This window comes from Dendrobium catenatum, unplaced genomic scaffold, assembly GCF_001605985.2.
Source record: "Dendrobium catenatum unplaced genomic scaffold, ASM160598v2 original_scaffold_260866, whole genome shotgun sequence".
NCBI lineage: Eukaryota > Viridiplantae > Streptophyta > Magnoliopsida > Asparagales > Orchidaceae > Dendrobium > Dendrobium catenatum.
Genome location: NW_021579265.1, coordinates 376,936 through 444,339, shown reverse-complemented (window position 1 = coordinate 444,339; position 67,404 = coordinate 376,936). Strand labels below are relative to the sequence as shown.

Sequence of the window (67,404 nt, the reverse complement as noted above, 5' to 3'; positions counted from 1 at the left end):
AACCCTAAACCCGAAACCCTAAACCCGAAACCCTAAAAACCGAAACCCTAAAAACCCTAAACCCTAAACCCTAAACCCTAAACCCTAAACCCTTTTATTTTAATATATGGATTCTTTACAGGTCAGTATTCAAGCTTTCAATGATGAAGATCTTCAAGGGCGTCGTACTCTAGGTATTTCATCTTAAGTATATATTAATCATCAATTTAATGACTGAACCAATTTAAGCTCTGTAAAACGTATTTTCTTCAGGATTATTTCTTCATAGACGTAAGGCAGAGGTGGCAGATTCCCTTAGAAAGGTAATGGGCTGTTTGGCTATAAGTAGGATTTAACTCAAAGTAAGATTTAGTAAGTCCTATAAATCCAATTTTAGTAAATTTTGAGAGGATTACATATTAAATCTTCCTAGCTTTTGATAAATTGTTTCATTGTTTGTTTCAGAGTTTAAAATTTATAATATGATCATTCTTTAATCTTTTAAATTCTGTGAATGATGGTATTTAACAGATAATGGAAACTACTTTTTTTTTTTTTATAGAAAACTACTTGACTATTTGTTTCATAATTCAAAATTTATAAGATGAGAATTCCTTAAATCCTTTAAATACTGTGAATTGTAGGGTTTAACATTCATGGATTAAATCAATAAAATGGTTGAAATAAGATTTATCAAAATGATAGGAAATACTTGAATATTTCAAGTAAACCCTAACAAGAATAAGGGAAAACAACAATAGAATCACACAAAATCTGGTGAAAAACTCTCCAAATTATAATTGAATTGCAAAAGGGAGAACTGACAGAAACAACAAAAATAAAGATACAATTGATCCTCAATTCGAGAGGAGGATCGTCTCTCCCAATCTCTAGATGAATTTAGAGCCCAAAACATCAAGAAGAATCCTCCAAAGAACACAATTTATCAAAACATAATCCAAACCCTAATCTCCCTCCCATACTTAAGGCATACAATTAAAATAATAAGACAAAAAGATCTAAAAGCTCTTGCCGCCCTCTCCTTTGGCTCCAAATTTGAAATCAAGTGGACCCCATCCTATCTCTCTCTCTCCCCCTTGCCGCCGCCCCTCCTGCTATAGACGTGAACCGGCCCCTTAGAACGGGCCGACTGGACCGGCCCACTAGGGGCCGGTCTAACATAAAAACACGAGAATTTAAAGCCCCAAAATCCCATTTTGCAGGATTTAAGCTAAATATAACATAAATCCTGCCTTATATAAGCTACCAAACTGCACCAATGTGTTTGTTACTCAATCATAACATATCAACAACATCCAGAATGTCATTAACCTTTCCTTCTCAGGTCCACATGTATGTCGATCCTCGCAAAAAGGTGACGGCTCGTTATCAGGTATTTCGCCGAACAATTTTGTGGAAAAAACGATACGAAAATCGCTTAACTGAACTATACTACTTTCTATGATTCACAGTTGATTTGTCCATCAAAGAGAGAAGTCATGGTGTTTGGGAGCTTTAAGCAGGCTAGAACTCTGCTGCCCAAAGCTCCAAAAGGCTGGGGCTGGAGAACTGCACTGTTGTTTGATGAACTTGGTGATCTGCTTCAGCGTGGAGCTCTGAGAGTTTCTGCTGTTGTGCAGCTTGTTTAATGTAGATAAGGAGGTATGAATCATGGGCGGATACACCCTAGTCTTAGGGTGGGCAAATGCCCACCCTCAATTTTTTTTTTTTTAATACTTATAGGAGATTTTTTGGAATATTTTGAGTATTTTAGGCATTTTCCCCCCTCAAAAATTTTTTTTGTCCTAATTTTATCAATCCTAGGCATTTTTGTCCATCCCCACAAAAAAATTTTTTTTTTTTGCCCACCGTGAAAAAAGAAGCTGGATCCGCCCCTGGTATGAATTAATGTATTATAATTTGAAATTTTTTTTTTTTCATGAATTGTTGGTATATTTTAGTAACAGAAACCTCAAACCTGCTAGAACTTATTTAGATTGAATAAGGGGAAGGGGAAAATTTTTTATTTTTTTTTTCTTGTTCGTGAACAGAGATGTTTTCCAGTTCCGTGAGCTTCTGTTGATATTTTGTAAATTTTTTTGAATATATTGTTAAGGAAATCAACCAAAATAATGCCTAATTGTTTTGAATTGTTTATGTTTTTCTGTCTTCAGATGGTTTTCTATATTTTTCTGCTTGATTTAGACTTCGTTGGGGCGGCTTTTTTACTGTTTTTTAAAATCGCTTTTTGATTAAAAAATTAAAATTTTTGTACTAAAAAGCTGCTTTATGAAGTAGTAAGAAAGCCGTCCAATTTTTTTATTATTTTTTAAAACAACTTTTTAGTACAAAAATTTTTAATTTAAAAAAGTTTTATACTAAAAACTAGCTTTAGAAAGTATTCCCAAACGAAATCTTAGTAACTCACAAGCTGTCTTAATAAGAGAATAAATATCTGTTTTGAAGTCATTAAATTTATTTTGGATTTAATATTGTTGCGGGCTAGAATATACGCGGCGGTAGAGTTTGTAAATTCGCATCCGAGCGTTGTATGAGTATCCAGCACACAAACATAAAAGAGAATATAAATACCAAAATTTTTACGTGTAAAACCCAAAAAGGGAAAAAAAACACGGGGCCTCGCCCAGTTGAAAAATTTCACTAGTGTTTGCAGATTACAAATGGCTGATTCGTCCCACAAGTCGGGGAAATCAGATTACAACTCGTTTCTTCAAGCAAGTTTACAAATTTCTACAAATTCCTGGCGTTTCCCCAAAATCCAGCAGAGTTCCGGCGTGTTTAGGCGGCGACAAGAGCGAAGACGGCTGTGGTCGAGGAGGAGTTGATTCTCCCTTTTCCCTTTTCATTCTCCTTCTCTTCTCTTTCTCTCTCTTCACTTGAGTCCCTCTCATGAGAAATGAGGGCTCTATTTATAATTTTTTGGAGTGACATAGCCCTTAAATAGGTGTGAGATCATGGACAAATAGGGAGTGGTTGAATGGACGGCCAATATTGAATCCTACGATCATGCACCGTTCGTTGGACATTTGAAGGCCTTAGTGATGTCGGAATTTGGCAATCTTGGGCTCGTTGGATTTGTCTCATCGACCCGCTCGATTCGAGTATAAGCTCGTTAAAATCGGAGACCGTTTGGTAACTCAAATTGCGGTTTGAACCTTCCAACAGCCCTTCGGGTCCATGATTCGGACCCATTTGGGCTCGGATTGAGTTGAATTTGGTGTCGTTGGGTTCGTATTTCTGATACGCTCAGTTTGACTGTAAGCTCGCTATAATCAGAGTTCACGTGCTCCCGGATTTAATTTTTTAAAATTTTCAGTTTGGGTTTTGCCTCGAGATTCGTGCCTGATCAAGATAATTTCACGATGACGTATCAAATATAATATATGATTAATTAACAAAATTTTATTCCACGCATTTTAAAGCAAATGTAGACTTTTCCCCCTCAAATTTGATTCGAAGTTTTACTTTTAAAAATTGGACAGAGATTGAATCGAAAGAAAAAAAATATTCAGGATTAAAAAAATAAATTGGGGTTGAACTGTAATGAAATAATAAATGTTTAAATTATTTAAATAATATGAACTTTTTAATAAGAATAACATTAATAAAAAATGAAAAAAGAGATATTTTTATGAGATATAAACTTCAACTAAATCAAATAAATTTATTTAAAAAAAATGAACTAATTATCAACACTTTTTCTTTTCAATTTATTATCAAACAGCTTGACTAAACAAGTTTCAATAAAATTAAAGTTTAACATAATCAAATTTATAAGAAATATATAAAACAAATATTCTTTTGTTTTAGGGGTTATTTGATTTGTTAAAAAAGAAATGCACAGTATATAGAATGCTAATTCAGGTGTTTGGTTTGATGAAAATGAAATGCACTATAAAATTTTGTGATTTTTTTTCATCTTACTTCATTTTTTTATGTTTTATAAATTCATTCAATTTTGATATTTTTTTTTTTTCACCGCAAGTCAATTGCGTTAATGCCAACCGCCACCATCTGCTATCGCGGCCGCTGCCGACATAGTATTTTTTTGAGAATCATAAACCCAAGCAATATTTTTTTAGAATCATTTTGGGTAGAGAGGGTAAATTATTAGGTTCAGTCATCGGACGTGGAGATAGGTCCGGATATTAATAAAATATTATTTTAAATTAAGCACGTCAAAAGCGTAGTCAAAGCGCATTCAAAAAGCACATGCGACGTGGCAAGTTTTAATTGAATGTTCGGACCTATTTTTAGGTCCGGTGACCGGGACCTAAAAATTTGCCAGTAGAGAGACCTATGCATATGTTCATATCATAGCATCTTATAAATTTACTAATTTCATAAGTAATTATTTAAAAATATCTCAATTTATTATTTCTATGTTACTTTTTCCAATTTAATTAATTATAAATATATCTTAAGAAAATATGAGAATATATATTTTTAAAATTAGTGAAAAATATATTTTTTTCTTTCAATTTAAATTTCATATTATATTAGGCTTAAATTATAAAGTATATATATATATATATAAAATAAATTCATTAAAAAAAATTATGCTTTTAATTTGATCACTTAAAGTTTTATTCATCCTTTATAATTCAAAAATAAGTATCATAAATGAATAGAATCACATGCTATTTGAAAGTAGTGATATATATAGATGGAGAGAGCATACTTCTCGATGGCCTCAAGTGGAGGCCTTGTTTGCTTCTCTTATGCTACTCATTCAAAATCCTATCAGAGTTTAATTCCCTTGTGAAGCTTGAGATTCCTTCACCAAAGAAGCTTTTCCCTTTTCAATGGCCTTATCCCCTTCCTGTCTTTTTGTCATCCCTTCTGCATTCAAAAGTTTAGGGAGTTGATTTTGACTTAGATAACATAACAAAAGAAGTACTAGACGATGATAATGAACACGATCAACTCCTGAAGAAATCTAAATTTCAAAAGCTTACCAAAGCTCATGTTCAGCTCAAAAGATTGAAAAAGATGGAGGGAGAGAAAGGAGGTCAAAGTATTGATATTGCACATCAGTTCCCTGTGTCTCTCGCTGTTTAGATCATGAAAGACAAAGAGGAGTTCACTATCCATCTAGATTCCTCCATTGAATCCAACCTACAGATTCGGAAGTAGATGGCTTACTCAATTCAGTCTGAAACCAAGTTCAGGAACTTGAAAAAGAAGACTGGGCTTAAATTAGAAGAACAAATTAATCTTGGGAAGAAGCTTTGCTTGGTTGCCAGTAATGGCGTGGTTCGAGCATAAAGAAATATTTTTTGTGGAGTGGATTTGGAGGTCTGTTTCAGGTAAAAGGATTATCCTATTGGGCAAGCTCTTTCTGCCTTTGGTCTATCTGTGATTAAATGGAGAGACTTTGCTGTGGGTGCTAATTTTCAGTCTGAGTTCTCCAACGGTCAGAATTCAAAGATGGCGCTTCATTTTGGGCTTAACAATAGATGCAATGGGCAAATTTCTATCAAGACTAGCAACACTGAGCAGGTTCATATTGCCCTTCTCGGATTGTTTTCTCTTGTTTTGTCTGTTTGTAAGAGCAACTGGAATGGCCATTATGTTAGCCTTATAAAAGCATAACAAATGAAGATACCTTACATTTTTTACTTCAATTATGTCTTCCAAAGCTTTATTTTTAGCTGTAAGTAGAACTGTTGTTCTTACAATTTCCTACTAAAAAAATCAAAATTTTCATAGATATAACAAGTTTTCTGGTGATATGAGATAGGGGTGTAAACGACTCGAGTCGAGCTTGAGTCCGGGGGTATTCGAGTCGAGCTCGACTACCAAATACAAAGCTCAAGCTTGAGCTCGAACTCGAGTCGAGCTCGAGCTCGACTAGTCTCACATCAAGCGGCTCGTCGAGCTCCGTCCTGAGCAGGCTAGCAGTACGGGAGCTCCGTCATCCCGAGCTCCTTTGTCGCGTCCACTATCGTCTCGAGCTTCGTCGTCAAGCAACACGCTAGCTTAAGATTTCCTTTTCCCACCCAGCCTTCGATTCATTTTTCCCGCCCGACCGAGCCCGAGATTTCGTTTTCCCTTCAGCAACAGAAGGTCACCTCCACAAGCTGCTCGACGAGCTCATGAGTCGAGCGGAGGTTTGTTCGAGCTCGATAAGCCGTCGAGTTCGAAGTCATGTTCGAGCTCAACTCGTGGGCTCGATAAGCTCGACTCGTTCAACCTGTTAATGTGTCGAGTCCGAGATGGCTCCTGAGTCGGCTTGACTCAGTTACACCCCTATATAGAATTAATTTTACACTATTCTTTTTGCAGTATGTTACTGTCATATGTCTTTTCAGTTAAATGAAACTTTGATCTCTTAAATGTTCTGCATTTATTTATAATAAACAATTTAACAATTTTCAATGAGGTAAGACTGTAAGAGTCTTTTCTCTTTGATGCTTTTCCTGTTAGTGAGCATGTCTTATGGTATTATATTATTATTATTATTATTATTATTATTATTATTATATGAAGAGAACATTGGGAAGCTATGAAGTAGTTGTTGCGCTATTTAAAAGTAATTATCCACCATTCTTTGAAGTAGTTGTTACTGCTAAATTTCTATAAATATATGATTATAATGATTCAGATCTAAGATAAGAATTAGACTTCGTTTGGGACAATTTTTTATTGTATATTGAAGTAGCTTTTTAGTATAAAAAATTAAAAAAATTGTATTAGAAAAAAAGCTGCATCAAGAAGCAATAAAAAGCCGTCCCAAACGAAGCCATAGATAAAAGAAAAAGTATCATCACTAACTTTTATACCTTGCTATTATCAATTGAGTGTCATAATTTTAAAAGATGGATGAATTATCAATAACAAAATATAATATAATCATTAATTGGGACAAATTGTGAGGGTATAATGGTCTAAAGAAATCCTTTTTGTTGCCGCGCATGTTATAGCTGTGCCTGTTTGGGTTCAGGTCACCTTCAAGTAAGCTTCTTCGCTATTATTTCACACTTGATAACAAGCTCTCTCATATTCCAATAAAAAAGAGAGAGAGAGAGAGAGAGGGAGGGGAAATCTTAGGCTTTAAAATAGTTATATTTTTTTACACCTAAGAAGATACATTGCCTTTATTTCATCATCCAAATTAAAAAAGGGAAATTATGACTTAATTTTTTTATTTAAAATGTTCTTTTTTAATTTAATTTGATTATCTCATATTAAAAAAAAAATATTTATTATGTTATAAGTCCAAATCACTTGAAATATTATGTCCTCCATGATATTTTTCATAAATTTTCGTATGAAAATGTGTGATAAATCTCCCATAATATAATTATAATTAATAATTTATACACAAATATTTATAACGATGGTGGATATTTAGGTTACTCCTAATTCTCGTCATCAAGTGTTAGTATTATTGTCAAATAATTCTTGTATGACTTTTATATATTCAAATATTATTGTGTAGTTTAATAAAATGTTGGTGAACATGTAAGGGTTGTTTGTGGGTTTAGCTCTTATTGTTAAGATGTTTTAATATAATCTAATAAAATATTCATGTGGTTGATAGAGCAAATTAGTCGAGAGGAGTGTATCTGGAGTTAGACAAGCTGTTACGTCTAACGGGATCCAGGTCAAATAAGACTACCAGCACATAACATATAGGGTAATATTGATAAACCTAATGGTTGACATAGAAAGAATATAAGACAAGTGGATCCAAACTATTGCCTTTTGAATTGCAACACAAACCCCTTTGTGGGCTAACCTTTTAACAAATGAGCACACACTCATTGCTACTCCTATGATTTGAAATCTAGAAAGTATTAATCTACCTTCTAGTAGGTTACACATGGGTACACATCCATGGAACTTCCACAATCATGAAGTGCAAGGACCTCTCTTATTTTCTCCATATCATCATCTTAAGCCATTTTCATGAAATTTGAGATTGTCCAAAATTGTAGGTTTAATATTTTAAGCTTAATTTAAGATGTATGTCCTCTTGTTTTATTTATCTAATTGTAGGCTGGAGTATAGCTCCAATCAATGGCAGGTCTACAAATTTTATTTAGGGGAAATCTAAATTAAAATAGTTTTATTTACCGTCTCATCTAAAATGTTAGAATACAATAAGAAATTGTTTGATTATTCGGTAACTTTTGTAAAAAGGCAGTTTTAAAAATGTTATTTAAGAGAATGGAGGTTTCTAATCGGTATCAGTAGTTTTAAAATTTTTAATTAAATGGACAGACTTTGCTGTGGGTGCTAATTTTCAGTCTGAGTTCTCCAACAGTCAAAATTCAAAGATGGCGCTTCGTGTTGGGCTTAACAATAGATGCAATGGGCAAATTTCTGTTAAGACTAACAACACTGAGCAGGTTCATATTGCCCTTCTGGGACTGTTTTCTCTTATTTTGTCTGTTTGTATGAGCAACTGGAATGACCAAACTAAATAGATTAAATAGATTTTATTTCCATTATGTTAGCCTTATAAAAGCATAACAATTATACTTGTTACAAATGAAGATACCTTACATTTTCTACTTCAATTCTGTCTTCACAAGCTTTATTTTTAGTTGTCTATAATTAGAACTGTTGTTCTTACAAATTCCTGCTAAAAAATCAAAGTTTTCATAGATATAATAAGTTTTATCGTGATATGGGAATAGTCAAGTCGAGTTTGAGCCAGGGGGTATTCGAGTCGAGCTTGACTGACAAATATCGAGCTCGAGTTTGAGGTCGACTCAATTCGAGCTCGAGGCTCGACTCGTCTCACGTCAAGCAGCTCGTCGAGCTCCGTTATGAGCAAGCTAGCAGCACGGGAGCTCCGTCATCCCGAGCTCCTTTGTCGCGTCCACTGTCGTCTTGAGTTCCGTCTTCAAGTAGCACGCGAGCTCAAGATTTCGTTTTCCCACCCAGCCTTCGATTCATTTTTCCCGCCCGACCGAGCCCGATATTTCATTTTCCCATCAACAACAGAAGGTCACCTCCACAAGCTCCTCGACGAGCTCATGAGTCGAGCAGATGTTTTTTCGAGCTCGATAAGCCGTGGAGTTCGAGATGGCTCTTGAGTTGGCTTAACTCGGTTACACCCCTATATAGGATTAATTTTACACTATTCTTTTTTCAGTATGTTATTGTCATATGTCTTTTCAGTTAATGAAACTTTGATCTCTTAAATGTTCTGCATTTGTTTATAATAAACAATTTAACAATTTTCAATGAGGTAAGACCGGAAGAGTCTTTTCTCTTTGATGCTTTAAGGTAAAGCACACCGATGCAGAATGGAGAATAAGCAAGGGTAAGGGGTTGTTCGATATCAGAATCTGAGTAAGATTCAAACAATATTCAACTTCAAAAATCCAATTAACCCGTCAAAAACGAAAACATGAATCTTGCAGAAATCTATATCCCATTTCTCCCCCCTTTTACCATAAAAATCTCGGATTTTGATATTTGACTGATTTAATTTAAATCTGCGAGTCTCGCGAACTCCTATTCTCCTTCACACGGTGCTCGTCCCCTCGCTCCAACCAGCTTCCGCGGCAGCTTCCTCTCGTCTCAGTCCAGGCTTTCCGGAAGGGGAAGACTAAGGTTCTGATTGTAGTATAAGTTTCAATAAATAAATAATAATAGTATTTATTAATTAAAATTATGTTAACTTAAGTAATATTGTTTTTTATTTAATTTGAGTAATTAAAATTATTATATTTAATCAAACTAATAAATAATTTAGTAGAATATCATCTTGTCTTATATATGATTTACTTAACTTAATTATATTTCATATACTTTACTAATTAAGATTATTAATAATTATCAATCTTATAAATTAGATACAAATACATTAATAAAAATAAGCCACCCTTGTGAATGAATACTAATTATTTAAAATATTTATTAAAATAAAGTAATCTTATTTATTATGTAATTTGAAAAAAAAAAAGTAATATATTGTGTTTAATTAACTTAAATAGGATTTTTATTTTAATTATTATTTAATTAATCTAATTGAATTTGATGTATATATTATATATAATAATTTCTCATAATCATATAAATCTTTAAATTTTGAATCAAGTAAAAAAATAGTATATTAGAATTTGAAATCTCATATAATTAGTCAAGAACTATTAATGTTAATGATAAAATTCCAAAGAGCTTTATTGTCTTTTTTATCATAAACAGATGTAATCATGAAGATGAGATGTGAGCATTGAGAATGAGACATATCCACTATAAGATAAATGAAAATTATCATGGATGTTCTCAATTTAGAAAAATATTGAATTGCATAGAAAATAAGTTGAGTGGAATGTTTGGTCTCAACTCTCAAGAATATATAAGAGATTTATCGTACGGTTTTTAACCAAGTTCTTGTAGTCAGTGGCTTGCATATCACCATTCTAACGCTAACAATTTATGTTATAATATTGAACAAAAAGTGCATTGAAAGATGTCAGGATGGGGGAGTAGCTATATTTGTATCCATTTTATAGTTTTGAATTTGAAGGTGGAATATTTTATAAAAACTTTGTGGTATCTTGATTCACTGAAGTGGAAGTTGTGGCCAAAACAACAAGAACCAGTTCCTTATCGGTATCAGGATTAGGGTCAATATCGGATGCATTGTGAGATGGGGACAATCACATGTTAGTTTATTTAGAAGCGAGAAAAATAATATTTTTGAATCATCCTTCAATTCTAGAATGAGAGAAGAAAAAAGGAGTCAAATGATATTAACCAAATTGATGATTTGAATATTGAGATTAAGGGCAATAGTGATTGACGGGAGGGGGAAATGGAAGATCATGATGATAAAATTTTGTTATAGCTTTGGAATCAGTTGAAAGTCCGTTGATTTTGGACAATTGGTAGCAAATGAGAAAATATGTCACATGTAGGTCAAGGTGATGCTTTAAAATTCTTAAAGATGCTTTAAAAACTTAGTCTTGGTTTATTTTTCTTTTCAAGATGCTCGATTTAATTATGAGCATGCAAAATTTAGGGATTGTTTAATCATTTAATTAATATCCCAAAGTTTTTAATTAATTTCAAGTGCTTGATTTAGGTTCATTTGAATTTAGATCGAATCAATCTTTAGTGTGAATGGGTTCATCGTATCAAGATGTTCAGTGTGACTATAAAGTTTGTGGTAATCTGAGTTAGAATAATTCTAAATTTGATTGTAAAAATTTTCAATTTAAATATGCGTTGAGAATTGTACTTGATTAAAATGTTTTTTTATGACATCATTTTTTTTTCATTTTATTATAAAATTATTTCTCCAATAAGTTAATTTTTTTAATTTAAAAAAAAAGGAGGGCCAGCTATAGTACCGTACTAAAGAAATCATATAAGTTGCTCGGATGACTTGGAAAAAACATTTATACTTTGCTCGGATGAGTATTAAATTTAAAATATGTTCAAATGTTGGTGTGAACTTATAATAAAATTCACTCATGATCGTTTAAAATATATTAAAAATATATTATCAGTCATTCTTGTAATATTATAAAGTACAATTATTATAATTTATGATAGTATAAAATATTAATGTTTTTCTAATTTAATTCAACATTAAAATGAAACATAATAATTTAAGCACAACAGACCAACTCATCTTTATGCATACATACACATGAAGTAAGGCATCGAGAAAAACAAACCGACATCAATGGTTAAAACATTCAAACCTAAGAAAAATATTATCCTCAAGACAAAACGATCATATGACTACATGATGTCTATATATCATCTTCATTCTTAATTTTTACCTTCCCTTTGGATTGAGAAACTGCGAGAAGACAGATAAATCATCCAAATCTTCTTTCATTTCATTAACGACCCCATCTCCTTCACTTGATAAGTTTAAAACATCAACGTTGCTCCCACTCCCATGAGAACTCACTCCTCCATCTTCATCTCTCTCCTGCAACTGCAAAGCAAACTCAAGATTCCAAAGCACATCTCCCATGACTGGCCTATCATTTCCATGCTCAGAAACGCACTTCTCAGCTATCTCCACGAATTTGCTCAAGCATTCTAAATTAATCTTTCCTTTTACGTAAGGATCTATAATCTCAAAAATCTTACCTTTTTTCTGATTATGAATTGCCCAATCTACAAGACTAACTTGCTCCTTGGAAAGACTAGGATTGAGTGCCGGCCGAGCACACATTACTTCAAATAGCACGACACCGAAGGAGTATACATCCGATTTAATAGTTAATTGTTGTCTCCTAAAGTATTCAGGATCAAGATATCCAAAGCTCCCTTTCACCACTGTGCTTACATGAGACTGATTCATCAATGGTGCTGTCTTCGATAGCCCAAAGTCAGAAACTTTGGCCACAAAATTCTCATCCAGAAGTATATTAGTAGTCTTTACATCTCTATGAATGATTGTGTGTTTAGCTCCTGTGTGAAGGTAATGAAGCCCTCTCGCTGCTCCTATACAGATCTCGAGTCTCTGTTTCCATGACAGAGCAGGCTTGTTTGTTTTATAAAGATGTTCTCTTAGTGTTCCGTTAGCCATATAGTCGTAAATTAGACACATCTCATTAGCTTCTTTGCAGTATCCGATGAGTGAGACTAAGTGCTTGTGTCGAAGTTTGGAGAGCATTTCGATTTCTGTTTGAAATTCATGCAAGCCTTGTTCTGAATCAGGATTTGCTCTCTTGATAGCTACTTTCGTTGCTCCTCTGTCAATTATTCCTCTGTAGACTTTGCCGAATCCGCCGACACCAATGATAAGGGACTCATCAAAATTCTTTGTTGCCTGTTTTATTTCGAAAATAGAGAAATCGCGGCAGAGACCTGCCGCCATGGTCGAAAGGTGGCTGCTTGTGCAGGTTTTTGAGGACATGTTGGATTTGCTTACAGTAGTATGGGAATTTCTGTGAAGCGGGAGCCAGCCGGAGGCGCTGACCTCTGATTCATTATCATTAGCTCTTCTCTTTCTTTGATAAACCACAAAACAGAGTGCGAAGATAAGTCCTGCAGCAGCCGCGCTGCTTGCGGTGCCAACTATCACATGTGACTTCTCGCTTGAATATTCCGGTTGAAATTTCGGCGCGTTTGTGGTTATTTGTAGCTCATTCTCAAGCATCGCTGAAGGCTTTGGATTTGGCCCTGCAAGGTTCCCGTCGGCGTCACTGAGTTTGAATATCTCTATACCATTTAAAATTGCATCGAAAAACTCGGGTTTTGAATCAGTCGAAGGGTGGAGCGCTACCAACAGTTGTTCTTCATTGCTAATATAAATAGCGTAATCTCTATAGACAGGAATCGCCATAGATGAAGTCATTGCGATGATATCGACGTCCTTTTGAGCCGTCTGATTATTAATAAATATATCAAAAACTCTCTGGTTCACTTCAGTAAGCTGGATCTCACAAAAATGGAGTCTCACAATATAGGTGAAGTTGCCATCGATTTGAAAGGACCATGAGAGGTTAAATTGTATATTCACTTTAGGATCTGGCCCCATCTGCCTCGCTGTCCTGTACACGTCCGGCGGAGCTATGTATGTTGGTAAGTTCATCGGGTATTGAATTTTTATGTGTGGCCCGGCGGCTGCTGTGGCTCCAACTCCTGCTCCGGAAATATATGGTGTGTCGTCATACCACGTGCGACTAAAGCTTGTGTTGTTAGTCGGAGCAATGTACTGTCCGCCGACATTCAGTCTGTACATTGTCTGTACGGCGGATGCTCCAACGGTGACGGAGCTATCGCTGAAGCCAACCATGACGGCCGTGGTGGTGAAGATGTCTGGCATTGAGATCACCTCAATGCCGTTGATAAAGGCGAAGGCTTTGGGTTGAACGACGGCTGGAGTAAAGGTCAGCGTGAGGAAATCGTCGTTGATCGTTGGGAGGAAGAATTCTCGTACTATGTAACATTGGCTTAACGCTTGGGCGGTTATATAAGCACTGAAGTTGTGAAGGAGGGTGATGCCGCCTACACCGTCGGCGAAAGGGGTGGCGACCACATTAAAGAATCCGTTTTCTGGGTTGAGGTCATTGTAGGAGGCAGGATAGAAATGAAGCCGGATTAAAAGACGCTCTTTTTTTCTTGCAGGGAATTTATAAGTTGCTTCAGATTCAAAAATCGCTGCCGTCATGTAAGGAACAGATGAGGGGAGAGATGGATCTTGGAAAGTGGCGGTTGAAGGGGTTGATTTGGTAGAGATGATTCCGGAGACAGAAGCTTTAGGGGAAGTGTCACCAACCCATTTTCGACCGTCGGCATCGTGTTCGTCGGTAGATGAGCCACAGTTGACAAGGATGGAGACAACAGAGGGGTTGTAGATTCCATCGTTGGCTGTTGTGACAAAGATGAGATTGTGAAGGGAGAGGTAGAGAATAAAATGAAGGAATATTTGGGATGTTCTTGTTATTCTCATGGGAGACAGGGAAAGGAAAATTTTGATTATGGAATAATGGAGGGATATTTTTGTGCGTCGAGGAAGTGGGAGAGAGGAGGAAAAGGTTTGGTGGATTTTTCTCCAGGCTATGGTGGAGAGAGAAAGAAGGCAGGATATGAAAATAAAAGAGGAGAGAGAATAAGGAATTAGTTTAATATAGACATTTCCTTTTTTAGATTTTTATTTTTAGAATTTTATAATGGTCCAGAGGGAAATTGGTTGCAGGTGGTTTGGGAGGAAATAAATTTGGATAGATATTTGTATAAATTTTGGATAAATTCTTATCATAATATATTTTAAAGGTATTGAATTTTGGATAAAATTCAAATAAGATTTTTAAACATATTTAAAATTAAAAAAAATAATAAATACATAAACTCATCATATTCTCTTATTATAAACCTCGAACAAAGTTTATGACAGAGAAGCTGAGTTTTGAAGGTGCTGAGAGTTTGGTGTCCACGACGATCCAATCAGTGGACAGAGATGGTGCTGTAGTGGTAAGGGCTGTGTGATTTGGTTGTGACTGCCATGCAGGATAGAGGCAGGATAGATATAAGATGAATATGAATAATACTTATCATATTATTCATTCGTTAAGAACTTGAGTTGAGCTAGGATTTGAATAGTTGTACTGTCTGTTGGAGGTAGCGTTTCGGCCATGGATGGAACAGTATTTGCAAATTCTGATGTAGCCATTAAAGGATAATACCAGAACTGTTGGGATAGATGAAATGCCTTTAAGCAGAAGACACAGAATGCTATCAAGCAAAACAAAGCTCTGATAGCTCTGGATAATAACCTAAGTCAGACTACTACAATTGATGTTCTCTCTAAGTCAGCTAAAAAGCGTATTTCTTTAATATCAAAATTTGCATGGCCAAGGAACACCTCAGGCATTCTGGTAACCGAAAGAAAACTGATATAAATGGATTCTTGCATACAAACGGATACAACTTGATATTGAATTAATTTGATTTGCTGTCATTTACGGCGGCGATCACCCGCAATCCATGGTTCATTTATCACCCACAAGAGCTCAGCAAATGAAATGATTGGGAATCATCAATCAGGTTGGCGATAAGCCTCTTCCTTCTCAACTGCGTTCCTGAAAGCTGTCTTCCTTCTCATCCAGCTTTTTCTTCAAACTACATTTGTCACATCCAGAAATTGCAACTTATCATTAACCATATGCTAGTTCATTCTGAATATCATTGTATGTTTTTAATACATGAGATTGAGGGATTATTCCTTCCATCAGACTTATCATAAGTAATTTGGAATCAGTGATATCAACAAGGTTGATTGATCCTCTACACAAATCCCTATGAATTTTATAAATCTCAAAGTGACTATAGTAGCATGAAACATATAAATGCCACAAAGCTTAGTCACAGAAGTTTATCTATTTTAGAATATCAGTTAGAAGCTAATGTATATAACAAAGCTTTTCCAACAAGATCTCTAAAGGAGCGGCATCAGTTAATACCCCCGCATGCGTAAGTTAACATCTTGATGAGCATTCACACTAAAGGAGCGGCATCAGTTTAAACTTCATAATTATCACCCACCATTCCCCAAAAACAAAAAACCCAAAGTGAACCCTATGATATTTCGGTATTCATTATATAGGGATTTCTATAAGGAATTCCTTAAATGAATTTTGCTCCAAATGATGTGTTTTTAGCATTATCATCAACAACAATAAGCCTTTATCCCACTACATGGGGTCCGCTACATGAATCTTTTTTCTCCATTGTGTTCTATTAAGAGTCAAATTCTCATTTAAACTATATAAAGAAAGGTCGAATATAATACATCTACTCGACTAACCGGGTCATCGGAAGGCCAACATTTTATGTGACCAAACCATCTAAGGTGATTCTCTCTAATCTTATCTTCTAGCATAATAATAAAAAAATAAAAAAATAAAAATTACATTAGTATATCCTAACCCAACTTTAATCAAAATTAATTTTAAAACTCTTCGATTTATTTTTAATATGAGTGCATGAGTTCATCTCAAAATAAATCAAAAAATTTTACAACTATCTGACCCAATTTTTCTTCAACATCAAGGCAGTAATTGGATCAAACTTCTAAACAATAGATGAAGCAAAAACAAATAACATGACTCTAAATTAGAATGAAAAATAATATGATTAGCTGCATTTAGACCATAATATGCTTTAACGGAAAAAAAAAAAAGGAAAATCCATTATATATTCCCCTAAAATACATCCCATTCACTTTACCTACATGCAGAAGTTAGTTGAAAGAAAAGCAATTTACTCACCGAGCATTTTGCACTTCCCTTGCATCAAGAGCCTCAGCTTCCTCATTTGATAGAATATCGACAATGGGTTCATACAAGTACCAATCCTTCCTTTTCCTACACGAAATCAATAAAATTATCTATGAAATTTTCTTACTTGAAAGTTATTAAAGATATGCATGGCATGGTTTCTTGCGCTCCCCTCCCCCTTAGTTATGATGGCTGAGATCCTTATTGTGCATATGTTAACATATTTAGTAGGACTTGAGTCACAAAAATCATCCTTATCCTTGTGTATTGTTTTTCTAAACTCATTCCTGCTGACTGCAGTTAGAATAAATTAGTAGGAACAAAATATGTTCAAAGTTCACTTGAGCGAATCCATTAAGTGTGATTCCATTAAGTGTGATACAAGTGTGGCCACCTAACTCTGGAGGTCATCTACCTGAACCAACATAAGACTTGATTTTTCTTAATTTTATATTTGCCTTCATTATTATATTTCATCAACATTATTTGAAATTGTTCTAAACTTTGATCAAAAAGTAATATATCAAAAATCTAATTTATAAAAATTAATTTCAATTTATTTTTTATTTTAAGTTCCAAATTTCTCACTAAAATTGTTGAATTGTTACAATCAGTTCATTATAATTTCAGTTCTAATTCTATTATCACTTGTTTAGGGTTTAGGGAAAATAAGTGATTTAATTCTAGTATCACTTGTTCACAATTTATTAAATGTTATCATTCAGGACTTCTTAGTATGACCTTCGACACATGGAATAAAAAAATAATAATAATAGTAATTTATATCGGATAGAGGTTTTCATATGAACTTTACCAGTAGTCTCTGTGCCCTAAAATCATTTTTTTCCAAATATTCAGTCTCTATCCAACATGTCGCACCACTGTGGCAGAAGTTTAAAGATAAATAGGTGAATCCATTGGACAACCTCAACACCTAGACGATGTAGGAACTACCACAGGATGAACTTTCCTCATCATGAGAGCTACTCACAAAAGTTGTCTTAACCTTCCTCTAAACCCAAACCATCGCACCCACTAACCCCTTCCCCAAACCAAATAAGAATAAAAAATATATCCATGCTAAAGAAACAGTTAAAAATAATGACTCGAGTATTGCAAATGCCAATTGCTCGGAGCAGTCTTACCGAACAACACTTCCTTTGCTGCCAAATAACTTCACCAGGTCGAGAGAACTACTACTCATTTTACTGCAAAAGAAAATTGATAATCATATTCACTATATCAAAAAAGCGGAGAACCATGAAAGAGAATATTCTACTCATATACTTGTAGAAAAACTTGGTTGAGATGAGAACATAGTCTGACCAACCTATTTATGAAACTTTCAGCTCCTCTTCTACCCTTTTTCCCTACTCTGCTTTCTCTTGCAGAAGCAACACCTTGGATGGCAATCTATAATATAAAATAAACCAATAGAGGGGAACTTGTTTAATTACAAAAAAACGAGCATTCAGATGGAAACCACATTTTAACAAATTTAATCAATGTTTTGCATGTGCCGTATACAAGGAAGGCTATGGTCCAGCAACAAAAAAATACCTCACAGCACAAGGATTCTTGATTTTTTTCGTAAGGAAATTTAAATTGTGGTTAATAAGAAATAGAGATCAAGAGCATAATTTTTCACCAAACTTCATTTGCATAATCCAAATACTAACAGTATAATACATGCATTCAGACATGTAACAAGGCCAAAATTTTATGGGAAATATAGTTCAGAAGCATTGCATTTTTATTAGAAAATGTTAGTGGATCTATCATTTGCTTTTTTTGTTTGGTTCAGTGCCATCGTCGATAAATAACCAGTGCTACTTAGAATAATCAACATTGACTCTAGCATTTCCCTTTTTCATTCCTATTCTTAGCATCATTCAGTTGTAGCCATCTAACAGGACCAGATTTGCACACAATGAGATGAACCAAACAACGCACAGGGATTAATGAGATATCATTGCACCAAACACATTGAAAACTAAATATAGAAGGTAATCATAATGCAATGTCGGCATAAAAGCATCTTATATGAGGGAACTAATCAATATCCATTTGTTGCAAGGGGTGACAAAAATAATAATAATAAAATTTTAAACAATTAGATATACTGTAAGGCCCAGACTTAAAAGTTACAAATGATTAAAAATGAACAATTAAATTTAACTAAACTATAAATAATATTTAGTTAAAATTTAAAGTTATATATATATAATAGCTGACATATATCATATATAATGTAATAATTAAAAATTAAGTAAAATAAAATAAATAGATTTCAATTTGAATTTATATTTAAAATTATTAGCATGCATGATGTGATACTTAATTAATAATAGTTATATTCAAATGGCATCGTATTTTCATATCCAAGTATCACCTTTTGATTTAGGCTTCATTTGGGACGGCTTTTTTACTGCTCCTTAAAGTTTTTCTTTTAGTACTAAAAAGATGTTTTAAAAACAATAAGAAAGTTGTCCCAAACAAAACCTTATTATACACTTCTACAGCACATATAAAGATATCCTGCAAAAGTTCAGCACATATAAAGATACTATGTAATAATTAAATATTAAGTGAAATAAAATAAATAGATTTCAATTTGAATTTAGATTTAAAAATATTAGCATGCATGATGTGATACTTAAATATTAATTAAAAAAAATTATATTCAAATTGCATCGTATTTTCATATCCAAATTTAAGTTAATGATATATATGATGGCTAACATTTAAATGTGTACGAACTCAATTTTCAAAACTGTCACCAATATCTTATGCCAAGTATCACCTTTTAATTCAGGCTTCATTTGAGACGGTTTTTTTACTGCTCCTTAAAGCTTTTTTTTAGTAAAAAATTAAAAATTTTGTACTAAAAAGATGTTTTAAAAAACATTAAGAAAGTTATTTTAAACGAAACATTATTATACACTTCTACAGCACATATAAAGATATCCTGCAAAAGTTCAGCAGATAAATATATAATGCAATAATTAAATATTAAGTAAAATAAAATAAATAAATTTTAATTTGAATTTATATTTTAAAATATTAGCATGAATGATGTGATACTTAAATATTAACTAAAAATAGTTATATTCAAATTGCATCGAATTTTCATATTAAAATGTGTTTGAACTCAATTTTAAGAACTGTCATCAATATCTTATGCCAACTATCACCTTTTGATTCAGGTTTCATTTGGGATGGCTTTTTTACTGCCTCTTTAAGCATTTTTTAGAACAAAAACTAGCATTCTTATACTAGAAAGATGTTTTAAAAAACAGTAAGAAAGTTGTGTCAAACGAAACCTTAATATACACATCTACAGCACATAAAGATATCCTGCAAAAGTTCTAGTTATCAAAAGGCAACAAAAAAAACATGTCCCACATTTTACCTTATTTCAAGCATGCAAAAAAAGAAATTCGCAGAACAATAACCAAATAACTGCATAACGGAACAAAATTGCTATTTCTTCAAAATTCTTATCCGTCATAGAAGGGCGAGGAAAATAAATCTAACCTCAAAAAGCTGCTCTCTTATACAAACGGCAATTGTTGGCTACAAAGTAACAAGATAATCAAAGATTAGTGATTAGCTTCAAACTTGGAGATGATGAAACAGAAAAAATAATAATAATAAGTTGCAAGATAAGTAAACATTCAGCATTAAATATGTCATGTGTTTAATTTTTTAGTGCCAAATTGGATTAATATTTTTTATTAAATAGTGATTAAAAAGATAAAAGAAAATAAGTATGATATTTTCATGCCTAATTGATATGTTAACAGAAATAGAGGTAAAATTCAAGTGAGAATCTATCTTTATTTGTAAGTAAATTTTACAATAATATGCCACTTTCCTTTCCAAAATGCAAATATTACTATTATGAAAAGGAAATAGTAAGTTGTATATGACAGGAATTTATATCTAGTAGAGATCCTATCAATCGAAATCAGCATAAACGTGAAAAGGTTGGAGTAGCTCCAGTGACAGATAAGATTCGAGAGAGTCGCCTTAGATGGTTTGATCACATAAAATGGCCGATGACCCAGTTAGGAGGGTAGATGCATTAGATTTAACCTATGTTAAGAAAGGTAGAGGTAGATCTAAAAAGACTGGGTTAGAAAATATTAGAAATGACATTTCTTTATTAGATCTAAATGAGAATTTGACTCTTAACCAGACGCAATGGAGAAAAAGGATTAATGTAGCCGACCCCACGTGGTGGGATAAAAGGCTTGATGTTGTCGTTGTTGTTGTAGAGATCCTGCCAATAAAAAATGGCATACCACCATAACAGCTAGTTCGAGAATAAGTTTTAGTAATTCCAGGTATTCCTGTTTAAATCTTTTTTCAAATTTCCTACTATATGTGTAAACAGTAATAGAAAATTATAAATGCTCCAATACTTTCTATCATACACAACATCCCTACTACCTCCTATTATTATTTTTTTTTAACCCAAGACAAATGATGATAAAAAATTATGGTTTTCAATTGCTCTGTGTAACTTTCTTCATCGTCAGATTGTGTTTCTTGAATTCAAGACAAAGCTTCTCCCTTTCCATGCATACTAGCTAAATAACCGACCTAAATCAGAAACAATATGATTAGAATGTGCAATAGAAATTGATGCCTTAGTTAGCTAATTCATCATCGAGAACATCAAGGGTTGCTTACTCCAACTTCGAGGTCTTCAATATCCAAATCCTTACATAAGGTTCTCGCAAACTCCTCAGGATCACTTTCTAGATTGCTTATGTCCTGAAAGTAAATAACACAACTAGCTTGTGAATAAACCAAAAATAACTATTTGACCAGAAAATGAAGCACTACAAAGAAAAAACATAGCAACGCAAAGTTCAAACAAATTTACCCAAAGGAATTGGTCTCTGAGTACAGTATTATTTACACGTATGTCAAGCTGCAAAACCATTGCACCATTATACAGATAAGCATGTTAAATATCCAGTACATTCTCCAACTAACATACCTTAATGGGCACAATCCTCTCTTTTAAATGCATTTCCTGCCCTTCATAAGACCGAAATTCAGCCAATTGTGACTGAGCAAACCAAACAAAGTCCATTAGCATAACAAACATGGGCATAGCTTATCAAAACTATATGATACTGGTCTAGAAGAATCAGGCTCCAATACAAGAGTTTACATGAAAGATAGCATGAAGTGAAGAATTATTGCAATTCAAAAACTATGAAACAGAAGGTAACATTCCAAAATGATAATGCATAACACAGCTCAAAGCTGAGAACAAAAACACCAACATGAGCCCTTGAGGAAGTAAGATGAGACATAGATGAACTTGAATAAATGCTTATTTTAAAATCCAATAAAATTTCAAAAGGCCTTGGCTGCCTTGGAAAGGAAGTAAGATGACACATGAAAGAAAGAAATAGACGAGCTTTATTTGGTACAACTATGTTGATGTTGTTCTAATTATGTGCATGATGAACTAAAATCACTGTATTCTCATAGTGAAAAGAAAGTTATTCAATAAGTCAAGCCATATGCCCATGAAACTATAAAAAAGGTGCAAGTATAAAAAGATAATTTTTTAAGCATCTCTCTCATAAAAACCATAAGCTATTTTTTAAAAAAGTTATGCAGGAGATAAGTTGAACCAAATGAAGTTATAATTAAAAAGCTTTAAAATCACCCATGGACCATAAAAATATGTTGAGTACTGCTAATGTATTTAATAGCACATGTGGAATAGTCCAAGAAAGCAAATAACTCACATTTGCTAACTTAAACAAAATCATGGTAGTGAGCTCGGAACAATAGTAACCACTTACATGTATTGATTGGGAAATTTGAGTGATGAAGATTGGCGGTAACTTCAGATCCTTGACAGTCCGTTTTGCAAAACTGATTACTTCAGAATCAGGATCTTACAGTGAGGAAAAAAAAGAACTACTAGTTAGCTTAAACCAAGCATCTCTTTAAAATGAAGTTAGAACTAAGCAACATGCATGAGTTAATACAAATATATTAGCAAAAGAAAACACTTAAGAACATTCCAAATGTTTTCCTGATCCCAAATCTCAATCTGGTCTCACAACTACTATGGAAAAATTCAGTATACACGTAATGTAAATATAGAAGAAATGCCCAAGGAAGCTTGCAAAAGAATGAATATTATACTAAATGATGCAAAATTGAGAGGCTCCATAAGTTTATGTTCTATACTTTCAATGGAACAGAAAATATTCCCTTGAAAAAAATTTACAAGTAAAGATGGCAGAACTGAAGTATATTTCTCTAATAAATGTAAAGAAGTACCAGTGGGATTCCAAGTAAAGGAGTCTTTGAAACGTTGCCCCTCGTTTTCGATATCCAAGCGAATAGGAATAAGATTTTCAGCAGTAGGCCTGCAATTAATCATTACAACTATTATGTCTCATTGCCTCATCACCATTTCCTATAGAATTATGCTGTGAAAAATCTTATCTAGAGCCAGCCAATCCTGGCTCGAGATTGGCTAAAAGCAATTCGATCCAATCAAGAGCTAAGTAAGATTTGGCCCATGATTTTAATGTGGATAAAAACCTAATCAACTTTTAATTGATTTCTGTCCACTAACACAAGCTCTTAATCTAACATATATGCATACACCCATACACACACATGCATGTATTCAAATACATTTTGATCCGAATCCAATTTAGGCCTAGATACGGACACGATGACATGGAATATGATACGACAAGATGGGATACATCAATTATTGAAAAGATAGGACACGGATACGAGTTAAACACAGTATCATAATTTTTATATATTAAAAATAGTGTTTAAAAATTGAATAAGTAGAATATTAAGAATAATTAAGAAATAATAAGTTCTTTAACTTGAATTTGTGTTTAAAATGATTAATATCGAGAGTCGGACATTAACGGCATGTCTAACATTGAGAGGGAAGATGATAATGTTATCGAGAGTCGAGCATCGATGTTGCGCAAAAGGCATCAGGCATCAATGTCAAGATAGTGTCGGTCGTCAATGCCAAGATAACATCGATCGTCAATGTTGAGACAACGTCAAACAAAGATGAGATGTCGAGACGGCGTAGGGGCATGACTGTGATGTAGAAATTGCGACAATAAGCGTTAATGTAAAATTAGCATCAAATTTCGATATTGAAATGATTTTAAAACATTGATGTTGTGACAGCGTTGGGTGTAAATGTTGAGATAGCATTAGAAGTTGTTATAAAACCCTAGCAACAATCCACCATAGAGAAATAAAAATAGGAATGTTTAAGAATATGGTATTCAATGCAGGCAAATTTATTTGGTATGTGGAGAAGAAATAAAAAATTTAGTTTTTTTTTAATAAATAAAATTTTGAAATACAATAAATGATATTTAAAAAAAGTTTTTACATAAAATAATTTAGATATGATTGTCGGACACGCGTGGTCAATTTTTTTAACAACTTTTACATGGAACAGGTATTCGATGTGTCCGTGTCTGACACATGTCAGAGGCATGTGAGACTTGTGTTGTGTCGGACACTGCGTGCCATTTTGTGGATAGGTGTTGGTGCATCATAACTGATAGTTTGATTTTAGCCGAGCATGAATAGTGAGTTGGTTAGTTAATTTTAATTCAAGCTGAATCCAAGCCAAGAACCATTTAGATTTTTTAGCATTCGACTACTTACTTTTGAGTCAAACTAGCAAACCAAATAATGAAAATCATTTGTGAATGAGAAGGCGTAGCGAAAAATAGCAAACAAAACATCAGGAAAAGCATGGGCGAATCCCTATATAGCTTAGGATGGGCATTTAACCACCCTAAACAATAAAGTTTAGTTTATATGGGGGGTACTTCCAAATTCTGCCCCCCTAAGGAATTTTTTTGCCCTAATCTTTCTTGTCCCGCTCGTGCGCCACTTCACTCATTCAAATTTTTTGTTTCTTCCTTATCCCACGCGTGCGCTGCTTCACTCTTCTAAAATCTTCATTTCCCATTTACGTCATGGTTCATAGTCGTTGCTCGCCGTTCATAGAAGCTGCTCTCTGCACAGCATCGTCAGTTGTATCCTGATCCTTGCAGTCGCCGCACAACCCCACTGGTGTCACGACCTACGTCGAAATGAACGTTGTATGTATCTTCGCGATTTGGTAGTTAAATGGTACTAATTGTAATTATTATATATTTCTATTAGGATGATCAAAATTTCCCCATATTAATCAGTATTTGATATAAAGTCATGCCTAATTTTGTATTGCACTTGTATGTGCGTTTAAAAAATTGTTACTAAAAACTGCCCCTGAATTAATTCCCATTTGATCAAGCATGTTAGATTCATGCTTTACGTTCTTGTAATGATTGTTGAATTGGATAATGGTCGTTCTAGCTCCTATAATGCCCATCAAGATTCAAGCAAACCTGCCCATCAATCTTGTTGAAGCACACTTTCATTGACACCAATTGTATGGTTAGGTAGAAATTCGATCATGAAATTTAGATTACTATTGTAAGTTGTAACTAATCTCAAAGATTTAGTTTAGATTCAACCATCTAATTCAAACTAAAACATCACTAATTACAAGGCATAGAAGCTTTATCAATCTCTCCATCATGGTTAGGGACATAATGATCATGTATGGATATCTAAGTTGATTTTTTTTTACTCTCCATCTTTTGATCGACCAAATGATCAAATTGTCAACAATAGAGAGGTATTTTTGCCCAATTACCCAACATAATTCTTAATGTGAGCATGCCTTGTCTATCCATTATATGTTTCACTTAAATATCTAAAACACTCATTTGTCGAGTTAAAATTTGATAGTAAAATCTAAGAACAAACTCTTTTACTATGTGAAAACAATCTCTTTTACTAAAGTTTTTTTCTAAGTAATATTTTAATTGAGCTATAATTTGCTAAGATCATATTTTTATATTTTTTTTGTTATTGTCATGTTAGTTTAGCCAACTTACAAGGTAACAATCAAGCATTTTATAAATGGGTCATCGATTTCTAAAAAGGAAAGAACATGACAAAATTGATATTAATAATCTCCCTACCGACCCTAAACTTCGACCATCAATCTAGAGTTATGATTTAAATGATATGAATAAAATTCGAATAGCTTATTTGTTGAAGGGACCACATCACCCAAAAAAAATCATTATTTCCCTCAAATAATGATAGGAAATATTACATGTAGATTTAATTTGAAATGGGTTGAAGAATTTCCTAACTACTAAGAATATAATGTACAAAAAGATGTATTTTATTATTATTATTACTTATTTAATCCTCAACAGCAAATTATCACATGTCAAGGTGGTGAAGACTCATTTGTTGGTGAATAATTTAAGAACCAGTAGAGAAAAAAGAAATTGAGTCATATTGGAGAACATAATGGTACACAAAATAAGCCAAGACAAAAATGTAAGGGTTTAATAAAACATCAATAATAGAGTTTTCCTGCTTTATGGTTGCAATGATGAGAAGAATAAAAAATAATATCAGATCATGTAAACTGTAGGTGTTGATTATGTTTGATTTCTTATTTGCCAATGGTTGTCATTACGTAGGCATGACGAGTCATCTAGCTTGACTTCACCAAAATTGCAAAAAGAGATTTGTAGTGTTATATTTGCTAATTTGCTAAGACCTTAGCTTCAATCATGAATTATATTAGTGATTTTTGTTTCACTATTCTAGTTGATGATCCTGTGATGTGTCCAATAAAGAATAATTAGTTATTGCAGTGATATATATAGGTAAGTTCGAACAAGTGAGATCTTCATAGATATTACATATATTTCTTCAACAAATGCAGTAGCACTGAATGTATCTCTTAAAACCAAGGTTTAAAATTGTGCAATTGAGTATTGACGTATTTTTTGTTCGTGAGGCAAGGCGTAAGCCTCAATATCAAAAAATTGCGTTAAGTCAAAATAAATGTAAAAATTGATATTTTATATAATACCCAAATAATATGTTAAATAATGACATGTTATATTTCTCTATTGAATTATGAAGTAACAAATTGGCATACATATAAAATAAAAAATTGCACAAGACGTAAAATGACAAGTGATAAATTATATGAAATAGAATTGAAATTTAAATATTATAAGAGCCAAATAATATTAAATATATGAATGACATAAAAGTATCATATAATATCAAGTTCAACTCCAAATTTCTTCTTTCTTAGTTCCCTACTCATCCACACTAAATTTCCCAAGAAAATTGAAATAGTTAACAAAAACTTAGATTTTATCTGCACTGTCATCATTAAGGAGGTTTTTATTTGAGTCATCATCATAACAACAAATTGGTCTCTCTCCTCTCTCATCCTATGGAGTTCAATGTCTCTCAATTTGCTTCTTTTTTATTTATTTCAATTATATTTCTCTTTCATAAATGTTTTTTACTAATATAAAGATGAGATTAAAACTCTTAAAATTTTAGAGGAAGTGGTGGTGGTGTGCGAGTTTTAAGAGATCCCTGACGGCTACGACGATGTTGATAATGGAGAAAACGAAGGGCTGGAGGTCGAGGCAGTCGAGAGGAAGTTGTTACAGCTTGGGGGTGCATTAAACATGTTTTTTTCGATGCTTTAATTTATGATTTAGATAAGTTTTAATATATATATATATAGGGTGAGGCATAAGCCTCACGTCATCGAGGCATGGTGTGCCTCAAGGCGGGCCTTGGCCAAGCTAAGGCGTAAGCCTCATAAAAAAAGTTTGATGTGCAAGACTCGATGCATTTTTCAATGGAATCGCGTTGAGGCGGGCCTCAAGACAAGCCTCGTATTGCGCAATTTTAAACAATGCTTAAAACTATACTTGCAAAATAATCATTGAGCCTACACAAGATAGTAATCAAAATTACGATGGAGCATCTAATATGCGAGAAGAGTTTCATGGTTTAAAAGAACTCATACTACATAATAATCCTCGGGCATTCTATATTTATTATTTGGCTTATCAACTTCAAATATCATTGATGGTTATAACAAATATACATTGCTATTACTTCAAGAATTTAAATATTATTAGAGCTTCATACAAAAGAAATGATACTCTTGAAGTCATTCAGCGTGATAAAATAATTTGTTTAGCTAAGCACTGAGGAATTAAGTTGTAGTCAACTACGAAACTAATTGTAGCACGCTGGTGACATCCATTGGGGTTCGTATTTTGAAACCTTAATTAGTCTAATAAAAATATATACTTATATACTGGAAGTGCTTGAAATTATTAAGAAAGAAGGGATACATGATCAACAGTTAATTGAAGATAGTATTTTTATACATATTATGAAATCTTTTAACTTTGTCTTGACACTACATTTAATGATTGACATTTTAAAGATTACAAATAAATTATCATAAGTCTTACCAAAAAATATTAAGATATTGCAAATACAATAAAATTGGTGCAAATCCAAGCAACGATTGTAGATAATAAGGGAAAATGGATGGGAGCCTTTACTAGAAGAAGTATCACGGTTTTGTAATATTTTTGAAATTGAAATTCCAAATATAAACTCTATATTTAAGGCTCATCGACAATCAGTACAAAGAGGTAAAAAAATAATAAACTTTCATCATTATCGGGTTATTTTATTTTACACTATTATTGATATGCAACTGTTTAAACCCAAGTAATTTATTTTTTGCTTATGATAAGAAAAAACCAATATTTTTTATAGTGATCTTGTGTCTCTTGAACATTATTGATATGCGTACAAGCGACGAGTCCACATTTTTTACTATTATTGTTGCTCTTGCAAAACAAATTGTAAAGGCCAAAAAGATATTATATATCCACTTATTTATAGGCTTATTATTTGGCAGTGACTTTGCTAGTTGCTACTGTTACAGTAGAGATGATATTTTATGCAATAAAAATTATCAAACATCAATTATATAGTAAAATGGGTGGTGGTTAACTCCAAGGTTTAAAATTATGCAATTGGGTATTGAGGCATTTTTTTATGAGGCAAGGCGTAAGCCTCAAGGCGTTTTGAGGCATAAACCTCAAAATTTAAAAGTTACATAAAGTGAAATAAATATTAAAAGTGATTTTTTATATAGTACTCAAATAATAATGTTAAATAATAGCATTAACTTTATATTGAATTCTGAAGTAACAAATTGACATACATATGAAATAAAAAATTGCACAACTCATAAAATGGCAAGTGATAAATTGCATAAAATAGAATTAAAATCCAAATATCATAAAAGCAAAACAACATGAAATATAGAAATTACGTAAAATATGTTATAACATCAAGTTTAACTGCAAATTCTTTCTTAGTTCTCTACTCATCTATATTTAATTCTTAAATGAAGCTAACATAATTAGCAACAACTTAGAAGCCATCTGCACTGTCATCATTGAGGGAGTTTTTATTTGAGTTATCATCATAACAAATTGTTCTCTCCCCTACATCATCTCGTGGAGTTCAATACCTTTCAATTTATTTCTTCTTTATTTATTTTGATCATATTTCTCTTTCATGAATACTTGTTGTTAGCCGTAACCGACCAGCCCCATCTGCCTCTTACATTATAATATATATTATATTTATAAAATATATAATATTATGTTATATCATATATTATATTATCATATTATAATATATATTATGTTATATTTATATAATATATAATATTATGTTATTTATATTTATGTTAAATTTATATAATTTATAATATTATGATATGTTATATATTATATTATATTATATATAATGTTAATAAATATAATATTATATATATAATTAAAAAAGAGGCAGATAACACAACGATCAACAAGTTAAAGAATTGAAGGAAATCTCGAGGTCGATTCAGTCTCCCGAAGCCCTTGGTCGTCAAATCTGATCCGATCGAGGGATCGAAAATACTAAAGGGATCGATTCACTCTACCAATCTCTTCGACGTTGATTTGATCTGGCCGAGTCGAGCCAAAATGGCAAGTGCCTTACCCAACCTCCCTTTGTGGGTAAGATGCGCCAGAAGGCTACCGAATTTTTTGGAGAAATAAAAAAATATTTTTAAAATTAAATTAAAACTAAAATAACATGTATCGCAATAAATTGAAGACTTGAAGGAAGTCCCGGGGTTGATACAGTCCCCCGAAGCCCTCGCTCGTCAATCTTATCCGACCGAATGGATCGAAAACTATATCGGGATCGATTCGCTCTCCCAAAGTCCTCGTCGTCGATTTGATCCGGTCGAGTTGAGCCAAAATGGCAAGTGCCCTCCCCAACCTACCCTCGCAGGGAGGGGGCACCGAAAGGCTACTAGATTTTCAAGGAGAATAAAAATATTCTTAAATCTAATTAAAATTAAAATAAAATGCTTAAATCAGCATGTTGCGCACATTGAAAGACTTGAAGACTCTTTTTGGAGTCGATTTGCTCCCCATACTCCTCGCCGTTGATTTGATCCGGTCGAGCCGAGCCAAAAGGGCAAGTGTCCTCCCCTACCTTCCTTCACGGGAAGGGACGTAGGGAGGCTATCTAAATTGAAATTAAACAAGATTGGACCCCCACTTTATTTTATAAATTGTAGACTAATTCTAAAGCTTCGGAGGGATTTGAAGTCAATGTACAAAGGCAATTCAAAACACAATGATTCTTGAATAACCCAAGCCTTCTACAATGACTTCTGACTTTGAGATCTAGTTCGGCATTAAAGAGAATTTTATGACTAAGTAAATTTCATTGCTTAAAGGAATCTAATGAATTTAAGCATGTTTCTAGGAATGGCGACTCATTGCGAATCTTGAAGCTCTAATTCTAATAATGAACAAGTTATTAATTTTAATGCAAAGAAATTGTTAGTTCAAGAGTTTTAGTAAGCAGAACCAACAATTTGGAAGCATCTTTATTGTCAAATGATTCGTTCATATTGATATGTAGTACTGATGTTTTTTAAGATGATATTCAATAGAAATTAAGGGTGTAATGGAATCGGGGATGCACGCAACAAAGAAATTACTAAAGACAATTGTATATTTTCTTATTCCTTGCAATGGAGAATATTTGGAGGGAGAAGAAAAGTATATATTTTCCAACATTTTTATGCAAGAAGAATCTATTTGCTAAGAGCTTGGAGAAATGCTCAACAAAATATGCATAATAATTCTCACATCCTTATCCTTCTCATGTATGCAACATTCATTCTTGTAATAAATTTGACGATTACAAGAAATTTCTTCCGACAACCAACAGTCTTGAAGAGATCTATTCAAAGAGTAATGATGATACCAAGAGATCTCTCATTTGACTCAAATGCATTAGACCATTCCTATGTTATTAGCATTTTAATAGGAGCCTCGCTTGTCTTCTTTCCATCACTCTTCCAAGATGGTTACTCATTGTCATGTCAGAAAGAGGCATATTAAGAATATGTGAGGAAGGGCAAGGATCTTACTGATCTAGAAAGCTAAGAGCTATGCCACGATGATTGGAAGTTTGATGATTATCTATTGATTCAAAATATCTATAAATATAATGCGGCAATGATCCATTTAATCGTACATAAGCGAGCTAGAGTCAGGATTCAACCGATTCACAAGGATATAAATCTTTCAATATTTAACTCCAACCACAACTAATGAACTAATAAAGAAAAATGCAAGAAACAACAGCTTTTGCTCAACAAACATCCTTACAAGTGGATGGTCCTCTTATGTCAGTTATATATGTGACTTCCAATTTCAAGCCTTCAATTAGAAGTATGAAGCATGGCATTTGAGGAGAAAGCGTTCAATTCATCAAGATCTAAGATAGTTAGAGCTTCAAATTGTTTCCTTCAACCCAAAGGCAAAATACAACATACTACAATTCACCTGTTTGTAGGAATAGGAAATTCGTAGTGCCCACAACAACTAGCCTACAAGCAAGGACAATGAGCTTATATCGAACAAATCAGTCCACCTACAGGCTACCATAAAAGACCTGTCATACATCCAACATATTTCCTACAAGCATATGCGAAAATAATTGTTGTAAACACGAACACTTGTTGGCAGTAATAGAAGATTCACCACAATCATAACAAGCTCCTGCGAGCCACTGTAGAAGACCCATCCTACCCACTACATGTCATCTACAAGCAAACACCGGATGATATGCAGTCAATACAAGTGTCCACGGACCCTTGTAGAAAACATGCTATACATATAAAATGTCATATGCAAACAAGATGTTAAATGATTACAACAAATCTAAATCCCTACAAGCCACTGAATGAGCCTGTTATACGTTCAACATGTTTTATGTGGACAAATTTGAAAGGATTACAACTCATCTACAAGAAACAGCAAACATCTAATGCAACCAAATCAGCAACATGTGTACAAGCGGACAGAAGGCATTCGTAGGCCCTTAAAATAAATCTCGACTATTTTCTAAATGAAATCACTTGCGCAATGGATCATATTTTAAACACCCCCCCCCTTATATACTAAATATGATTCTCTAAACTGAAGTGCAACACCCTGCATGTGCTCCGACAAACTTGTTAATATCATAAACACAAATATCTGAGAATAGTACACAAGGTCAAATGCTCATTCAATTTTCAAAAAAAATACATCCTACATGTGCCCCGACAAACGTGTTAAAGTTACAAACACAAATGTCTGAGAATGTAACATATGGTCAAATGTTTATTCTATTTTCAAACTAAACAAAATCCTGCATGTGCTCCAACAAACATGTTAAAATTATAAACACAAATGTCTGAGAATGCTGCGCAATGTCAAATGCTCACTAATATAACATTTATGTTTAAACTAAATATATCCCGCATGTGCTCTGATCATTACATCCGAGTCCCAAATCCAACGGTTCAAGAATGTTGCGCGGGTTAAATACTCAAATCTCATCCTCCTCCTTGAAAGGACCGAAGTCGACATGACTTGAATTGCAAGATGCCTCCCAAATTTCTACAATAATACAATGACTTTAACATCTAACATCTCCCCGATGATGGTCATATTAATCGAAAATCTCAACCAGATTGGTCAAATCTCAAATCCAACAAAAGTCTAAATCCCTGAAATGAAATCTATTATCTTAAAAACCTAAAACTAAAACTCGCCCACTTCCCGCAACCATTGGTCATAGGGTATATTCGATAGACATGAAATCTTCTGTCAACTAAGGTGGATTCAAATCTATCTCCTTAGACAAACACCAACCCAGGTCTACAAGGTATTCTTGGACGAAGCAACCCATGCTGCCAATAAGGTGTCATCTGTCAGGTTGGGTCGACTACCTCCTCTAACTAAATAGACCAAGGATCATGACATCCCAGGACGACTGAACCATGGGATCTTGATCGGGCTCGTCCTCATTCCCCCCACCACCAGTTTTAAGTTCATGGTGATAAATTCTAAATCATAAAATCAAATTCAAACCCTAAAACTGTTGTTATTATATGTTGGATTTACAACCCATATAACCTCTTTAACGACTAGCCATAATTGAAAGTTCTCTCTTGTTATCGGGAGGGGTAATTAACTATAGGGGCTTGCGCCTATAGGAAACCAGAACTTATATCAAAAAGTCCTCACAAAATGAGGGCGAAATCTCTGGATAGTGTCTTATTTAAAACCCAATCTGCCTTCTGAAAATTCACCCAAAACTTAAATCTGTTAAAACTCTCCACCGTCACTCACAAATAAATAAGAAAAGAGATATGGCACTGAGAGGCCGGAAGCGCACATATGGAATTTTCGAAGCCCACACTTGTCATTAACAAAAAGATGAGAATAATACTCCAAAATTTTAGAGGAGATGGCGATGATCTTGGAGTGCAGCTTTCAGGTGATTCTTAGTGCTGGCTACGACAAAGGCAGTGGGCTGGAGGTCGAATTTGTTGAGAAGAAGTTGCTATGGCTTGGGGGTGCAAGAAGGCATGATTTGTTCGAGGCTTTAGTTTAAGATTTAGGTAAGTTTTATTCAAAATATATATAAATCAAGTGAGGCGTGCGCCTCACACCAATAAGGCAAGGCACTCCTCAAGGCAGGTCTAAGCCAAGTTGAGGTGCAAGCTAACCTCAGCCAAGTTGAGGCACAAGACTCATAAAAAAAACTTGACGCATAAACCTCGAAGCTTTTTTTACTGGAATGGCATTGATGTGGACCTCAAGACGAGCTTTATATTGCACAGTTTTAAACAAAGGTTGGCCCAATGACTATCAAGTGCCATATATTAAGAATGAATATGTTCTCAATAAAGAAATTATGCAATATTATCAGAAAATGCAAAATAGAATGTAAAGTTTAGAATTATTTATTTAGTTTTTTTATATAATGAGTTTGCCCTTCCTTAAATGCAAAGTTGATTCCTCCCCTAAGTAGAGTAACTTGTTGAAAATAACAAAAAAACCAAAACCTTATCACAAACAAAAAAAATCCATGTGCCTACCATATCCTCAATTAGCTGATCCCATCAAGAATCCAAACCATATTTAAAAAAAAAAAAAACAAAGAATAGTTTCCTGAAACATGCGAGTTCATATTTTGAACCAGGAATCTGTCAGTAGAAAGAGTGTGTAATTCAACCAAGAAAATAACAGAAAAAAAAAATGCAACAGCTCCGCGAAGAGAGAAAAAGACAGAGAGAAAGATAAAGGTTGAAAGCCTGGGTGGGGACATTGAGATTGTTAGTGACGAGAAGGCAATGAACTTACATTCTGAACCTGACGGGCGTTTTCGAGGAGCATGGCGGGTGGGATTTCATGGCTTATACGAAAACCTAATAAGCAGAGGAGCTTCGATTCTCTCTATTTCGGCCGAGGACGGCAGAATTCCGGAATCCGAGCTGAGCGGATGAGATTTCTCTGCAGAATCACCGCCTACTCCCGTTGATGAAGCCCCTCAATTCTCTTGCCCTGCCCCTCAATTCTCTTGCTCTGCCGCTGTCCGTGCCCGAATTTCTTAGACGATCTTAATACATACCTCATAATTCATCTATTTTTATATCTAGTATATATATACATATATGATATGTCATTATATATAAATTCCTAAGAATCACTATGAATAAAATAAATAAAAAATCATACACTATATTTCATAAAATTTAACAACTTTTAAATATTATTAAATTTTTCTTTGATAATTTTTTCATTATTTTAAATTAACTAGCAAAGTTTTCAAGGGAACGTTGGAATTTTTTTTTATAGATTTGCCAGTTTTATTTTTTAAGAAAACTTGGATTTTGTCAAGACTAATCATAATCTTGTTTGTTAACATCATAGAATTTGGTTGGAATGAGTTCCATATTATAAGTTTTAAGCTCTCATGCCACGAATCAATCAGTATTTTAAATATTAAATTGGCAATAATAATTTCAAGATTGAATGAAGGTGAATATTAAGACAGCCTAAAAATATATAACAATAAACTATTATTTTTATATTAAAATGTGTCTTTTAATTTTTAAAAGCAATTTATCACCAAAATGGTTTATATGCCTATATTTAAACAGATAAAAGTGCATGAAAATAGATAAAATCTGGGTAAATCAACGCCATAAAGACTTTGCTTAGGAGTAGAGACAATTGGTAATGACTTCTTGCAGAGGAATTTTTATGGGTAACCAATAAACAGCCGCCATGTGCTTTTACTTTTTGTTTATAACTGAGGACTTTTTATAAACAGAGCACATGGCGATTGTTTATTGGCTACATGATGTATCTCTACATCAGATAACCTGACCCAATAAAAATTCCTTGCAGAGGGGCACATCGTGAGGGGGATAGAATCGATTGTTCTCTTATCTTTGTCGACCTGATTCAATAGGTTTGATCAAAACCTAAACACATTAATTTGAAAGATTTTGGTATTGTTGTAATCATCACAATAAGATGATTATTTTGTCAAAGAATTTATAATTTTTGGAGATCGTTTAATTTGGACATAATTTTAAAAAAAATACTGACATATTTGAGTGTTTTACATCCATAATTCACATTAAAATGCATACTGATTTGAAAAAAGTTGTGCACGATGTGCCTCTCCATATGAGGAGAGAGAGCTAATCAAATACATCTGATCCCGCTAAGATGTTTTAGGGACCAAACACACAAGTCTCAAGAATTCTAGTGAGCCAATGCTCACAATTAAAAAAGATTCTTAAATACCTAATATTTGTGTGAGTTTATCTTAATGGACTCAAAAATCCACCCAAAAAAAAAAATATTTGAAATTTATTCAATTCTTAAATAATTTCCAAAAATCGTTTACTTATTCTTAAAATGGCAATTTTTTTATCCCATCAATCTTCAAAGAAGATGCCAGGTAAAAGTTGCACGGCTATGGCTTCGTTTGAGACGGTTTTTTATTGTTTCCTAAAACGGAGTTTTAGTACAAAATTAAAAAAAAAATTGTACTAAGACTCCATTTTAGAAAGCAATAAAAAAGCAGTCCCAAATGAAGCCTATATCTCTCCAGAGACTGTATAGGCATATAATGGAATGCTTGTTGCATGTAATCTCTAATGAGTAACTACAACAAAACAAGCCTGTTTGAAGATTGGTTTGAACGAAAGCAATATGTAACTAAAGCTTCTCTTTTACACCTAATCATGAGCAGGGAGAAAGATGAAGATTTATGTGAAATCAAATACAACAATTCAGAACAATGAAGTACAAATGGCAATGACTTCATACAAATTTGCAAGAGAGATCGGAAGGGTCACATGACATCAATACATTTGGAATTTCTGCTTTGTTTTCTCAAATACTTGTTCAGCAATGATGGCTCCATTCCCATTAGCTCTTATGACCTCTAAGTGAGCCTTCTGATAATGTGCAGTGCCCCTTAATGCATCAGCAATAAAATCATCAAACCCAACGGCTATTGCAGCTTCTGCCTTAGCTCCATAGACCAATCTCTGCATGATCATATTGTAAAAAACGACAACTGTATTGTCAAAAAAGCTGTGAACATATATGTATAGAAGCTTCGAGTAAATTGAGGAATCACCTTAATTCTAGCAAGAAAAATAGCACCAAAGCACATAGGGCATGGTTCACAAGAAGCATACATCTCACAGTCTGACAGCTCTCTCTTCTCAAGCTTCTTACAAGCCTATAAATTATTAATTAAGAAAATGAAATCATATTGAACAATTACAAGAACAATATTTCTTGAAAATATGCTTAATATCCAAGGATTATCATAATGACAAACAAGAAGAAAGTATAATCGAACATAAAATCATGAAATAGACGCTTCTTGAAAATCATCATTAATCGGGCATGGCGCTCCTGCTATAACTATAGCTGCGAGTAAAAGTATGCAGAACAAGGCATTATTAGGTAAACTGAAACCATCCTGCAATGTCTAACAAAACTGCCAGGTTCCCAGGAGTAGTTCAGGGACTGCTTCGTTGCAAAAGTATTGAGTGTGTAATGTACAAACAATACATGGATTTTAAAGTTTCAGATTTTTGGCATTAAGTAAATTTGATGCAAAGAATATTTGAATTGAATTTGGAATACCCATAAAGCTTCATTTTTTTTAATGAATTACAAATTTGCACAAATTAATCATATTCCAAAGACACCATCCTGAAATCCTTCAGTCAAAGCCCTGTACCTGCCACTCCGACCTCCATCAAAGTCAACCCAACCCCTGCATCCCATTATGCCCAACCTCTTCTATTGCGCCAATGTTGACCCCACCTCCATAGCCTTTGACTTGAGCAACCACAACCTCCCCAAGCAATGCCAAACTCGCCTCGGCCACCAACAACAACTATAATCTGACCTCCCCTATTATTCTGAAGCCGTCCTTGTCCTTGAACCAGCCCACCAATCTCCCATATGCCAACCCCACTTATATCGCCCCTAAACCAACCAATGTCATTGTCCCCATAAGAGAGAGAGAGAGAGAGAGAGAGAGAGAGAGGATAGATAAAGAGAGAGATTTATGTATTTAAATGTATCCTAACAAATAAAAAAAATCATTTTATTTGATTTACATTAAACCAAATAGCTCATCCAAAATACATTACATTTCTTTGAATTCAAAAGACATTACATTTCTTTCATTTTACTTTTCTAAAGAGCATGCATTCTAAATAAATCCAACTAAACAACTCTTTAGTAAGCACGATAAGCTACAATCATGCGATTGCTTCCTCTGCAATTGTGTGCCACCCATGTGAAAAACAGGGGATGAATGATCTTATTATGAGAAGAAAATAAAAGGGAAGTGTACACAAAATCATCAGCCAATAAGTGTCGTGTCGTTCAACAGAAATAACAGTGTGTAGCATTACCTCTCGAATTGCAGTCACTTCAGCATGAGCTGTAGGATCAGTATCATGGAGGACCATGTTGTGGCAGCTCACAACTATTTCATCATTGCACACAATAACGGCCCCAAAAGGACCACCATCACCAGAGTCCACCCCATTATATGCCTCTTTAATAGCTTTTGATAAAAATTTGTGATCTCTATCTTCAACCTCTGATTCAGAGATGGCCATCAGCAAGAATTTTTTACACATCATACTTGGAATGATAACATTTGATCATATAGAATAGAAATGGATGCTATAAGGGACAATTTTTATCACATCCAACTAAATCCAATGACAAATAGCAATTAAAATTAAAGTCGCCAGAGCAAAAACCCAAAGCACCTTCTTGATGACCAGCAAATGCAGAAGCTACAGAGATGATCCCATCCTTGGATTCCAGAACTGGTCATATCAAGCATAAGAAACGGGAAATCAATTTTAAGCATGACTAGAAAATGCAAAGAAATGACAAAAATAGTTGGTATTGCCCCAAATCCTGAAAACAAGAGGATAATAAAAGAACCAAGGCTGAATGCACAATGGTAGAAACTGTGCAATGAGAAATTAAATATAATTTCAACTTCCACAATAACGTATGAGTACCAAACTCCGACGAGATTGGAAGAACGGAGAACTTAACTATGGTCTGCAATGCCAACAAAGTACAATGATCCGTACTCTACAGCCAAAACATACAGCAAATGCATCTCTGCCATGAGCGAAGATATTTAAATAATGTCTTGTTACAAATTGTTGCAGCACATCCACAGGATGTCATCAATTTCGTTATTATTTGCTTCATTTATTGTTGGTGTAATTTTTCATGTGGGCTATTCTTATAATTTGAAACTTTATATTGTGACTATAATATTTAATGGATGCAAGTAGTGATTAGAGTGTGAGAGATTTTTGAATTCATAAATAATGACCTTAGAGGATTAGATAATTTGTTTATGTTAAATTGAGAGTGGGAGGGACTTTATTTAGTGATACTTGTAGCCTTGTATGACTTCTAATGGTTTTATTTTGATTTTTTTTAATCTTACTCTAACATCTTACTTTAATATTATTTGATTTCGGTTAGACTGGTCCATTGGACTGGTCCACACGGAACTGGCTTTGGCAGAAAACAGGTGGAACTCTCCACCTCTCGCGTATCCGATCGGACCGTAGAATCCAAGGGAGATTTTTGGAAAAGAATTTTTGAGGGATTTGGGAGGGAAATTTGAATAAGGATTGTTTAGAGATTTCCTTTTGAATTATACGCATTAAATAGTTTGTTTTCCTAGGGTTAGGGCATCTTGAATTTGGACTGAATTTGATATCTCTTAGATTTAGGTTTTCCTTTAGGCTTTAGTGGCGTCTAGAGATTTGGGAGAAAGATACTCCTCTCAAATAGAGGATCAATTGTATCTTGGTATTTTCCGTTTCACTTTCATCAAATAATACATATTATCTACTATTTTTGTGGTTTGGTGTGGGTTTTTGTAGAAAATTCTCGTTGTTTTCCGAAGATTGACAGGAAATACTTAAGATCTACAAGTGTTTCCTATCAAACACATTTCCTCCAATAATCTTCCCTTAATCCTTCTCCTCTTATAGATTTGAAATGGGGTTTTGGGACCCACAAAACAGAAGCCTTTCGACTCATGGACTTCCATCAAGCGAAGGGGAGCGGGATCGAATGCGAAACAAAGGGGGGAGAGAGTGGGTGCAAAGCGAAGGGGGGTGGGCGCCACATCACACATCAATTTCAAGCTAGGCATGATCAAAATATACTCTTAGCTTGAATAGGAGATAGAAATTTCTAAGCAAAATTAAGAGTGCCAACAACAATCTTAGTTTCGAGAGCGACGGTTGCGACGAGAAGGGCGATTTTGGTAGATCGGAGGAGATCGTTGGTTCGACGGAGCACCTTTGTTCGGTTCTGTCATCTCAATCTTGCTTAGAGATGCGATGAAGATGAAGATTTATCCGGTAGAGGTTCTTTTTTGGACCAACGATTTTGGTGTTTCTTTGGAATTGAAATTGGTTTTCGATGATTTCTGCTTGCCAATGTATCTCCGTTGGTTTGATTTGGCTTCCGGTAATGTGGGATGTGTCTATCCTACTAGTATCAGATTCTTGATTGTTTTTTGTGAAATTTCAAATCTGAAGGTGGATTTGGAGGAGTTTTTGTGTTGGTTTTTTGTTTCCTACAACAATATTGGAAACGAAGTCTATGCTGGGACTAAATTCCTTCTAATGAACGTTTGCTGGATTTCGGATCTGATTTGGTTTATGAATTTTCTTGATTCCATAATTGGTTTGAATAGATTCTTGATGAGTGATCAGTTGATGATTATGAAGTTGATGGCGTTTGGGTGTTTGGATTTTAAAGGATGTTCTTGCTATTTTAAAGATCCAGTTTCTTTTGGATTCTTGAAGACTCTTGGAATCAAGTCAGTCCCGTGGATGATTTTGAGTCCGTTAGTTGTGGAAGAATACAATTATGGTTTGTTTGGAGCTGGGTATGCAGCCATTCGGAAAGAGGTTTTGGGAGCTATTGTTATTGCTTTATCAACATCGTTTGGATCGTCTAAAGGGTTTGGCCGTGGATCATCTATGTTGAGGGAATTCTTGTTGGTTGATGTTTGTAATATGGAGGTGGTTGTTTGGCCACTTGTTTTTCTATTGTTTTTTTAAGATCAAGTCTTATTGGTTAAAGACTTGAAGGATTTGAAGATTTTTAGTTTTTCTCTTGTCAAAGTGATGAGAGTGGTGATGAGTATCAGTTTGGATGGCTTTTGCAATGAGGCGGCAGGTGTGATGATGATTTGCAGTTGGTATGACTTTGCTTGTGGAGGGCTGATTCTTGGACTATCGAGGAGGGAGTTTGTGTTATGACTTTGTTGTCATTGATTAGTTCGTTCTTGGTGGCTATTGTCGGTTGTGTTGATGCTACAACAGCAATTTCTACTCTTGTTGGGAGCTTGTTGGACCTTTTTTTTAGGGGGGTCTGAATGATGTTTGGATAGCTGGTTTAGTAGTTGCTTTTATTTTTCTTGTATCTAGTTATCTTTTATTTGTTTTGCTTTTAGGCTTATTATACCTGTTTAAAGCCATTATGATGAAAAGTGGGATTTTTACTAGGTTTCATTTTCCATCCCTTGGGAAAGCTGGGATACTAACCAACCTTTTGGGTTGTTTTAATATTTGGTATCCCCATCACCCCAATGGATAAAATGGGATCTAATGGATCGCATATCCATTATGATAATTTTAAAAGGTTTGCTTTTGCTTTCTAGATTGTATTAGGTTTTTTTTAAATGCTATTTGCATTTCTTCAAAAAAAAAAAAAAACAATCTTAGTTAGAATCGAAAGGAATTATGGCTCATAGAAATCAAAAACCAATTTTAGAAGAATATGAAAGGGAGGCATCAATCAAGAAGGAAAAAAAATGACGGCTATTAATTCAAAATTAATTCTTGAAATCTACAAAAGAGATGGACAACAAACCTGCACCAAATTAGGTTCTTGATTTCTAGAATTCCTATTGTTGTCCATTCAACAAAGATCAATAAAGAAGGTTCAAAGTACAAAAAGTGGCTCATAACCTAAAACACAAGGATTGTGCATATGAGAGTAAATGAAAAGAAAAATAAACGAGAAAGGAAAGTACAAGAAAATATATTCTACATATATAAGTCTAAACATGGAACACTAAACTAGATCCAAATTCTCATTTCAACACAAGAACAAAGTCCTTTCCTCGCATTTGCCAAACTTTTGTCGGGCCAAGAGGATTTGGCATGAGAAATATACTATTAAATATTTCATTTTTTTGGTTGCAGGCTCACTGATAATCTCAATAGCAGAGAAATCATTTGCAACTGTACTTGGCCCCTCCATAATATGGACAATGAGAATTACTATCATCTCCTCTTTGGATGCCCCTTTTCTCATGAATGGTATAAGTTTTTTCTATTTCTGTCCTTCCGGGATCAGGTGATTGAATATACTTCTGCATTAACTGCGAATATATATATATATATATGAAATCTCATTCCTAATTATTCTCACCAACCTTTCTAATATCTGGAGAGAGATTGTGCATGATAGGAAAGTGTGGGATGCCTGAACAGCTCAGGTTTACTGTTCTTTAGAGTTTTGGCGGCTTTCTATTGGCAATTCAATAAGAGGTTTTTATCTGAATTTTGGAGCTATGATGCTTCCACTAGCAAGCAGTGGTTCAGTTTCCTGATCTTCAACCCTTCTGATAAGTGTTTTAGATATTCAGCTTCCTGATATGCTGCTCATTTTGTTAGCGGGGTTATGCGAGGCACTATTGCTAGCTTCCTATGTGGACTTTGACCGTTCTAAAATCCTGATTCCTAATTTTTGGATCTGAATTCAACAGATGCTGCAGGACCAAAGGTTAGGTACTCCTTGATTCTTATGAATTAAGTTTTTTTTTTCTTTTGGTTTTGCTCACTTTGTTGTTTCTCTTGCCCTCCAATCAGAGCTACAAATGATTTTATTGAGCTCCAAACTTTTCCGATTAAGTGGCAATCCTTAGGCGATATTTTACCCCTTTTGTAATTTTGCCTATTTCTTTTTTCAAAATATTGAGGCTTTACCCTAAAGGCCTAAACCCTATTTGTTTTATTCAAAATATTGAGCCTTGGCTAAAACTTTTTCTTAAAAAGAAAATTTTAGAAGGCATTGTTAGTATAGCTGTACACATCAGCATTTGCTTACTTGTTCCATCTCTATGTACTTTCTTGCATTTCATTTCTTGGCCTGCTGTCTATTTAAAGCAGCCCTTGTATTACTCTTTGGACATAGTAAATTACAGCTTTTCTCCATCTCTTTCATTTTCTATTCTTGCCAGCGGGTCTTGTCATGGTATCAGAGCAACCATAGCCGATCAAGATTCAACTTCTTCCCTCCCAACCGGTTCTCATCTTTCCACCTCCCTCTCAGGTTTCACAGTCCCAACTCCTTTGAAATTTTTAATTTCTAATCTCAAAAATCTTGTTCCTACACAACTTACTCTGGACACATATGCCATATGGCATATTCAAGTGATGCAACACTTCTCCGCCAACGGGTTCGCCGGCCACCTCACCGGAGCCACTCTTTGTCCGTCCGACACGTCTGGCTCAGATTTTCATCTATGGCATTTAATTGATAGAAATCTTGCTTTTGTTTTACTTTCTATTACATCTTCCTCAATCCTTCCCATGGTCTTTCTTCCTCTACTGGCCATGAAGTTTGGATGATTATTGAACACCGCTTATAACCCACAAATCCTTCTCGTGTCATCCAACTCAAAAACAAACTGCACCATATTCAAATGAAAAACAGCTCCATTTCCCACATTATTCAAATGACTTTCTATTATATCGTTCCCAAATTAAAACTCTTGTTGACAACATCACTGCGTCTGGATCAAAAATCGACACAGAAGACATCATTCTTTACATTTTGACGGTTTACCTTCCTCCTATAACTCCTTCAAAACTGCCATTCGCACATCTCTTCACCCTATCAATCTTGACGTTCTTTATTCTCTTCTTTGTAGTGAAGAAATTAACTTTCAACATGAACAGCAAAAAGAATCTTCATCCCAATTTGATTCTACTGCTATATTCACAAACCGCACCAATTCTGTCCATGGTCACTCTCAATCAAGATATTTCAAAGGCCGAACTTCCTCTGTAAAACACCAGTACCAGTCAGCCTCGTCCAAGCAAACCACAAACCAAAATACTGAACGTCCAACATGCCAGATTTGCGGTAAAACTGGACATTCCGCACTGAACTGTTGGCATAGATGTAATTTTAAATGCGCTCCTACCACTTCTTGGTCGTCGAGAGCTCTTTTCATGTAACCATCTGTTCTTCCTAACAATGATTGGGTTATTAACTCCGGTGCTTCCGCGCACTTAACTCCCGATCTCACCAACCTACAACAATCTACATCGTATCGAGGCTCAGACACGGTATCGATCGCTCATGGCTCTTCACTACCGATTCATAACTCAATCGCTCACAGCTCTTCACTACCGATTCATAACTCTAGACATGGTATTCTTCCATTAGTTGAAACCGCTCGAAAGCTCCATTTACACAATTTTCTTCATGTACCATCTTTATCACATAATCTGATTTCAATTTCGAAATTAATGTCCGATAATCAAGTCTCCATTTATTTTGATGCTAACGGCATCGTTATTAAGGACTTACAGGACAATTGCCCTCTTCTACATGGTCATCTTTGCAACGGTCTCTACCAAATCAAGATGCAACCTAACTCCCCTACAGCTGCTCTTCAAGCTATCATGACCTCCACACTCAATTGGCACGCTCGTCTCGGTCATCCCCACTACATAATTATTTCCATCTTAGCTTAAAATGTTCCTGAAATTTGTAATTTAAATTCCTCATATGTTTGCACTTCTTGTAACATGCTAAAAGCCACAAATTACCATTCAATAAAACTACTAAGATATCCTCTAATTCGTTTCAACTCATTCATTCGAACGTTTGGGGTCTAGCCCCGCAACAGTCTCTTAACGGTTATCATATTTGTAGATGATTTTACAAAATTTTCATGGCTTTATCTAATGCACTCAAAGCATGAAACATTTACCAAGTTTAAAAAATTTGCTCACTAATTCAAAACAACTTTAATACTCAACCGAAAACTTTCCAAACTGATGGTGAGGGCGAATTCACGAGCAACTTGTTTAAAGAATTTCTCCTTAAACGTGGCATCACTCATCAAATAAGATGCCCTTATACACCTAAGCAAAACTGTTTAGCTGAGGCGATGAGCGCAAGCACAGACACCTATTAGATCTCACCAGGACTCTCCTTCATGCCTCTAATTTACCTGACTCATTATGGGCTGAAGCTTTATCCACTGCCAATTATCTCATCAATAGGCTTCCATCAAAGTGATTTCTCTTCAAACACCTTATTTCAAGCTTCATGGACAAATTACTAGATATAATCATCTTCGCATCTTCGGGTGTCTTTGTTTTCCTTGGCTACAACTTTACTCAAATAAATTATCTCCTCGCTCCAAAGAATGCGTATTTCTCGGATATTCATCATCTCACAAAGGCTACAGGTGTTTCGATATTCAATCACTGTTGACCTTTGTATAAAGAAACAAAAAGAACAAAAAAAATTCAGCTAGCCTGTAAACCATCGGATCCACGAACTCAGATGCATCGATGCTAACACGCGAATCCCGCCAGAAATCCCGGAAACCTCGTATCTGTCGAAGGCATCCCCGAAATCCCGCTGAATCGGTGTGCAGTCGGCGCCGTTCCGGAAATCTTGCGCAAAATCTGCGATCTTTTCCTCGGTTGAATGCCCAAATACGCCTTCAAATACCGACCAAAAGCCCCCTCATTCGCGGCTTCTTCCACACGAGAACTCCTCTACTTCCCGAGCTCCCTATCTCTCCCGTCGCTGCTCCCAACCTCCGATCTCCCCTCCTGTAGCCGACTCCTGCTCCCGACCGTGAGCCCCGATCCTCACAGAGAGAGAGTGAGAGAGAGAGAGAGAGAGAGAAAGAGAGATAGAGAGACGGGAGAAGCCAACCTACCCGAGCCCTTCTTCAGCTCCTTCGTGCCCTTCGACTTTGCTCCTTCCACGATCTCCATCTCCTATTGGGATCGGAAGTTACAACATTTTGAGCGAAAGCAAACAACGGGAGCTCCCTTGCCGTGAAGGTAATTCCCTCCCTTTCACGCTCTTTCGGCCAAATCCCGTTACTATGCCAAACAGAAAATGGAGAAGAAAATGATTTTTTTTTATTATTATAATTATTATATAATTATTTTTAATTATAAATTAATAATTATTAATTAATGATAATGATAATTGTTTATAATTAGTTATTTAATTATGATTAATTATCTTTGATTATAGTTAATTAATATTAATATGTAATTAGTTTTAATTAATTAAAATAAATTATTTTTAATTATAATTAATTAAATAATGATATTTAGTTATGATTAATTATTTAATCATAACTAATTATCTTTCATTTTAATTAATTATTATTAATTTTAATTAATTTTAATTAATCAAAATTAATTATTTTAATTATAATTAACTACTAATTATGATAAATAGTTATAATTAATTACTAAATAATAATTAATTATCATTATCTTTTAATTAATTAATTATTATTAATTAAGGTTAATAAAATAAAATAATCCCCCACTCTCCTTCCTCGATGTCCGTGTCGGACCGGCAAACCACCTAAGTCACGCCTTTAGTGGCCGTGGTAGGAGGGAACCGGTGCGACACCTCACGACGAGGTAGGCGAAGTGACCCCTCGATCACGTGTCAACCACGACACCCCGCGGAGGTACGTACTCTTCTAAACTCAAAACCTTACTTCAATATTCGTGGCATAAATTGGAGAACTGTTCCAAGCACCGCCTTTATTGGCCGTGGTAGGAATGGAACCCCGGTGCGGCATGTGTGGGCGAAGCGGTGGGTCACTTTTAAAGACCAACCGGGCGCGGGGGAATCAAAAACTGCCTTTTTCTAAAAATGCTTTTTTATAAAACCCATGCACGCCTTATTGACGTGGCGGTAGGCGGGCCTTCTTGGTTTTTCCCCTTAACGGGTAGACCCGGAGCGCTGCCGTAAATTTTGTCTGAAATTACAAGACATAGGACTTTGAGCAAAATGAGATTTTGGGGACTTGATCTTTAATCTACTTAATTCAACTTGAAACCAATAAAAAAGAAATGTGCACATGAATTGAACTTTAATTTATACATCAAGTGGATTGAACTCGGAACTGAAGTCAAACTTGGAACAATTTAGAACATGGACTTGGTTTGGACAACAAGACTGGACTTAAACTTGGACTCTCATTTGAACTAGAACTTGTACTTAAACAAGAAGTAGGGACTTGAACAAATCTACAAGAACTTGATTGAACTTGAAAGAACAATACATAAGATCATAAGGAGCTTTTAAAAAAAAGGATCTTAAATTGAATCTTAACAAATGATCTTGAATCATGTGCAAGAGGGCTTGAATTTGCAAGCTTGGACTTGGTTGGGATCATGCATGAAAGACTTGAGTATGAACTTGAACCCTCACTCAACCTAAATGAATCAGAAATGAATGATTTGAATAAAGAAAAATGTTGAAGACTCATTCTGGGACTCAACCAATTGAGACCAAAGTGGATATGACTTGGATCATTTGAACTTCAAAATTCCAAATGATCAAAAGACTCAACTCAAGATTGATTTATATTCGGTGTACATAAATGGAATCAATCAAATTGAAGCATTTGAACGATTACAAAGATCATGAACTATTCTTAAAGGATGTTATTATAAAAGATCTTCAATGTATGATTTATGTCCTTGTCAATGGACCTCAAGTCCATTCAAAGAAGTTGGATAGCATTCAACGAAAGAATCCCCCAATGAACAATGCAATCTGTCCACAATGATTATGCCAATCTAGATGTTGATGTTAAGTGGAAATAATGATAATGTTGTTATTCATGTCAAGAGCCTTTAAGAAATATAGTGGGCATAATGATTTGTTATACACGATAAGTGTAGCGTGTTGCAAACATCGAGGGAAACAACTTGATTATAATAGGGTATTTAGTGTGTTTATGGATAGAACATCAAGGCTCATACACAACTGATATCACTCAAGTGTAAATAAATACATTAGACTCCCTCAAATGATGACCAGCACATATGAAGAAATGGATAAAAAATACAGAAGATCTGCAGCACATACGATTTCTCTACGAATACAAATGTATGTGCCACAACATCCACTCAAGGGTAGATGCATAAAGACTACAGTAAGTGCAGTATCCTGTAGTCAACTTCAATCTAAGGTTGAATACATCTACCTCCAGCAATGGTGGATGTATCGTAAAAGCCAAAATCACAGCATAAGCATAAAGACTATAAGTTCTACGATTTCTACGACCAAGGCAGGAGATTAGTTAGGTAACTACGGACCCACCTGCAGAAGGGCAACGAAGTGGTGTACGACAGTCTACCTGTACAAAGCAGCGAATAACTCAATTCAGAAGCTGCTCGATACGCACCGGATCTGCAAATTCGTACAAGCAGACAGAAGGCGTCTATTCTATAAATACCCCTGCACATGCACTATAAATTGTATATACATAGGTACACTAAAAGGGGAAAGTAAATCTCAACCCGCATGGGCCCCAGCGAGCGTTTATGGTACACACGTTGACGTCTAGGGATGCTGCGCGGGTTGACAAGTGAATTCTAGTTCGAATCCGATCCTCCTATACGGGTCAAATAGGAGTCGACAAGGTTCGAACTTCTCAAACAAATATACGGTTGCTACGACCGGTATATTTATCTTAATACATTCATATTATGCCTTTAAAGGCCTATAACAAAGAGAATTCACTGATGAGGCATAAAGCCTACGAAACCCAATTCTCTGTCGACAGCCCGACAGAGTTGACAAGGTTCGATCCATAAAAAGAAATGATCCCTAAACCCCGATGATGGCCGTGTTGAATTCAGACTCAACCGGAGGTTTCCAAATACTTTCAATTATCTTCCAAATATCCATATTCCAAAGTCCACCAAATACCCATAAAAATCCAAAAACTTCACAAAATCCACAAATCCAAAAATCCAAAAAAATACATAAAATTCTCAAAAATCCCAAAATTTGAAATTCAATCCATTAATCGCTTAAAGCAAATTCCATCCACCCTCCGCAACAGTCTGCGGGGTGGACAATTCAAAATAAACACTCTGCTCACAAAGAGTTAAATGCCTAGTCGAAAATATCACTAGAGATTCATTCTCAAGACAATCTCCTGCTAGTAAGGACTGGTACGTGTCCTCTAAACCGGCGATTTGCCGCCACATGGCATCGCAGGATAAACGGTTATGACCCGGGGCCCTCTGAACCAAGTGGTTTTGCCGCCAAATGGCACCACGAAATACCGGTTATGGCAGCGCCGTTACGCTCCTTATTGGCATCAAATCCTTGAGATTATGAATCATAGGATATGATCGATAGGGCACAAAGCCCTCTGTAAGCAAGGTGGATTCAAATTTGTCCCCTTAGGCAAATACCCACCCCAGGTCTAAAGGTCCCTTGGACGAAGCAACCCATGGCTGCCGACAAGGACTCTTTCTGTCAGGTTGGGTCGACTACCTCCTTTGACTAAGTAGACCAGGACCATGATGGCCCGGGACGACGGAACATGGGATCTGATCGGGCCCATCATTCATTCCCCCACCATCTGCTTTAAGTGCTAGATGGTGCAATTTCTATTTTAAATACCAAACTCTTCGAACCCTTCAAATTCCAATTTCCAAATCCATTGCTGCTACTATATGCCAGATAACACGTATTCTCTACGTATCTGATTGACGACTAGCCTTATTGAAAGTTTCTCTCGTTATCGGGAGGGGTAATTTAACTATAGGGGCTTGCGCCTATAGGAAACCAGAACTCAGATCATAAAGTCCTCACAAAATGAGGGCGAAATCTCTGGGTAGTGTCATATCTACAAACCCATCTGCCTTCCAAAATTTACCCCGGAACTTAGTTCGTTAAAACTCCCTCGCCGAATAAGAAAAGCGAGCGGAGGCCGGGGCCGAATTTTCGGAGCCCACAATCACACAAAATACACATATCTCACCATGTGGTTTTTCACGAACACATATTTCCCTATAAAACCACATCTTCCCAATCTTCGGAAACAACCCAGCCCCAATCTGTTTCTCTGTTACTTCTTCCAACTTCTATGTCTTTGATCACCTACAAAACTCCTACTGCAACTGACATTCTCACTTCCATTCTACATCATTCACCTTCTCAATCTATCATGCCTCCCACCTCCGTTCAAAACAGCAATGCATCTTCAGACAATATCACGGGGTCTCAGTCCATCATACCTCTCCATCCCATGCAAACTAGGCTGAAGTCGGGCATCACTAAACCCAAGAAAATTATTGGTTTAACTCTCATATTTCATCCAATATTACACCTTCCACTTATTCCCAAGCTGCTCAAGATATGAATTGGCGGTCAGCAATGTCCAATGAATTCATTTCCTTGCAACAACAAGGCACCAGGTCCCTTGTACCTCCTCCTACCAATAAATTGATTCTTGGCTGCAAATGGGCATTCAAAACCAAACTTCGTCATAACGGCCAAGTAGACCGCTATAAGACTCGCCTTGTATCTCAAGGATGCACTTAGCAATTCGGAATTAATTATACAGAGACCTTCAATCATGTAGCCAAGATGCCCACTATCTGTATACTCATTACTCTAGCCCTTCATCGAGATTGGCCCATTTTATAATTGGACGTTTCAAATGCTTTCCTACACGGGGATCTTCACGATGACATTTATATGAAGCAACCTCCCGAATTTTCGGGCACTCAACATCCAAATTTTGTTTGCAAATTACATAAATCAATTTATGGTCTCAAGCAATCTCCACGTCAGTGGATTGAGAAACTCGCCAATTTTCTCCAACAATTCGGTTTCAGGTTTAGTCGTTCTGATCCCTCTCTTTTCCTATACCACAGAAATAACATTCAGTTATACTTTCTAATTTATGTTGATGACATTTTAATTACAGGCAACGATGATAACACCATTCAGCGGCTTCTCACTCAATTGCACTCAACGTTTAAGATCAACAATTAGGTAATGTCGATCTCTTCCTCAGCATCTCTTCCTCGACACTCAACATTATGCTACCAATCTACTTAAAACGGTTGGGTTCCCAGATTGTAATCCGTTTCCGATAGTGATCACACCAACATCCACCTCCAAACATTCCAATAATACGCCCATCCTAACCCTCAGCTCTACTGTAAAACCCGCAAAATGGCATTTTAGACTTCGCACGCTTTTCGATGCCTCGCGACGAATTCTAAATGAAAAATTCAAAGTCGTCGGAATTCGACGCAATAAATTTTATAAAATAGTGCGCAAAATTCTGAGCGAGTTGATATAAAGAACCCATATCGGATTTTAATTATTTTGGGAGTTAAAATTTCCAGAAATCTTAATATGACAACTTTGCCCTTCATGTCATTTGAGTAGAGATGATTTTAAGTAAGGGCTTTTAGGTCAATAGGCAATTAAAGAGGGCATTCTATTCTAAATAGGGGACCGAAATGTTTCGGTCCCCATTCCTTCTTGCGGCTCGAACCGAGCGGAGAAAGGGGAGAAGGGCGTCGGGTAGGAGGCGAATCCGGCGGTCCTAGAGACGGTTTCCGGCGGTGGTTTGCGAGGGAGATTGAAGGAAAGTTGTTGGGAAGAGTAAGGTGAGTTCTCATACATCTTTTTCATGATTTTCCCTTGAGATTTTCTAAAGAAAAAAAAAACTAGAGTTTTGTAAAAACTTGAGTTTTCTTTGAGATAAGTTTAGGGAAGGGTAAGAGGGTGTTCCTAAACCCAAATATGAGTTGATTTCATGAAAAATGTGGATTTTAAAGTTAGGGTTTCACTCAATGTGATTTTCTTTTGAAATGCCTTCACAAAAGTAACTCCTAATGGCATAAGAGAGCCTCTATTTGAAAAATAATGCAAGATTGTGAAAAATTTTTAAGTTTTAGAAATTAGGGTTTTCCCTAATCATGAAATTTTTTAGCTTTATGGTTCTAAATGGATTTGGGAAGGTTTTTAGAGGCAAATTTAGGGAATTGCATAAAATACTAGTTTTTCTATATTTTGATTTAAAAGATTTAGAAAATTATTTATATTTTAATTACTATTTGAGTGTAAGAAAAGATTTTTGCATGCATAAAAATTTAAGATTATGACTAAATCCTAATTTAGAAAAAAATAGGAATGATATATGTCATGAAATGGTAAAGGGGTTTAATTTGAGAGCATGGACATAGCATAGGGAAGAGTTTTTTTTTTATCATAGATTAAGGATTTAGAAAGTTTATATGGGGACTAGTGATATTTACACGATATGTATATCTCTTTTAGATATTGAATACGTGGAGGGAAGGATTTGATCGGACAATCGGAAGTTTGTGCACAAGTTGAGGTAGGTAAAATGTGGCTTGTTAGTATAGATGTACATGTCAGCATTGCTTACGTGTCTCATCTCTATGTACTTTCTTGCATTTAATTTCTTGGCCTGCTGTCTATTTAAAGCAGCCCTTGTATTACTCTTTGGACATAGTAAATTACAGATTTTCTCCATCTCTCTCATTTTCTATTCTTGCCAGCAGGTCTTGTCAAGCATATGCAATTGTCAAAAAGGATAGCATGTATGTATTGGGGCTAAAATCATATAAAAATTTCCTGACTCCATAACGAATGCAGCATTAAGCATCAGCAGACCTTTATTTGCACTGAAATCCACGAGCTGGTAAAAAAAAATCTCTATCTAAGATTGGGATTTGTGTCCCATGTAAAAAATCAAAACATTTTTTAAATCAATATTTATGCATTTATAGAAATTGTCTCCACAGAAGGCAGAGGCTTATTCCAAGATACAGTTTTTCTAGGCATCCAACCACAAATCTCAATTTTTGGCACGAAATTTTTCCAAAAAAAAAAAAAAATACAAATCTTGCCATTAAAATTATGTTCTTCTAATTGAATCGTGGAGTACAGAGGAGCCAGAAAGAGTGAAATATACTCCACCTCAGTAGGATATTATGTTATCTACTGAAATTAAGTTTTATTTCAAACTAATTAAAAGAATCATAAAATATACACATGCCCATCCCATTCAAATGTACATCTGAAGAACAAAAATTCCAAGCAGAACAGCGAAAGCAATCAGTTCTAGCTTTGTACGGAGCGTGATTATCTAAAACATGGTCGCCAAGAATTAAATTCATAAAAACAAAAAATAGAAAAGTAATTCATCAAAACCCAAAAAGCATCAGATTTGCAAAAAAAAATAATGAAAAAAAAGGTAGCTTTATCCCAAAGAATCAGACAAAGAATAGCAATCGGCAGAAAATAAAAAAAAAAAAAAAAAAAGAGGCTCGATATGAAATGATACCCTTAGCCTTTTCCATTGGGAAATCCTGATGCGGATCTCCGTGCAAGTCTTTCAAGCGGTGATGGTCCCAGAACGCAGAGGCAAATAAGAGATTATATCTTCCTTGGTTGAAGCTTATGCACGTAATTGAAAAAACCTGGAATCAACTGACGTGGTAAAGACTGGTAAAAGCAGGGATCAGAAAAGAAATAACACAAAACGAGTGGGGGATAAGCCTTGTTTGCCTGTGGAGAAAGGAGGAAAACTTGCGAATTAGCCAATCTTGGTCGACCGACAGAAGACGGAGATTTCCGCCTGCAGCAGCTAGGCCTTCATCCGTCCGGCGTGCACTCTTTTGTTTGATGAAAATTAAAGGGAGAGTAGACGTAGCGCATTGATTTTTTGAAGTAAAAAAAAATGTAAATTAAAATTAAAATAGTAAAATATTTGGAAACATAATTAATTAAAAATTAAAAGAGCACATCCTGATTCGTCTTCGAACAGCATCCAGTAACCCCATAGAATAATTTCACCTACTCAGGCAGCTAGTGGTTGTTGGCATGATAGATGATCTTAATTTATCTGATGGATGATGTAAGATCATTTTTTTTTTTTGAATTTTTTATGGGCTTATGATCTGTAGGCAAGGATGATGAAGCTAGAAAGAAAGATAGATGCAAAGATAGAAAATGAATTTGAATATAATATTCATTTTTTTTTATGACGAGGAAGCATTGTCCTTAGGCCAGTGAAAACCCCGGTCAATCTAGCATGCAACCCACACCAATATACACGGGCCAACACTTAAGGCTTTCACTGCTCCCCTCTATTTCACTATCACAAACATAAGAATAAAGAGGTACAATAGCTCTAACCTCTGAGTTTAAGTTAAACTAGAGAAAATAATATTTCTGTGTGTATTTCTCTCCATTTTGTCTTGTCTCCCTCCTATTTCTCATCATCTCTCTCCTCCTCATCTCGTGAATTATTTTGTTGTATTTTGCTTTGTTTTTATATATTTTGGTGCGTCCCTTCTCCCCTATTTTAAAAGGCTTGAAGAGTTACAATAGAATATGTATGAAGTATAAAAGTTGTATTATCAGCCTTTCATACAGCTCGATTGAATGTGCTGAGTTATGTGGCAATCTTGTGATAGATGATGCTGGTGAAATGCACTCGTGGGCGTGATCGAGATGGTGAAGTAGTAGAAGGTACTTCATGTCGACATATAATGTATGTCCAAAGAAAATTTTGAGCTATAGCAGAAGTAATGCTTTTTTTTTTTTTTTTGCTCTTCTTATATGCACTTGACATTAAGTGAGAAAGTAGATATTCTGAATAGGCTGACGTCGAGTAATAAGTACTTAGCTGCTTTGATTTTAAATTACTTAGGATCATCGACCTCAGTGTTGACTGATCTGGATTTTTCAAGTATTTGATGTAAGGGTCAACCAAACTTATAGGATGTAGAGTTGGGTGATCCATTTCTACTTATATTACTTCTTCTTTAGTTACGTCAGGTGTTGAGATCCATACGAGAAGCTGTTTGTGGTGGGCTTCCTTCTTTAGAGAGGAGATCGACATGTTGATTTTGGTTCTTGAGAATTTGAAAATTTTTGATGTGCTCGAATTTGTTGATTTCTACTTTGACTTTGAAAAGATACTTCATGAGTACCTCATCTTTGACTTCATATTCATCGTTGATCTAATTCATCATCAGTTGTGATCCAAGTACACTTCTAACTGAGTAATGCCTAGTTCAAAGGCAAATCGCAAGCTGGCAAATAAAATTTCACATTCAGCTTAATTGTTAGTGACCTTGAATTCAAATTTTGCAGCTTGAGTGACTACAAAACCTATTGGGCTTCTAAGGACTATGCATGAACTAACTCCTTGCTCACCTGGGACATCATCTATATTAACGTCCAATGAGGTTGTGTTGCTATTTATAAATCTGAATCTTTTTGGTGTAGTCTACGAGAAAATTGGCAAGTGTCTGAGCTTTAATGGTCATCCTTTGTGTATAGGTGATTCAGAATTTGTTGAGTTCCACAAACCATTTGAGTAACAGGCTCGAGTGATCAGGTATAGTGAGAACTACCTTAAGGGGATGATTGGTTACTACTTGGATAAAGTGGGCCTGGAAGTAAGGTCGCAATCTTTTGGATGAGTTGACAAGTGTCCATGCAAGTTTCTCCATGATGGGATATATTTGCTCCACACCTAGGAGCATGTGACTCAGATAATAGATGAGCCATTATTTTTTTTCCTTCTTCTCCAATTAGTACAAAACTGACAACGTCTTTACCGACTCCAAGATACAATAATAAATTTTCGCCCGGGTGTGGGCATTGATGAAGAGGTGACAAAGTGAGGAGGGTCTTTAGTTGCTGGAAAGCAATTTCACAATCTTCTCCCCAAGAAAAGTTCTTCACATTTCTTAGAATTTTGAAGAAGGGGAAGCATCTTTCTTAGAGTCAAGAGATGAAATGTTTGAGTCTAGTGATTCTGTTGGTGAGTCGTTGGACTTGGCAATTTTGGGTGTCTTCATCTCCAGTATAGCCTGTGTCTTATCAGGGTTGACTCTGATTCAGTCGAGTATAAGAAGGAACCGTAGGAATTTACATGTGTCTGCTTCAGAGGTGCACTTCAAAGGATTTAACAGCATGTTGCATTTTTTATGGTAAGGAACATCTCTTGGAGGTCTCTGATATGTTGGTCGGGAGATTGACTCTTAACTAGAAGGTTGTCTACATAAACCTCGATGTTTCTTTTATTCTATTCTTTGAAGATTTTGTCCATCATCTTTTGATAAGTGGACCTAACATTCTTCAACTCAAAGGGCATGACTTTGTAGCAGTACAGTCATTCTACTGTGGTGAATGCGATTTTCTCATAATCTTTGGGGTGCATCTTGATCTGGTGGTAGCCTAAGAAGACAACCAAGAAGCTCATTATAGGATAGCCTATTGCGCAATTAATTAAGGCCTTGATCCTTAGAAGGGGGTATCCATCTTTGGTGTATGTTGAGTTCAAATTGGTGAAGTCTACGGACATTCTCCACTTACATGTTGCTTTCTATACCATTACCATGTTAGAGTTCCAATTCGAATATTGAACTTCCCTAATGAAGTTTGTGGTAAGTAGCTTTTCTACTTCTTCTTTGATGAGTTTAATGAGCAAAGATGCAATTTTTTTAATATTTTATTTGATGGGATGTCCCTTTTCATATTTTGCCAATGTCATATAACTTCCTCAATAATTTGGGCATTTCGTTGTTGTCATGTGAATATTTCAATAGTAGTTGGAGAGTTTGCACCGACTAGTCTCGCTATTCTCTGTTGAAAGAAGCACTGATTTTGAGGTCTCTACCTAATTCACCTTCCGTTGTAGGTACTTATTCATGGCTTCAGTTGTCTTTATGCTCGAACCTCACTCTACGTCCAGATGGATGATTATTTCATATGTGTTCGCTAGTCTCAAGAGTTATACGGAGCTTGATTTGCTGCGTGAACATTACTCTTATTTGATTTTTTTTTTTTTTTTCATCAGATGGCTGAAACAGCTTCCTTAGTTAAAGTTCAAATTAGAGCTGTTTTAGTAAGATTCCAATCAACGAAGTTTCCTCATTACTGTCGCTTCTTCTCCAATCGATTGCACGTCTTTTTTGGCTTTTTTGCAGGCTGCATTATTTTTAAGCTGGAACTGGAAGCAACCTACAAGCTCACGACTCTTAAATGCTTGTAAATAAAAAATTCCAGCCAATCTGAAACATTTTCTAATTAACTTTTGCATGGGCACTAATAATCTTTCGCGTAATGGGCTGAGATGTAAAAAGATGCTTTTCAAAAACAATTTGGTGGAGCTATTGAGTGTGATACAAGGCTTGCAAGTTCCAAGGCAGAAAAGGAGAATCATTCAGACTATTTTTGGAGTGTTGTGATACTTCTTGTATTGATCTGATCTTGCTTGTCTGCTGCAATCAGCTCAGCTCACTTCTGTACAGTTTCTTTCTCATAGTTGCTAATCTGCATTCAAGGCATTTCTGCTATTTAATCAATGGAGTCCTCTCCAGAGCTCTGTGGTGAGTTTGCCCACTTTCGGTGGTTCTTGAGACTGATTCTACCCGAACTATTGTTAAATTGGATTAAGAAAGAGTTTTCAGCATGCTTTAACAGTTCATTCAGAAATATAATCCTTTGAATGCTGAAAATATGGGTTTTGGCAAAGTCTTGACTTTAATTGCACATTCTTTTGGGGATGTTACCTTTTATCGCTCAGGTACTTCTCTGAATTCATTCTTCAAACTTCCATGTAAAAATATACATAAGAAAAAATTTCTTTGATTAAGAGATTTGGGTAGAGAAATTGACACAAATTTGATTTTTGTCAACCCAAATAGAAAACTAAAATTTGATTTCCAGTTGAGCTGGCTAACTCCATATCAGCCTTAGTACACATTTAGGGATAAGATGCTGTGACAAGCATTTCAATCTATAAATCCTAAACAACTGCCCAGAGTACATTCAGTTGCAAGAGAAATTATATGAAGATAGCCTTGTGAACCATTTGATAGTTCATTCATCCATACTACCAAGAATGAAACCAAGTTTCCAACCATAATACTGGAAATATGAATATTTCAAAATTCATGTTCTTCAATGCAGCAGCACCTAAGTAGGGATTTTTAATCACACAATTCAAACTCCATCGAACTGTAGTTAAAACCTAATTAGTTGTTGCGAGTTCAAATGTGAAAAATCAGAACCAATGAGCTTCTCAACCTTGGTTTTACTTTACTGGTAAAATTTGCATCCATCGTGGTATAAAATTTGATCTTCAGAAACTTAACCCATGTGTTATATAATGTAGTTTAAAATTCGTAGCCTATTCAGCTTGAAATGAACGTTTGAATGCTAAAAAAGATATTAGACGAATAAAAGTAAAAAAAGAACAAAAATCAGGTCATTTGATAGCACCATTTCAGCAATATTAGGGAGACCAAATCACACACGATAGCATCCATAAATTATGACATTACAATGAAAGAATTAACAAGCTACCTACCAACAGTCCATGATTAAAATCAACAGAACTTTCAGGTCAATTTAAAAAAAAAAAAAAAGGCGGGCAGCAACGCCACCAAACAGCAGCAGCAACATCATCATAAACCGTATCTAATTATTTAGGACCGGCATTATAAATCCTCTATTTTCATTCATTCGTGTCTAGTATTATCTTAGATGGTAAATCTATTATTCTCAAACCATTGTGATCAATTTCTGCTCATGTAATTATAAGTGTGCCAATTTTCCTTCATAATTCTCTTATACCAATTTAATCACTTCAACAAACAAGCTTATTATCTACCCTCTCATAGACTATTTTCAATCACATTATTTTAATAGACCCAATCTTTCATTTCATATAATCATTCTTTAATTTATTCTTCTTAATTTCATTATATATTCAGCTTAATACTCTCATTTATATCATACTCGAGTTAGAAAACATTTTTTTTTATAGCCCAACATTCAAATTCATTCAATTTTACTGGCCTAATTATAATTCTATAAAATTTAACTTTAAACCTCCATGATATCCTCTTATCACACAAAACTTCCAAGACATTCTCCATCAACATTAATGTTGGGATTTTCTTGAGGGGGGGAGCTCCTCGCTCTTCTTGGATTGAGAGAGGGAGGGGGGGGAGGGGGGGGGGAAAGTCAAAAATGAATTGTAATAATATTGTTTGGTTTTACTTATCTTTAATACAGTCTCTCTACTTATAGAAGAATGAAACTACTAGGAAAAACGAAATGAATCTAAACCTAAGGAACAACATAACATAAAACTAGACCAAATCACAACAATTAATTCTAGAACTTTTTTTCTTTTTTATAATAGATATAAGATACTTAAATCTATCAAATTAATATACTTTTATCTTCAGATAATGTTAAATGATAATTATTAACATCTTGTCCAGAAACTGTTAACATCATGCGCCAAACAGTAGCACAATTCCAAATAGCTTTGCAAAGAAATAAAGAAATCATAGGTGAGACCGAAACAAGCTTCTCAGCCCATTTTTATCACATCGGGAGTGGAGCAAAACTACTCCCATTATCTTGCATTGAAAAGTAGTACAACATTACTATTACAACTATAACAAAAAGAATATACGGACAGTTTACAACAAAGCAGCATGTGAAAGTTCTAAATAAACAAAATTCAAACTGGGAAAAATCACCGAAGAGAAGAAAAACAAAAATACAAACAACATGATTACAGCGATAAATATATAGAAGAAGTTTCAAGCTGGACAAAGACATCTCGGAGTATCATTCAAATTGCATATCCAGACCTCTGCACTATTTGTCTGTGTCAATCCGAAAGAGGCCTGAAGAAGAGCTACAATATGCATTCTCATGTTGGCATGCCCACTGTATAATTCATCTTCATCCATCCAAGAAAAATTGCCTAAGAACAAAAACAAAACATCCCATCAGCTGCAAAAGATTGTCATTTTAGTTAATTCAATTAACAATGGAATGCCTGAAAAGATATGCATTATCATGATATCAAAAGAATAGTCAAGTTTCAAAACAACAATGTGAAGTTTCCAACAATGATGGAAAACAATACTATGGAACCTCAAAACAAAAATAATTTCCAAGCAATGTGAAGTTTTGGAAGGCAAAACTAACAATTAAAAGTTTACTGAAAGATGTAGAGCACAGACAGTACCAAACAAAAGAAAGACCAATTTAGCTCCTCATAAGTTGAGAATAATTCACTAAATCCTACTGCTCTGCTTTCTCTTCAATATTCTTCTTTTTCTTCTTATCCTTTTTTGTCTCTCTTTTTTCTCCACCTCCATTGTCTGCTCCAAGATCAGCATTAGGCACATCAGTTGCAACACCATCTTGCACTTCTTTGCTCTTCTTCTTTTTCTTCTTCTCCTCCTTATTTTTCTTCTCATCTGCCTTCTCCACAATATCAGGTTCTAGCTCAATCTTAATTTTTAGACTCTCACCCTTCCTTTTCTCTTTCTCTACACTATTATTTTCATTCGAGGAATCTTCCTTCTCCTTGTCTTTCTTTTTCTTCTTTTTGTCTTTCTCGGCTTTCTTCTCTTCGAACTCCACTGCATCCTCCTCTGAGGCTTTTAAAGTTTTTGCCTCGGCTCCAGCAACTCCATCTTCAGTTTTAGCCAACTTCACAATATCCTCCTTCAAGGTTTTTAAAGTCTTTGACTCAGTCCCTGCCACTTCATCTTGAGTTTCAGTCTTAACTTTTTTAGCAGGTACAGTGGCATCATCACCATCATTCTCCAATTTATGCTTACGCCTCTCACCTCCACCATCAACATCCTTGTGCTTCTTTTTTGTCTTCCTCTTCTCTTTCCCTTCCTCCAAAAGCTGCTCATTTTCAACCTTTGCAACAACAACAGGAGCTGTAATTGCTGCTGGAGCAGCAGCAGCTCCAGCAATCATTGCATCCCCTCCAGTTGGTAACACCACATTCCTCAGCCATTCTGCTGGGGTCTTCTCATTCGGCTTCCCATGCTTATCAAGCAAGCCTTCAGCAATTAGCTTCTTCTTCATAGATGCTCTTGGCCCAAGGCCCCACTTCCTTGGATAAGTATCTCTGTCCATGACCACCCTCTTGATTCTTGCCACAGTTCCATGATCACAGGTCGCCATTACAGCAGTAGTCATTTCGGCAATGCCAAGAGAGATCGCCTCTCCCTTTGTGGTCATCAGCACAACTTCTTCCCCAACCTCAATATCATTCTCGAATCTAAGCAGTCCAGGGATCATCAGCTTAGCTCCATAACAAATAGCATTCACAGCTGAGTCCTTTACAACCAATCTCTTATAACTTGTTAGTAAGACCTCAAGCGGCATCACCACCCTTCTCAAATAGCTCTCATCTTTGAAATTGTCATACACCCATTGGGCATCAAGAACATCATGCATGGTAACCATGTTGTCTCTCTCCCCCAGGATCCCAGACCTCACTCTTCTTAGTTCCTGCATGTGTCCTCCGACTCCAAGGATGAGTCCGAGATGAACACAGAGAGTTCTAACATACGTACCGGCCTCACATGAAATCCAGAAAACAACAAGGTGTTTTTCAGCATCGTACTCAAGGAGCTTGCTTTCATAGATTGTTCGAATCCGGAGTTGCCGCTTGACAGCCGATATGAGCGGAGGACGTTGGAAGACAGCTCCAGTGAGGGTTTCTAGTGCTCGTGCAACCTTTGCAGTGTCGGGCACATCGGAATGAAGGCGAGCAACACAAACGTACTCCTTGCCGGCTCCTTGCTGAGATTTGACGAGGCGAGTGGCACGATCGATGCAGACAATGAGATTTCCCGTTACTTTGGGATCGAGGGTTCCACTGTGGCCAGTCTTCTCTGAACGGAGAATGCGCCTTATCCAAGCAACGACCTCGTGAGACGAGGGGTTGGATGGCTTATCGAGGTTGATGATGCCATAGCGGATATAGATTTCCAGGGGACGCTTGAGAGGAGAGTGGCCCGCGGGGAGAGGGGTGTAATGCCCCGTGCGGACGTTTAGGCGGTCGTAGTTCTTAAGGAGGATCGGCCACTTGGATGTGTCCAAAGTAGGGGTAAAAGATTGGGGCTTTATGAAGTAGTCTTGAGAGTAAGGATCTATATCGCCGCCGGCAACATCGGTGACCGTATAGATGGAGCTATGGCCGGCGTGGGAGGCATCCACTGCATCGACAAAGTTGGCATCTTTCTTTTCTTTCTTCTTCTTCTTCTTCTTCTCCGAATTGGGAGAAGCGGAGATGAGCGCCGGAGTAGACATAGTTCGGTTTAGGGTTTTGAAGCGTCGATTTTCGTAGCTATGATTAGGGTTTGTAGGAGGAAGAAGGGGGAAATATAAGAGACGGCTGCTACGAGGGTTTTGAAGAGGTTTGTATGTCAGCCCGGATCCATCTCTCTTCCCACGGTGAAAATTTTTCCGTTGTGGGAATCTTAAAGACCACGTGGCTGGATGGTCTCGTTAGATAGAAGATGCTCAATGGATTCGCTTTGCATTAATATTTTAGTTTTTTTTTTAAGAAATGCATTTATTAAAATGAATTTCTTGATTTGTATGCCCAATGATGTTTGAAATTGGAGATATGGTTTTTTTTTTTTTTTTTTTCTTATTGGAGAAGTAAATTTGAAAGTTTTATTCTGATAAGATTGTCATCTTTTTAAACAACTCAACGCTCAATATAATATTCAAAATAGTGTTGAATAAAGTTTGAATATGATTGATACATTATTTTTAAATTTATTTAAAAAATTAAAATTTATTTAAATACTTAATTGACTTTTCTTTTGCAAATCTTTTAAATAGTTTGAAATGATTGATAAAAGATCGAAAATAGATTCAACCATTAATTTGAATATGTTTTCAAAAGATGCTCAAAAGATATTATATGAAAATTTTATAAAATAGTTGAAACTCATTGAAAATTTTTATCAACCCTTCAACACATATGCACTATATTTTGCTTTGATTGAAAATATTCGAGTATAAGTTCAATCATAAGTTCAAGCAAATTATAATAAAGTTCTTATAAGATAAATGTATTACAATAGCATATTGAGTAGTAATAAAAACATTAAAGACACACGCAAGATCTAATAAGAATCTTATAAGACAGTGATAAGAATTATAATACAATAATACTATAAACTAATTTATAAATTCCTTAATATTCCATAAATTAAACGGAATATTCATCCACAACATCCTCTAGTTTAATAAATGAATAAAAGAATATGTGTGTAATATACGCAGTAAGTATAACATAAGAACTATAATTTAGTAATTGTTATGGATATGATGTTTAATTAGGCATGTGGATTAATATTTTTGTAAAATAAATCTACACATTTATGATTCATATAAAAAATATGAGATCAAATTTAACTTTTAAAAGACTTTTATTTGAAACTAGGTATATGATATATTGTATTGTATGCACTTCACAATTGTTGCTACAAATAAGATACAAATGACACATTATACTATATGGAAGAACTATTTCAATTATGATTAGTTTCTATTAAAGTTTCAACTTGCTTATCTTACATCAGCCTTGGGAACCTCATATATAGTGACCCTCAGTATCATATAACTTTACGCAGAATTGAGATCACAAAATATCCAATAAACTTGGTTCAAGTTCATTTAAAAAATTATTAACTATGCATCATGCCATGTCTTCAGGAACTTGTCTCTGTCACCAATAGCATTCATGATGGTGTCTTCAATCCATTTGAAAGATTCATTTCTCTTTGACTTATAGCATGTGGCAATTGTTATTATACATCACTAATCAAATTGTTCATCCAACAAAATCATGCATGGTTCAAATCTTTGGGTAGCATCATATTTGCTCCCTTATTAAGAAATATAAAGGCACACCCTAACATCCGACCTAACAGTAAATCACAAAAACCCAATGGAAGGTGTGAGCTAAGAAAACATAGAAATAGTTCCAATTAGTGGAAATATATGACTTCAATTATTTAGGTCCATTAGCAAAATTATATGAGCCTCTAAACTCAAAACATATACTAAATATCTATCAAAATATAAATTAAAATAAACTATACTATTAAATTAGTTTAATAATTTCAACATTAAATGTCTTTCAAAGATGAATTTAAAGCTTGAACTTAAAAGCTCCTTTAGAAGTTGTGCATTTAGTAAATTGAAATCATGAAGTAATAGGAATGAGTTTACAAGAAACAAACTACGTAGATGAAACTCTGCTGAATAAAATATAAAGATATGACATGTGATAGAAATATGAGCAAAGAGGGATATGACTGTATGAGTAAAAAATAAATATTATGCAGCAATAGTTACACTAAATATATAAAAGATTATATTTTTATTATGAAAACTATTTAATAGTGCTTATCATATAGCAGAGTCCATAAAAAATTGTTTATGTCAACTAATAACTATTATATTCACATGCAAAAATGTTCACTTACAAACATGTTGTAATTATACATACACATATGACTCATTAATTATTTATCATTTTTCTCTTTATATCAATGTATATATGTTTATAGATGGTTTACTACAATACCTTCATGGAAAAGTAGGCACTCATCTAAAAGAAATCCAAAAATTTCCTACAGAGCTATCACTTTATAGACCTATCAATCTAGCTAGCCAATATCCAAATAAGCTTAATACTTAATTCTATTCATCATATATACAATCATATACTATATATATATTTTTGTATTGCAGTAATAGTTCTCAATAAAGGATATAATATAATTAAAATCAATTATATATATTACATAATTTATGATTTGTAAAGGCAATAATTATTCACATCAATCCGAACAAAGTAAGTGAAATTACTTAGGAATTTATACAATGATTACACGTCAAAGTTAAGTATTTGATTGGGTCAAAATGATCATTTAAAATTTTATGAATAAATAAACTCTTTTTACCATATATTATCAATCATTAAAATGTACCAATAAGTAGCAAGAGATATGCCCCTAACAAGAAAGGGTGCACTTATCCCTTTATCAAGAGCCGCCTATTAGACTAACATCATAAGTAGATTGCATTTCACAAGCAATCTCAAACATCAGTTAATTCATTAGTATTATATAAATCAATTAACATTAGTCATAGCTTGATAAAATTTTAATACTTTCTAAGATTTAATTCTTATAAGTTATCGTTATGTATTTATTATATAATATATGCATATGTACATTGTGTGTGCATGTATGTATTCTCAATACATAAATAGTTTCTTCTAATAAATAAAAAATGGATTCCTCTAATATAAAGTATTTTAATCACATTTATAGAGTTAAATTAAATATATATGTAGAATCATTAGTGATACGTCATCTTGAAATTATCTTGATCGAGCACGAATCTCGAGGCAAAAAGCTAGCCGGAAACTTCAAAAATTAAATCCGGGATCACATGAACTCCGATTTCAGCGAGCTTACAATCAAATTGAGCGACTCAGAAATATGAACTCAACGATACCAAGTTCAACCCAATCCGAGCCCAAATGGGTCCAAATCATGGATCCGAAGCGCTGTTGGAAGGTTCAAACCACTATTTGAGTTACCAAACGGACTTCGATTTTGACGAGCTTATACTCGAATCGAAGGGCTCAACGAGACGAATCCAACGAGCCCAAGATCACTGAATTCCGACATCACTAAGACATTCAAATGGCCAACGAACGGTGCACAATCGTAGGATTCAATATCGATCGTCCATTCAACCACTCCCTATTCGCCCCTGATCTCACGCCTATTTACGGGCTATGCCACTCCAGAAAATCTATAAATAGAGCCCTCATTTCTCATAAGAGGGAGGCCGAAGCAAGAAGTGAAGGAGGAATGAAGGAGGAAGCTCCTCCTCGACGGCCGCCGGACTGGTGTCTCTTATGAATGCTACACCCTCTCACTTATCTGCTTGTGTGCTGGATCTTCGTACAATGCTAAGACGTTAAACCATATATTTCTCTACCGCCGCGAATACTCCAGGACGCAACAATTAGTATATGTCAAGCTCTTTTGAAGTTATAAATTTGAAATTTATGATTAAAAAATAAAGTTTAAAACATATATGATTAAATGAATCCAACAAAAAAGATGATATAGAATAAAATGTCTCAAATCTCTCAATTTAACATCTTAAACAAAATCATATAAAAATTTTAATTTGTGCATAGTTTCATCTTAAGTGTCTATCAAAACTGTACTTGCTTAACGAAATAAATAACATATATCCACCTAGAATAAACTATAAATGTGTAGAGCAAGTTTGGTTTTAGGGATTTGAAAGTTATAAATATGATCAATTATGACTATACATAATTCATAATTCTTTTATTATTCCCTTGAGAGTAAAGTAGTGAAATCTCTTGCGGGTTGATAATATCCCTACTATATAAAAATATTTTTATTATTACTAAATGCAACCAATAAAAGTGTTAGCAACAAAAATATAAACACAATATGATCCATATAAACTTCACCTAGAAAAAATACATACAACCTGAAGGCATCTCAATTCAATAAAAGAGACAACAGAGCAAGTTTGGTATTAGATTTACCTAAATCAAATTGATGAAGAAGAGTGTGGGGGTAAGAAGAGGAAAAAGAATGGGATATTAGTGCCTCCTCTCCTTTTTCCTTCACTCACCCTCCTCCCCATCAGCCTCGTTAGGCAGTTGAAGTCATCCAATTGGCAAAACCATCAAACCATGAAGCCACTGACCTTGGCCACTTCTCACTCTTGCTAGCGCATCCTATTACATAGAAGGTTAATGTCGCTCATCAACTCCTTAATTTATCATACATTCAATAAAGTAAAATATTTATGACCTTATTTATCTAATTATGTATTATAGTATTCAAGTGTTAAAATCACATTGAATCTTTAATGCCTGCTTCTAGCACCTCCTCTAAGTTATTAGCTCTATTAATATTCAAGTATTGAAGGTAGCAGCTACTCTTGATCAATGGGGCTTAGTGAATCAATGATACTTGTATTAATCAACTTGTGCCTCTGTTCTCAATGTTATGAAATCCCTAGTAAAATATTTCCTGCACTTATGTGGATTTTGCTTATTCCCTACTAATGGTATATGATTCTTATATACAGTCTCTACATATGAGGTTACGTCCTCTACTTTCTAGGCCTCCATTTCTAGATGCATCATAGCAAAAAATAAGATTACATACCTTGCCTTCTCTATCTCTATATTTAAAGGTTTTGTGTCAATAAATGAAGTTTCATCCCTAATCTCTTTCTTCCCCTTCTCCTCCTCCACTTTATCCTACACCTTCCCTCCACCATATTCCCAACATCACTTATATATATAATTGGCAAGTTAGTAGCATACATCGCCTTGTTGTCCTTCTAACTTTCCACTTTCCTCCACTCTATATATAAGCCTAAGGGTCCCCTAGTTGGTAACCCTAGATTTTTCACCTTATGCATCCCATCATATCACGTAATGCGTTCATTTTAAGGAATACCCATCAGCTCACCCTCTTGTACATGGTATCATAACGTATCTTTTCCAATGTGAATTAGAATTATTCAGTAGCTAGCCTTTCTTGCATGCACTCATTTCATGATAGATAAGCATGCAGATCTATTTATTATGCATAAGTAGAATCATGTAAATCATTATAATGGTATTTTATAGTAAATATATTATTCTCATTTTCATAAATGCTTATCCAACATAT

General features: G+C 34.9%; 5 protein-coding genes across 7 annotated transcripts; 1 reads left to right on the top strand and 4 right to left on the bottom strand.

Annotated features, from left to right (window-relative positions):
• Positions 1-106: 106 nt before the first annotated feature.
• On the top strand, positions 107-1,628 carry LOC110102044. The gene is made up of 4 exons (XM_020830191.1): positions 107-173; positions 253-302; positions 1,325-1,372; positions 1,452-1,628. Exons 1-4 carry the CDS (start codon positions 107-109, stop codon positions 1,626-1,628), a joined length of 342 nt encoding a protein of 113 aa, XP_020685850.1.
• Positions 1,629-11,578: 9,950 nt separating this feature from the next.
• Positions 11,579-15,011, bottom strand: LOC110102050 (receptor-like protein kinase ANXUR1). The gene has a single exon (XM_020830205.2). The coding sequence runs from the start codon at positions 14,384-14,386 to the stop codon at positions 11,753-11,755; it is 2,634 nt and encodes an 877-aa protein (XP_020685864.2). The 5' UTR covers positions 14,387-15,011; the 3' UTR covers positions 11,579-11,752.
• Positions 15,012-15,166: 155 nt separating this feature from the next.
• LOC110102051 (chromatin structure-remodeling complex protein BSH) lies at positions 15,167-34,718 on the bottom strand. 3 transcript variants are annotated; one of them, XM_020830206.2, is made up of 11 exons: positions 34,445-34,718; positions 23,034-23,122; positions 22,547-22,641; positions 21,724-21,795; positions 21,607-21,654; positions 21,411-21,494; positions 20,250-20,288; positions 18,043-18,125; positions 17,858-17,920; positions 16,704-16,799; positions 15,167-15,555 (listed from the first exon to the last, which is right to left on the bottom strand). In XM_020830206.2, the coding sequence occupies exons 1-11, from the start codon at positions 34,492-34,494 to the stop codon at positions 15,504-15,506; spliced, it is 771 nt and encodes a 256-aa protein (XP_020685865.1). In that variant the 5' UTR covers positions 34,495-34,718; the 3' UTR covers positions 15,167-15,503. The 3 variants fall into 3 exon arrangements, with proteins under 3 accessions (XP_020685865.1, XP_020685867.1, XP_020685866.1); XM_020830208.2 differs by lacking the exon at positions 23,034-23,122; XM_020830207.2 differs by lacking the exon at positions 15,167-15,555 and having other exon boundaries at positions 16,700-16,799.
• Positions 34,719-36,311: 1,593 nt separating this feature from the next.
• On the bottom strand, positions 36,312-53,562 carry LOC110102057 (guanosine deaminase). Its single transcript, XM_028692719.1, has 6 exons — positions 53,348-53,562; positions 53,124-53,259; positions 38,410-38,469; positions 38,044-38,234; positions 36,744-36,848; positions 36,312-36,651 (listed from the first exon to the last, which is right to left on the bottom strand). The coding sequence occupies exons 2-6, from the start codon at positions 53,137-53,139 to the stop codon at positions 36,463-36,465; spliced, it is 561 nt and encodes a 186-aa protein (XP_028548552.1). The 5' UTR covers positions 53,140-53,259; positions 53,348-53,562; the 3' UTR covers positions 36,312-36,462.
• A 5,602-nt stretch (positions 53,563-59,164) lies between these two features.
• On the bottom strand, positions 59,165-62,077 carry LOC110102056 (H/ACA ribonucleoprotein complex subunit 4). The gene is made up of 2 exons (XM_020830224.2): positions 59,853-62,077; positions 59,165-59,585 (listed from the first exon to the last, which is right to left on the bottom strand). The coding sequence occupies exon 1, from the start codon at positions 61,943-61,945 to the stop codon at positions 59,909-59,911; it is 2,037 nt and encodes a 678-aa protein (XP_020685883.1). The 5' UTR covers positions 61,946-62,077; the 3' UTR covers positions 59,165-59,585; positions 59,853-59,908.
• Between the last annotated feature and the right edge of the window lie 5,327 nt (positions 62,078-67,404).

What these genes read in the sequence shown, in the direction of transcription:
- LOC110102044 (XM_020830191.1), top strand. Translation starts at nt 107, where the DNA reads ATGGATTCTTTACAGGTCAGTATTCAAGCTTTCAATGATGAAGATCTT. An exon ending in TGGCAGATTCCCTTAGAAAG is followed by an intron (nt 303 to 1,324) that starts GTAATGGGCTGT and finishes TTTCCTTCTCAG; the next exon opens with GTCCACATGTATGTCGATCC. An exon ending in AGGTGACGGCTCGTTATCAG is followed by an intron (nt 1,373 to 1,451) that starts GTATTTCGCCGA and finishes TATGATTCACAG; the next exon opens with TTGATTTGTCCATCAAAGAG.
- LOC110102050 (XM_020830205.2), bottom strand. Translation starts at nt 14,386, where the DNA reads ATGAGAATAACAAGAACATCCCAAATATTCCTTCATTTTATTCTCTAC.
- LOC110102051 (XM_020830206.2), bottom strand. Translation starts at nt 34,494, where the DNA reads ATGAAATCCCACCCGCCATGCTCCTCGAAAACGCCCGTCAGGTTCAGA. An exon ending in ACGCCCGTCAGGTTCAGAAT is followed by an intron (nt 23,123 to 34,444) that starts GTAAGTTCATTG and finishes GATTAATTGCAG; the next exon opens with GCCTACTGCTGAAAATCTTA. An exon ending in AGAGGATTGTGCCCATTAAG is followed by an intron (nt 21,655 to 21,723) that starts GTATGTTAGTTG and finishes ATGGTTTTGCAG; the next exon opens with CTTGACATACGTGTAAATAA.
- LOC110102057 (XM_028692719.1), bottom strand. An exon ending in ATTTGCTGGTCATCAAGAAG is followed by an intron (nt 38,235 to 38,409) that starts GTGCTTTGGGTT and finishes TCTCTGAATCAG; the next exon opens with AGGTTGAAGATAGAGATCAC. An exon ending in TTTTTCTTGCTAGAATTAAG is followed by an intron (nt 36,652 to 36,743) that starts GTGATTCCTCAA and finishes ATGATCATGCAG; the next exon opens with AGATTGGTCTATGGAGCTAA.
- LOC110102056 (XM_020830224.2), bottom strand. Translation starts at nt 61,945, where the DNA reads ATGTCTACTCCGGCGCTCATCTCCGCTTCTCCCAATTCGGAGAAGAAG.